Genomic DNA, 72,089 nt, shown 5'->3' on the forward strand with positions numbered 1-72,089 from the left:
ATGCTTGGTATTATTTCAATCTTCTTAAATTTATGGAGACTTGTTTTGTGGCCTAATATGTGATCAATCCTGGAGAATGTTCCATGCGAATTTGAAAAGAACGTGTATTCTTCTGTTTTTGGATGGAATGCTCTGTATATATCTACTAGGTCCATCTGTTCTAGTGTATCATTTAAGGCCAATGTTTCCTTATTGATCTTCTGTTTGGATGATCTATCCATTGGTGTAAGTGAAGTGTTCAAGTCCCCTACTGTTACTGTGTTACTGTCTATTTCTGTTTTTATGTCTGTTAATAATAGCTTTATATATTTAGGTGCACCTACATTGGGTGCGTATATATTTACAAGTGTTATATCCTCTTGTTGGATTGTTCCCTTGATCATTATGTAATGCCCTTGTCTCTTTTTACAATTTTTAAGTCTATTTTGTCTGATATGAGTACTGCTACCCCAGCTTTCTTTTCATTGCCATTTGCATGGAGTATCTTTTTCCATCCCTTCACTTTCAGTTTGTGAGTGTCTTTAGGTCTGAAGTGTGTCTCTTGTATGCAGCATATATATGGGTCTTGGTTTTTAATCCAATCAGCCACTCTATGCCTTTTAATTGGAGCATTTAGTCCATTGATGTTTAAAGTAGCTATTGATAAGTATGTACTTACTGCCATTTTTTAACTTGTTTTCCTCAGTGTTTTAGTAGTCCTTCTCTGTTCCTTCCTTCCTCTATACAGAATTGATTGTCTCTTTAGTTTGACCTCTGTCTGAAAGCTCTACTCTTTAACTCCCCTCCTCCCTCCTTTTATGTTTTTGATATCATATCTAACCTCTTTTTTGTGCATTTGTATCCATTACCCTCTTATCATGGAAATATAAATATCATGGAAATAGATAATTTTTCCTATTTGTGGTCTTCTCTTTTCCCCTTAAATCAGTCCCTTTAACATTTCTTGAAGCACTGGTTTCTTGGTGACAAACTCCTTTAATTTTTGCTTGTCTGGGAAATTTTTGATCTCTCCTTCCATTTTGAATGATAACCTTGTTGGGTAGAGTATTCTTGGCTGTAAGTTTTTTCCTTTTAGCACTTTAAATATATCATGCCATTCTCTTCTAGCCTGTAAGGTTTCTGCTGAGAAGTCAGCTGATAGCCTTATGGGGTTTCCTTTGTATGTAACTTGACTTTCTCTTGCGGCTTTTAGGATTCTCTCTTTATCTTTAATTCTGGACATTTTGATTATGATGTGTCTTGGTGTGGGCCTCTTTGAGTTTATCTTGTTTGGAGCTCTCTGTGCTTCCTGTTCCTCGATGTCTGTTTCTTTCCTTAGGTTAGGGAAGTTTTCATCTATTATTTCTTGAAATAGATTCTCTGCCCCTTTGTCTCGCTCTTCTCCTTCTGGAACACCTATAACACGGATGTTAGTGCTCTTGATGTTGTCCCAGAGGTCCCTTAGACTGTCCTCACTCTTTTTAATTCTTTTCTCTTTTACCTGTTCAGCTTGGGTAATTTCTTCTAGTCTTTCGTCCAGCTCACAGATCCATTCTTCTGTATCCTCTACTCTGCTTTTGAGTCCCTCTAGTGAATTTTTCATTTCCAGTATTGTATTCTTCATTTCTGATTGGTTCTTTTTTATATCTTCTATTTCTTTGTTGACATTCTCATTGAGTTCATCTATTCTTCTCCCCACATCAGTGAGCGCCCTTAACACTCTTACTTTGAACTGTCTGTTGCGCAGGTTGCTCATTTCTGTTTCACTTAGTTCCTTTTCTGGGGTTTTGTCCTGTACCCTTACTTGAAATGTATTCCTTTGCCTCCTCATTTTGCCTCTTTCCCTGTACTTGTGACTATGTATTAGGTAGGTCAGCTACGTCTGCCTCTCTTGGATAGGTGCCCTTATGTAAGTGATGGCTTAGGAGACCTGCCGTGTGCTTCCCTCAGTTCTCAATGTTCCAGGGGTAACCCCTATGTGGGCTACGTGTGTCCTTCTGTTGTGGCCTGTTTGCTCTCCCAATAGGCGCCCAGGGAGGCTGAGTTATATTCCTGGCCAGCTGTTGTAATGCTCAGCTGCTTGTAGTTGTTGTGGGCCCTTCAGTCTCTTTATCAGGTGTGGGGAGCCCCAGCACAGTTGGCTGCAAGTTCTAATACCACATTTGTGTTGCAGTATTTCTTTTAAGTTAGTAGGCTTCCAGCATGGCAGGTTGTTAAGCTCAGGGCCTTACAATTGCTGTAAGCCTCCAGCCTTTAAGTCTCTTGTCAGTTCTCTGAGGATTGCAGCTGGGTGGGGCTGGCCTCAGTCATGGGAGCACCCAATTCTTTCAGGCTTTGGAAGGTGGGGCAAACCCCCTATGTGGGTCTTTGAGAAGCACAAGTCTTCTGCAGCTGACAAGCCCTGACGTCCACAGGTCCACACACACAGTCAACACAGTCCTGCCCCGTGTGCGCACCCTGACCTCCTGAAGTGGACCCAGGGTCTCCACAGTGGGAGCCCCATACACTCCACCGCTGCCCCACACTCTCCACCCACTCTTGTGCACGTCCTGCCCCACTGAAGTCGGCTCAGTTGCCAGGCTGCAGAGAATCCAGTCACCAATCTATGCAGGCCCACTAGTTGCCTGAGGGCTTGTTGTTGGGTGGGGCCAGTCTCTAGGGTGGGCTGCCTGCCCTGGCTGAGCTGGATTAAATGGGTGCTCTAGTGGGTGGGGCAGACCCTGGGCTAGCAGGCCCCAGGGAGAACTCCAATGGCGTCTGTGTCAGCACACCCACGCCAGGCCACCACAGTGGCCGCCACCAATGTCCCAGTCCCTGGAGAGGTCTCACCTCTCACCGAGATGCACACAGGGCCTATTAGGTGAGTCTCTTTTCACCAAAGCACTGTGCACCTTTCTTTCTGGTGATTTTAGGATGCTGTCTGAAACGGGTGGGTTTGCGTGTGGGCCCTTTAAGAGCCGGTTTTAATGTCTTTGTGAACCGGGTTTTCTGGGGGTGCTCCCCAATGCTTTAGTAGCAGGCAAAGTCAGATATTATGCCACTCGTCTCGATTGTGCTGGGTCCACAAAATGCCCACAGCGGGGGCGCTCCCCGGCTCAGGGCCCCATGCCTCCAGGGAGGGCTGCGTACCTGTCCGCTGCTCCCTGCGGCGGTGAAGTGCCGCGGCTTGCGAAGGCAGCGTTTTTCCTCTCCAGAAGAGAGTCTCTGCCTCTTCCACCTCAGTTAGGATTGTCCCTTGTTGCAGGAGTTCCTCTTATCCAGTTTTCAGTTCTGTCTCAGGGGTAATTTTTCCACGAGTAGTTGTAAATTGGCTGTGTCCACGGGAGGAGGGGAGTTCAGAGTCTGCCTACGCCGCCATCTTGACTCGCCTGTGTCCCCATGGACTCCTGCCTGGACATCTCCCTAGCTTCTTTTTGCATTCCAAACATTACTAGCCTAGATTTGTACCTAAGGAGCAGTTTGTAGAAGGAGAAATAAATATTTAACAATGTGTATTTTTTCCATTGAATGCTCCAAACATATTACCATTTTCAAATTCAAGTTATCAGATATTTTCATAAAGCTCAGGATCCTGTCTTAATTGCTGAGAAGAATTAACCTTAAAAGAATTTTTTAAAAAGTATAAAAGCCTGAAACATTTTTTTTAAAAAACTTTCTTTGGGCACTTGCTTTGAGTAGGACAAAGTTAGAAATAACTGGATGTCTTTGGTCCTTCACAGTCATGTGCTATTCCAAGCAGAACAAAGGGAGTGTTCTGTACGGTATGCTCTTTATGGCACTCTCACTGGAGATCAGAAACTCATTTCCTTATTTCTGCGTAATGTCTCACACACAACTCTTAAGGATAAGGAGGAGTTATCAGGGTACAACTAATAAAACCTAATTGGAACTGGGGACTCAATGCTTTCAAGACTCTCTTTCAGTCTCTTTCTCTTTTGTCTGCGTATGGGCCTCATTCTCTCTCACTGCTGAGTGGTTTTCTCCACATTTGGGTTAAACATGGTCACCAACAACTCTAGAGTTTGACCTCTTGCAACTTCTATCACCAGAGATGGTCTTACTGACCTCTCTCTCTCTCTCTCTCTCTCTCCTCAAGCCCAAAACTCCTTGGGCAAAGAATTCATTGATTCAGCTTGAGAGACCCAGGGAATGGTCTACTCTGACCAGAGATTTGGAACAGTGGAGATATATTCACAGAAAACCCAAGTGTTTTGAATAGGTGGAGTGGGGAAGTAGCCAGTGGCTAAGACCATGAATGGTCTTCCATAACATATTTGGGTTTTACTTTGAAGGTAAAGAAGGAGTCATCAAAGAATTTTAAACAGATAAGAGTGGGATAAGAGTAAATTTTATTTTTTTAATTTGGTTTGGAGATTAACTCTTTTTTTCTGTTTTGAGGAAGATTGGCCCTGAGCTAACATCTGTTGCCAATCTTCCTCTTTTTCTTTTTTCTCCCCGAAGCCCCAGTACCTAGTTGTATATCCTAGTTGTAGGTCCTTCTAGTTGTTCTATGTGGGACACTGCCTCAGCATGGCTTGATGAGCAGTGAGTAGGTCTGCACCCAGGATCCAAACCAGCAAACCCCGGGCCACCAAAGTAGAATGCATCAACTTAACCGCTAGGCCATCAGGCCAGCCCCAAGTGTATATTTTATTTATTTATTTATTTATTTATTTATTTATTTTTGTGGGGGGGGTGAGGAAGATCAGCCCTGAGCTAACATCTGCCAATCCTCCTCTTTTTGCTGAGGAAGACTGGTCCTGGGCTAACATCTGTGCCCATCTTCCTCCACTTTTATATGGGACGCCACCACAGCATGGCCTGACAAGCGGTGCATCAGTGTGCACCCAGGATCTGAACCCAGGCCGCCAGCAGCGGAGTGCGTGCACTTAACCGCTATGCCACAGAGCCGGCCCCCCAAGAGTATATTTTAATAAGCACATTGTAACGTGGAAGAGAAGGCTTGGAGAGGATTGAGTCTGTACAGCCACACATTAGTGCCTGTGAACTACAATGTCTCCCTTCTGCACATCTGTGCCTTATGCAAAATTCAGGCCCAGAGCAGCAATGACCTAGGCCCGAGCTTTAGCTTTTAGCCTGATCAACAGCTGGGATTCCTTGTCCCTTTTGATTGAATGGGCAGAATCTAGTGGAACACACTTATTCCTGACCCAGGGTTAAAGGAGAGAATATTCGTTGGTTCTGCTCCCAAAGAGGCTTTTTTCCCACACTCTCTCTGCCCTCTGCTAGCTGTGAGAGAATGCAAGTGAGGGATTCAGGTAATAGGCAGCAGCCTTCATTTCTTTCCTTGGAGTCATTATGGCCATTAAGTGAGGGGAAAAAATATATTTTTAATTGTGTATTTGGGAACTGCTACAGGAGTGTCTGTACTTCAGTGCAGGGGAGGAAAAAGTTTTCCTCAACTCTCTTAAGGCCCCTGGCTGGGCCTGAAAATTAAACCGACAAAGACAGATTAGCAGGAGAAAGCAAACAAATATATTCAATATAAGTTTTATGTGACACTGGAACCTTTATAAGGAAATGAAAACCTGAAGAAACAGTTAAGCCTGAGTGTTTCTATACAAGGTTTGATGAACAGTGGAAAGTCATGGAAAAACATGATAGGAATAAAGGATGTGAGCTAAGGGTAGTAAACTGGGGGAAACTTAGCAAAGCCTGTTCATTCAGATTCCTCTCAGTGTCCTTCTGTCTTTGGAGATAAGAATGCTCCTTTCCGCCAAGTATATGGAGGGCTGCTTCAGGGGAGAAGGGAAAGTCAGAGAATCCTTCCTGCATCTGCCAGTTCTCAAATTTCTTCAGCTTAAAATATTCAATATACCAAGGCACCATATTTTGAAGTAATGTGTTCTGAACCCCCAACAAGTGACTTGGATTTGAAATTGTCTTGCACCTCCTTCCTAATTTGGCCTCTTGAGGAACAAAATCATGTTTATTGGCATTGTCTAATTGCTACAGATCAGTTTGTTCGTTGCTTCCTTCTCAGAAATATTACTTGTTATTCTGATTAATGGCTCATGCCTAGCAACTCTAGGGAGAGGGCTCTGAATTATCCATGCTACTGTTGAACACACCACTGATAGGGTTAGAAGCTGCCGAACACTAGCCTTCTTTTCTTGCCTGTCATTGAGAATTGGCATTCCATTATCCACTTGCTACTTTCCTCCTTAATGAGCAATAAGCTTGACATGTGTCATAGATCAATTTGTCTAAGAAATTTTGCTTTAACAGAAGACTGTCCAAAGGCATCCTTGCGGGACCTAATAGTTAACCACAGCCAGCAAGTGTGGAGCAGCCTTAGGCCTCTATGAAAACCATAAAGACAGCCATGTAAACTCCATGGTCCCTAGGCTCCCAGCCTTTGTTCCTTAGTAAAGTCCCATTGCTGAAGGGGGGAAATTAAGCACACAATCAAACCGGCATTAGACTTCACCTCAAGACCATTTTTATGGTCTTGAGGTGAAGTTACTCAGTAACTCAGTAGAGGCCAACTGAAAGGCTGAAAACAACCTAAAATTTTGGGTAAATTATTCTCTCCCAAAAAGCTGGGTTTTTTGTTGTTGTTGTTGTTGTTGTTGTTGTTGTTGTTTTCTCAGAAAGTCAATAGAGAGAAAGTAATGATAATCTTCAGAAGCCAAAAACCAAGAGAAAGTGGGAACCCAGAGAAGGCAGGCAACAGCTGAGTGCACAATGGCTGAGAATTTTCCAGAATTGATAAAAGACATCTACTTTCAGGTTCAGGAAGCCCCAAGCGAGGTAAATGAAAGGAAACCCACATCTAGACACATTGTGCTGAATATGGTTATCAGCACCTGGCATCAATTTCCAACTCCCTTCTAGGGTTTGGTTTGGTTTGATTGTTCATGTGGAATGCTCAGACCACATTTCCCAGGCTTTTTCTGGGCTGAGGTCCTGGATGTGATTTAGGTTCTGCTAGTGCTCTCCTGTGAGACTTGGAAGGCAGAAGGGAGGTGAGGCCATCTTTCTGCTGCAGTTCTGTCTAGCAAGTACATTCCTGAGAGGTGTTTCAAGGCAGTGGCTGCAACTGGACTCAATGATCCAGCACCTGAAATGCACCAGGGTTGTGGGTTCACAGGCATTTGAGGCATTTGGGCTGCTAGACGCAGCATTCCTCTATTTGGAAACCCACTTCATGGAGCTTCCTGACTTCTAAACGGCAGCTACAGCAGTGAGTCCTGGACCCCAGAGCGAGGACAGCCCCTGCCTCTTCCTGCGTTAAATCACACCTGTTCCCGATGTTAAGTCTCACTCTCCTCACTCCTAACCCTGAGGACAGTGTGGTCCTCCTGTGATCCAGACCATCAAAGCTACTAGGAAGCAATGGAAAAGATCAGAAAATCATCACTCCTGAATGTATTGGGTTCACTCTGAGGGGCAGCTGCCCCTCCTTCTCTGTCTCTGTCTCGAGTTGAGCTCCCTATGCCGGTTGCCTGCCTAAGGAGGGTCCCTGATCAGCAAGAAGACCAGAAGCTCTTCTTTGGCCATTGCCATCTGATTACCTGTGTCATCTGCCCTGCAATGCTGAGACTCTGCCACTATGCCCTCTGACAGGTTTCCTCTCTCTTGATTCAGGGAACCCCTGCTAATCATCTCTTCTACGGTGTTTTGGGTTTTTTTCATTTTCATTTTTTTCTTCCTTGATAAAATCTGCAGACTCTTATAAGTGTAATTATAGCTCTTGAGTTTGTTAGTTCCACTTTAGGATTTTTTGCTTAACAATTAATTTTTTCGACTTGTTTTATTTCATTTCTGCAAATTGCCTTAGGACTTTTAATGTGTTTTTTCTTCCTACATAATCAAGTTAAATGCTTTATTTGTTTATTTTCTCCTTATTATTATTATTTCTTTTGTGTGAGGAAGATCAGCCCTGAGCTAACATCTGTTACCAATCCTCCTATTTTTGCTAAGGAAGATTGGCCCTGGGCTAACATCCGTGCCCATCTTCCTCTACTTTATATGGGAGGCTGCCACAGCATGGCTTGATAAGTGTGCATCGGTCTGCATCCAGGATCCAAACCTGCACACCCCAGGCCACAGAAACGGAGCACATGAACTTAACCACTACACCACCAGGCCAGCCCCTCATTGTTATTATTTTTAATAGTAAAGGCAATGAAGACTGTGAATTGACCTCTGAGTATTTCTGTGACTTCATCCCAAAGGTTCTCTGTACTATGAGGAGTTCTAACTTTTGTTATTTTCTTCCAAGTCTTATTAACTAATTGACTTATGTCTTATTTTAGTGGTTATACTGGAGAGTTTTAAACATTTTCCAGGTGATTTTTGTTATTTATTTGAATTCTTGTATCAATGGTAAAAAACAATAAAGTAATACTAATAACTATTTCTCATTTTATTGCACTGTGACCAGAGAACACAACCTAGAGAATTTCTTCTGTTGTTAATTTATTCCGATTTTCTTTTATGTCTAATTTTTGTGTTATGACTATCTGCAAGAAAGTGAATTATACATTTTATGGCACAAACTTCCATGTACTGCTACCATTTCTACGTTTTTTTTTGTTTTTTTTTTTTTTGCAGGGAAAGATTCGCCCTGAGCTAACATCTGTTGCCAATCTTGCTCTCTTTTTTTTCCCTCCCCGAAGCCCCAGTGCACAGTTGTATATCCTAGTTGTAAGTTGTTCCAGTTATTCTGTGAACCACTGCCACAGCATGGCTGCTGACAGACGAGTGGTGTGGTACCAAGACCAGGAAACGAACCCAGGCCACCAAAGCAGTGAGAGCGCTGAACTTTAACCGCTAGGCCATCAGGGCTGGCTCAGATTTCTACCTTTCTTAAGCTACCAAGGATTGAGCATGCACTCATGGCTTCTGTTGTGTTTGGTGCCTTGCCTATTCTCACAACACTCCTAAAAGTTAACAAATATCAACCCCATTTTATGGATGGGGAAACTAAGGCTCAGATTTTTTTTTATGCTTTATATGTTGTAGCCTGCTTGTGGTATCTAAAATTGCTCACTCTGTATTTCTGTCAATTTATTCTGAATTTCTGATTGTTTTTCTCTTACATAATTTGGTTATACATTAATCCGTGCCTAAAGGTTCAGTATATTTGTCTTCAAAGCTTATTGTGCCTTTTACCAATATAAAATTACTCTCTTTATTCCATTTGTTGAGTTTCGCTTTAAAATTTTTATACTGAAATAATATGACTCCAGGGCCGGCCCTGTGGCTTGGTGGTTAAGTGCGCGCGCTGCGATGCTGGCGGCCCGGGTTCGGATCCCGGGTGCGCATCGAGGCACCACTTCTCTGTCCATCCTGAGGCCGAGTCCCACATACAACAACTAGAAGGGTGTGCAGCTGTGACATACAACTATCTACTGGGGCTTTGGGGGCAAAAAATAAATAAAAAAAAAAAAATCTTTTTTTTTTTTTTTTTTAATTTTTTGTTTATTGCAGTAACATTGGTTTATAACATTGCAAAAATTTCAAGTGTACATCATTGTACTTCTATTTCTGCATGGACTACATCATGTTCACCACCAAAATACTAATTACAACCCATCACCACACACATGTACCGAATTATCCCTTTCACCCTCCTCCCTCCCCCCTTCCCCTCTGGTAACCACCAATCCAATCTCTGTCCCTATGTGTTTGTTTATTGTTGTTATTATCTACTACTTAATGAAGGAAATCATACGGTATTTGGCCTTCTCCCTCTGACTTATTTCACTTTGCATTATACCGTCAATGTCCATCCATGTTGTCACAAATGGCTGGATTTCGTCGTTTCTTATGGCTGAGTAGTATTCCATTGTGTATATATACCACAGCTTCTTTATCCATTCGTCCCTTGATGGGCACTTAGGTTGCTTCCAAGTCTTGGCTATCGTGAATAAGGCTGCAATGAACACAGGGGTGCATGTACCTTTGCAAATTGGTGTTTTCAAGTTCTTTGGATAAATACCCAACAGTGGAATAGCTGGATCATATGGTAGTTCTATCGTTGATTTTTTGAGGAATCTCCATACTGTTTTCCATAGTGGCTGCACCAGTTTGCACTCCCACCAGCAGTTTATGAGAGTTCCCTTCTCTCCACATCCTCTCCAACACTTGTTGTTTCCTGTCTTGTTAATTATAGCCATTCTGATGGGCGTGAGGTGATATCTCATTGTAGTTTTGATTTGCATTTCCCTGATAATTAGTGATTTTGAACATCTTTTCATGTGTCTGTTGGCCATCTGTATATCTTCTTTGGAGAAATGTCTGTTCAGGTCTTTTGCCCATTTTTTAATTGGGTTGGTAGTTCTTTTGTTGTTGAGATTTAAGTAATTTTTAAACAAACACAAACAAAAGTTGATATATAAGTCTCAGAAATGCAGCTTCTCTGGTCCTCAGTCCCAAACCTCCTTTTTAGAATTTCAGAATTCCATCTGAGTACCTTAAAAACAGGAAATTTGGAAAGTATGCCTTTATTCAGTGACAGAACATAAAGGCAGGGAAACACAGAGCTGATTTTTCAAACTCTGCAAACACAGCTACTTTATTTGGTCAGTCTTTTAGGGTGGACATTTCATTCCTTGGCAGAATCATATGAATTATTGGAAATCCCAAGTAGGTCCTCTATTTTAAGTAACAATTTTATGTGGGTTATTTGAGACTCACAAAAGCATCCAAGTAAATCATAAGCAGTGTAATTCACTCTTGGTCAACAAATATTTCCAGCCACATTCCATTTCTCCATAGACACAGACCCCAAAACAACTTTTGGCAAATTATTATTTCTTTATCGGAACAAAGACTATGAAAGTGTGAGTAACAATAAAAACTGGAAAGAGAATTCAAACTTACGCAAAGTGTTCATGGTATCAGTGCAGCATCTGGCATATGGCAACACTCCTCCAAACCCAGACAGAATGACTCTTCTGGTTTTGTTTGGTTTAAATTAGAGACGATGCTTTCTCTGAAGAAATACTCATCCTTGATTGAATCTTCCTCTAAGCCATGGTGTGTGGGATGGGAAGAGGAGGAGGAAGAGTGGGGTGCACATATTGATAAAGGCAAATCATAGACAAAGTGGAAATCTGCCATCTTCTCTTGCTTCTGTGGAACAGAATGTTGTGTCATGAGATATCGGGAGAACCAAAAGGACCACCTATGTCTATCTTAGGAGCTACACTCTGACCTCTTTTTACAAGCAAAATGAGATCCCCTGTTAGAAGGATCTCATTAAGGTAAATCCATAATTTTCACTTTGATATGAATTTATTCACCTGTTCATTGATTCATTATTCACTAGTCACCACACACTTACTGACTGGCTCTAAGGTGCCAGGATTCCTGCTAGATTTTAGAGATAAAAGTGTAGACATGACACAGCTCTCACTCTCATTGAACATAAGACCTAGGGAAGGAAGGAGGTAAGCAATTTATCAATTACAATTGATATCAGACAAGATAGCAAGTACAGGATTTAATGAGAGTACATAGGAAGGAGAACTATCCAGACTTGGAATAAAAAGGAAGCCTTCCTAGAGTAAGTGATAATTAAGAATAGAAAGATTAGACATTAAACTACTCAAAGAGAGGGAAGAAAATCTTTCAGGCAGAGAGAATAGAGCAACAAGTTTAGGGAACTGAAAGTAATTTGTTTTGCTTGAGATGTAGGTCTTTGAGAGTTGAGGGTAAAAGTGGGTAGGCATGGTAGAAGATGAGGCTGGAGAGATAGGCAGACCCAAGGCCTTAAAGCCATGGATATCATTTAAAAATTGTGTATGGCTGTGAGAAATGGAAGTCACCAAAACACTGATTTAAATAAAATATAAGATTATTTTTCTCTCATGTAAAACAAATCCAGGAGCAGGCAGTCCAAACCATCTCCATGATGGAGAAACCATTAAAGATCTCAGCTCATTCTTGCTTTTAGTTCTGCCATCTTTAGTGCAGGATTTCTCTCCATAAGACCATTTCAAGGTCTCAAGATGGCCACTTCAGCTTGAGCCACTATTTCTTCCAGTCAAGGAGACGAAAGGATAGAAAAAGAGCAACAGGTTACAGTCCCCCTTAGTTAGTTCCCTTTGGGCAGAACTTTTCTAGATGCCACACTTAAAACTTTGGTTTATATCTTATTGGCCAGAACTTAGTCATACAACCATTCTCATCTGCAAAGGGTGCTGGGAAATATAGTTTCTTAGCTGATCACAATTGCTCTCCTAAATCAGGCTTCTGTTAATAAGGAAAAAGGAGAAAAAGATATTAAAGGCAACTAGTAGTCTTTGCTACACCACACCATGTTAATTTTACCCTGAGGGCATTGGAGAGTCATCCAAGAGTTTCAAGCCAAGAAGTGACATGGTCAAATTTGTATTTTCAAAAACACTTCTTGGATGCAGGGTGGAGACAATATTGGAGAGGACATGATTGGTGGCAAGGGGAAAGGGGATCTGTTAGGAGAATGTAAAAAATTAGACAATGGGTGATGGTGGCCAAAAAGTGTGATTTGACAAGGATAGAAGGTGAGACTAAGAGGAAACCAGGAATGTAAAGGAGTAAAGAGAAGGATCCTGTTGGCATCAAAGACAAGTCTCACCCATTTACCATTATATCTGATCTGGCTCATCCCCATTGAGCCCCCTTCTTCTGGGCAAAGTAAGCCAACATTTCATCTAATTCAGCTCTTTGGAAGTCACTGTACAACTGGAGGAATCAGAGTGCTTGTCCTATGATTTTTTAAATGTTAAAAATTTATTTTTATTACATATATACATCCATTTATATAATTTTATATAAATTCATAAATAGGACTTCACAAATCCTATTATTTTTAATGAAATATTTGATGCATGCAAAATAATACATATGTATATGTACATTACGGGACACAATATTAAAACTAACACTTTTACCCACTTTTATCCATTGTCCAACTTAAGAATCAGAATGCTAGCAATACTTCCTCATGTTTAAAAGCCAGCACCCACATAGAGTCAAAATACCCACCCTTTTGAGTTACCTATGACCTTGCTCTTTATATACACACAGATAAGGAAAGGTAACAGCAATACGAGGCTTCAATGGCCTCATATTTACCTCAGTGCCATGATTTACCCTAAAACCATAACAATAATAGCTAATACATAATTAGTATTTACTACATGCCGGGCACTCTTCTAAATGCTTTACATATATGAAATAACTTAATCTACTTAATGATTCTGTGAAGTAAATATTATTATCCTCATCCTTATATTATAGATGAATAAACTGAGGTGTGGAGTGGTTTAATATCTTACCTAAGGTCACAGAGCTGATGAATGGTGACACCAGCATTCAAATGGGTCATCTGGCTCCAGAGTCTGTTCCTAGCCACTATACTATACCATCGTCTGTAGAATCGTGAGGATGATGATGATGATGATGGTAGCAGTGCTGGTGGTAGTGCTGGTGGTATCTTTTTCCCTTAAATATGGCTGCTCCTCTAGTAGAATGTTGATTCAGGAGAAGTTTTAGAGATTATACTGACAGATCTACCCATTCCATAGATTTAGAACTTCTTGACAACAAGAATTAGGATGAGAAATTACAGATATAAAGGCCAGGGTTGTGAGGTGTGTGGTAAACTTTAATCTGGAACCCAAGAATATATTGCTCATTCTAGTACACCAGACTGGCTAGGTTTCAAAGGACACCTTAACTGTTGACTTGCAAATAAAGCATATGCAGTAAGTTATACCAGACAAGTTAGTGGCAAAGTTTTCATTTACCTCCTTGATCAGTGCTGCATGGTATCTAGAGACCCTTGTTTGTAACAACTTCAATAAGTCATTTTAAATCTCTTTTGAGTAGAGTGATGTGGAGTCTCAGATCCCTTTGGGGTGGTGGTGAATAAAGTTATACCCCAGACACCTAACACAATGCCTGGCACAGTATAAGCTCCATGAAAATTAGTTGCTATCATCATAACCATTATTCTATGATGTTAAAGTAGGGAAAGGCCCCTGGAAAATAAATGATTTGAAGACTCCACTGCTGTGTGTATGCAGGACTTTATTTTAATGGTTTTATTAAATATTTAGGCCTCTGAAGAATAATGTTTGTAGTACTGCCATATTGCTTGACTTAATCTTTAGAATAGCACTGGAAAGCATAAAAAAGCAAATGTCATCCAGTTACAGAAGAGTGATTTAAAGGTTACATTTGACGAACCATATTTTTAATACAAATATAAGCATGATTTCTCCCCACTGACATGCATCAACCTCAGCACACATAGGAACCAGACTAACATGTTTTATGAGTTTTAAGCTATGTCTACAGATGCAGCACGTGTAAAAAATGATAAAGGTAGATGTATGGTCTGATTCCTTGATGCTCTGAGATTTTAAACATGGCTCTGTGAGTGGTTCTATATACAGTCAATTTCTTATTCTCTCCAAGTGTTTTAATTGAGCAATCCAGGCTACTGTAAAAGAAAAAAACCCCAGAATCTCAGTGACTTAAAATATTGGAAATTTCTTGCGTATATAGACCAAACAGGTGTTTCTAATTGGTGACATGAGACGAGGAAGAGGTTCTATTCCCCACAGTTGGTTACAAACCCAGGCTGAAGAAGGCTTCAAAGTTGCTCTGGAGGTCAATATCCAGCCACTAGATAAGAAAAGAGCATAGCGGACTGCAAGTGCTCGGAGGGGCCAGGTCTCACATTCCATTGGTTAGAACTCAGTCACATGGCCACTTCTAACTGCAAAGGAGGCTGGGAGTCCCAGAAAGAAGAGGAAACAGTTTTGTCCATTAGCTAGTAGTCTCTGCTATTGTTAACCTTAGTTTTCTCATCTATAAAATGGCAAGTCTGCCTTTTATTAAAACTTTCTTAAGCCTGTAGAATTCTCAATAATAAAACAAAAAGCTGCAGGCCTACCACTTCATAAAGATCATAAAGTCTTCACCATTTGCTAGTAATGCGAGATACTCCATTTATCTTATTCACCTTTCTTGAAAACCCATAAATGTCTATCTTTCTCTAAACTTTGTAGAGGCTTTATGTCTTTGGTTTCTGTGAAAAAAGATCCTACAGGACAGAGGCTATGGTTTCTACTGGTAGTAACTAAAGATTATTAGACATCTTGAAAACATCGTGAACTGTGAACAGTGCTTAGTGCTTCATTTAATCCTCACGACAATCCAATGAGATAGGTTTCATTATCCTTGTTTGTGCGATGGCGGAGTGAGGGAAGCCATGAGTAGGGGACCTACAATTAAACAGCCAGAGAACATAGCTGGTAAATGATGGTAAAGTCCCAAGTTGAACTCAAGTCTCCATTGATTCCAAATCTTGAGTTTATACCAATCACATTATTCTGCTGCTTTTCTGCTTCTCTCCGATTCCCCCAGAACACTTAGCACACTGTCAGGCACCTGGTGAAAGAAATGGAACAAATACTTGTTCAAATAAATTGAATCGAATTTTATATACCCTCAAGTTTAATAACCATCTAGTGTAAATCTATGTTCTCAAAGAACATTTACATTGTCCCTTCCTTGATCTCTTGTCTTCTCCATGCCTGCTTTATTTTTGCTTTCTCCTCACTTGTGATTCCTTTTCTTGATGCTCCCCAGGGCCATCTCACCCCCCTGAGAAGGAAGCTTTTGTTTAGGAAATCATAGTGTGCTTTGTGCTGCTTCTTAGCCAATTGAGAATTTCTGGCACAAGTCTTACAAACAGCATGACTTATTGTAATTTGAGAGAGGTTCCTGTCTTGTTTAACTTTATGGGAAAAACAACTGATTCAGACCAGACCTTCCTGTGGAATGTGGATTTAGACCCAACTGTCTGCACGTCTAGACTTAGCTTGGGATGCTATTTTTTTTACAGGCTCCTTACCTAGATTTATTCCTCTTCCAGCAAGACTCCTGCTAAACGGTGTGTGAGTTATGTTTTCAACTGACACTAAATTAACAGGACAGTCTGCCAAGTCAAAAATTAAAGTCATGCTTTCTTTCTGGTCTAAGACTAGCTGGTTGCCTCCTCTTACAAGTGTCTTCTGCTTGTAAGCACATGGCTGGGCTACAGACTCAAAATGAATGCTGCATCTTCCTATTATCTTGTACAAAGTGCCTTGTTCTGTGTATAAGGAAGCTGTGGGCAGGTAATTACTAATGGTGTAATTGTTTTTTTGTGGGCAGCTAATTATGGTTTATGAGGCTTGTCTAACAAATTATATCCATACAAACTATCTTCCGAAAACAGTAAAATTATGGGTCCTTGGGGAGCTATTTCCATTCTGCAATCTAGACCAAAAAAAAAAACAAAAACAAACAACAAAAAAAAACATTCACCAGGGACAGAACCTGGACTTATGAAAGGAACATTTCGCTATTTAATGAGGAGACATTATTAATGAAGACACTCTAGCCTTCAGATACTGCATCACTTTGGGAAAAAGAAATGTGGACCCAGTATAAGAATTTTATTAACAATATCAATGTTTTTTCTCTGTACCTGCTAAGTTTCTTCAAGACAAATTATTTATTTATTCACAAAAAAAATTTTCTGGCCAACTTCATATGCTTAGCACTGTGCCAAATACAGAAACTCATCATCATGATGCTTGAGAAAAAGCTTGCATCGAATCACTATAATGAAAAATAAACAATAACGTGTCATAAAAAATTATATAAAGTATAATGGGAATTCAAAGACAGGAAAAGACTTTTTTCTTCCTCGTGGAATTAAAGAAGGCCTTATAGAGGAGTTTTCTTTGAGCTGAGCCTTGAATGATGATTATACATTTACTTTATTCCACATTATACACTACACAGTTTCAGAATAGCAATACTAGTGTAACTACCATCAAACAACTACTAAGAATAGTTTAAAACGTATTTTTAATATAGCTTCCCCTTTCACCCCTACCCATTTTAAAGTTATAATATACCTATATTGTCAGAGAATTGTAGCCATTGTATACTATAATCTCTTCCTCTTAAACTTTATCTTTTAAAAAACTAGATGTTTCATGATCACAAGTCCTTAGGTCAATGTCTCTCTAGTTATTTTAGTTGTCTGGAGCTCATTTCTAATAGATTCTTCAGGAAGGGCTCGTGGGAACAATATTTCCAGAGTCCTTGAAAGTTGAAAACAATTTATCTATGCCCATTATACTTGAATATCAGTTTTGCTGGATATAAAATGTTTGGCTCATATTTTTTTTCCTCGAGTATTTTAAATATGTTTTCCATCTTTTTCTTGCTTCAAGTGTTTGTGATAGGGTGCATAATTCCCCTTCGCCCAAAGACATCCCTGTACTAACATCTGGAACCTATAAATGTTAGCTTACGTGGCAAAAGGGAATTTGCAGATGTGATTAAGTTAAAGATCTTGAGATAGGGAGCTTATCCTGGATTATCCAGATGGGCCCTAAGTATCATAAATATCCTTATGAGAGGGAAGCAGAGACGGATTTGATTACAGAAAAGAAAAGAAGGCAATGACATGATTGAAGCAAGGGGAGAAAATGTGAGGTGATGTGGGACTATTAACCAAGGAATGAGAACAGCCTCTAGAAGCTGGAAAAGGCAAAGAAATGGATTCTCCCCGAGAGCCTCCAGAAGGAGACAGCTCTGCTGACATCTTGATTTTAGCCCTGAAAGACTCATTTCAGACTTCTAGACTGTAGAGCTGTAAGAGAATAAATTTCTGTTGTTTTAAGCCAATTCGTTTTTGGTAATTTGTTACAGCAGAAATAGGAAACTAATAGACTGTTAGTCTCAAAGAGTCTGGTGATACTATTTTTGCCAAGATGCTTATTGAATTCTTTCCCTTTTCTTCTAAGTTAAGTAATTTTACTATAATAAGTCTTGGTATTCGTCATTTAGGGTCAGTATTCCAAGTGTGCACTATGGTTTTCAATATGTGATGTAAAATCTTTTTTATTTCAGAAGAGATTTTTTAAATTATAGTTTTTAGCATTTCTTTTGTCTTCTGTATTAGTTTTCATCTTCAAGCACTCCTATTATTTTATATATTGGATCTTCTTTGCCTATTCTCATTACTATCACTTCTCTTCAACACTGGACCCATGAAGATAAGGTGGAACCACATCTGTCTCTGGACACCGCCAACTTTGGGGACACTGGTGAGTTGTGGGAGAAGTTAGATCCCTTTACCACAGAGTTGCACAAATGCCTGGTCCAGAGCTTGGAGAAGGATCTAGGTGAGCTGTGGGTTTGGGTTTTGCCCCATAGCAACATGGTGAGCCAGCAGAGCAGCAACAATGGCTGTGAATTGCCACAGTGCCTGGCCCTGTACTCGAACCTTTCAAGTACAAAAATGGCTGCTCCTTCATCTCCACCTTCTAAATCTCATGCAAACTTCACCCTGTAACTATGCCGGGAAAAGAATTCTAGGAATTATACTTGTAGCCTAGCTAACTTGTACTAACACAAACCTACAGTTCACCCCTTGCCAGCTTGGCATCCTTTAATCATACTTAACTTCCAAATAAAGACAATAGCAAAATGACGCTTCCACCCAATGACGCAGCCATCTCTTGTACAGCCGAAAACATGTTAGCACTCTCCCCCAAATGAGAGGCAAAGTTCATTTACCCACCTTTGGATGATGTTCATTCCTCTTCCAGCTGAGTCACACTCCCTCTTTAACATTCTGTAACTTAAAATATAAGATGTAAAGTCAACTACCATCAACACATATTATGTTAGATGGCAGAGGAATGAGAGTGGAAGGAAAACATTGGTTAATATATACATAAATATAGTCATATCAAAATAAGGAAGAAATACTCATAACTGTTACAGTCCTCATTTTGGAAATTGGTCACATGGTCATAGATGGTATTTTTAATTTCCTTTCTCTGCTACCCTCTGCTACTTTATTGGCCCCTGCCAACATTTCTGGTTTCAAACAGAATTGGTTTCTTCCAAATTTCAGATCTTGAGTTAAATGTCATCTCCTCAATGAGGTCTCTTCCCAATTTAAAGTAGATAATCCTTGTCGTTTTTTTCTCATAACATTCTGGTTTTTTCTTTCCTTGTTTTTGTTTGTGTGTTTCTTATTTCTTTATAACTCTCAAAACAATAATATTTTCAATGAATGAACAAATGAATTCCTCCTTTTATCTACCACCCACATTTTACCAATCACCAGATCCTATTAGTTTTTTGTTCCCGATATCTTTCAGATCCATTCGTTTCTTTACAGTCATCAAAACCCAGTTTCTTATCTGATAACCTGGCTTCTAGCTTTTCCCCACTCCAGTTAATACTACACACTATACTCAGTACTTAGTGGAGAGAAACTATTTCATATTTGTTTTTATATTTCTAGTACCTAGCACAGTAATAAAATGATAATTCAGAGTAGAAATTTAATAATTATCTGTGGATGAATGGGGAAAAGATCATTAATTATATAAGGAATGTTAGATAAGAAAACTACCGACTCTCTCTCTGGTCTCCTTATCTCATGAATTCAACACTGTAAGAATGAAAATTCCTGGGTGAAATTATTTTGGACTTTCAAATGTCTGCTTTTTCAAAAAATACTGTGTATTTGACCTCTAATAAGATGATATTTAACTGTAAATAGAATGAGAATTGTTTATTACTCACCTAAAAGAAGTGCATTTGCATCAATTTTCAAGAGTTTAAAATAGTATGAACATGATTAAGGGACAGAAATAGTATTAAAGAAAAAGATATAAAAATAATGTGGTACATTTTATCAATGCTTTTGATTTATTGAATAGTATTTTGAAGTTCATCTGGGTAATGCCCATGTGGGATGGGCAGTAAACATAATAGGAGCAAGTATTTGGGGTTTGAGAGTAAAAGATCAAGAATAACAGCTCATTTCCACTTCTCATGAGAAAAAAATGTATCACTAAGTGACTAGCACAGTGCTTGGCATATAGTAGGAGTAGAACAAATTTATGTTGACTACTGGACTATTGCTTGATTTATAATAGTAAATGAGATTTTTATAAATTGAAAGGTTCAAGTTGCCTTAAGGAATGGTCATAGGATTATAGAATGTTACCTCTTGAAACTGATTGTAAGGGGGAATACAGATTATCACACCCTAAAAATCACTAAGATGATATATGTGCTTATTAATAAATAGTGCATCCTAAATAAAAGTAGATAGCTGGACTGACATGACCTTTAGAGATTACCTCTTGCTTATATTTCTAGAATATCAAGTCTTCCTGTTGATTACTTTTTATTTTGCTATTGTTCTTCTTCTTCTTTTAATCTCAGACTTCATAAACCAAAGAAGGTCAAGACCGCATAAATCAAGAGGAAACGAAAGGTCTTTTATATCCATCAGCAATAAAGAGAATGTATATGAAAGTAAAAGTATTTTCTCAGGGGGGCCGTCCCTGTGGCGTAGTGGCTAAGTTCGCACACTCCACTTCTGCAACCCGAGGTTCGAGCGTTTGGATACCTGGGCATGGACCTATGCACCACTTGTCAAGCCATGCTGCAGCAGGTGCCCCACATATAAAGTGGAGGAAGATGGGCACATATGTTAGCCCAGGGCCAATCTTCCTCAGAAAAAAGAGGAAGATTGGCAACAGATGTTAGCTCAGGACTAATCTTCCTCACCAAAAAAAAAAGTATTTCTCAGCCTGGGCATGACTCCAAGGAAACCCAAATACAAAGTCTGTGTTTCAGCCCCTAGCATCCCTCTGTTTCCTCCCACAGGCAAAATGCTGGTCAAGGCCCATGTTTAACCATGACCCATGCACAGTGGCTCCAGATTTCTCAAGGGCTATGGCAGAATAGTAGAATACCCTGGAAGCTCAGCATCCTCTTCCTAAGGCAGTTCCCTGTCTGCTTCTGGATTGAATGCTACCCTAGTTGTCCCCCAGCCATCAGTCAGAACTAAAGAGCCTTACATCCCGTGCCCTCATGATTGAAAATGAACCATCTGACCAGCTTTTTGTTGGAGCAGGGAGTGGTGGTGGTAAGGCGTTAATACACTTCATGTGTCAGCTCTTCTAAGTAATATTTACCTTTAACTTTTAACAATGTCCTTCCATGTCTTGATCCCATGGATCATGGATTGAATGAGTGGCTATAACAGCCACCGTGGCTAGTTACTAGGTATGCTGTGGGGAAAGGTTACAGGCCACCCATATACTCTGAGAGGGAGGCTACTGCAAGGGAAAGAAAATTAGAGAGAGAGAGATGATAGACAGATAGGCAGGCAATTCCAAAGCACTGCCAAAAACTTAATGTTAGAAACAGGATATATTTAAGTAAGTTATAAACAAATAAATAAATGTGCACAGTGATTGAAATCCTCAAGGATTATTTTTCAGTGCTCATAACATCTCAGGTTGATATTTTAAAACACTACTTTTTAAAAAATATTTAATTAATAACTTAAAAATCACCCAGTATGGTCTTTATTAAACAATCACTGTGAATTTAATGAGAAGCTCTCTATATATCTTTTGCCAAAACTATTAAAAACTTAGCTTTTGTGACATTTGTTTTTCTTATTTTCTTCTAGTAAAAGTAATTAAAAGCTTTTATTCAACTGACAAAAAATAAGGTATTCATATGAATTGGGTCAAAACAAAACGTGATATTGTCAAGAACTTAGGCTCTTCCCCCAAATCATGATAAATTCTCCTTATTCAGAAACCTTCAGTGTCTCCCTTTGCAGGACATGATCCAAAATTCTTAGCTGTGTCTTTAATGCCTCCAATATTTTGTCCCCAAACTACTCATTAATCCTTATCTCCAACCATAACCAAATACAAACTCCTATCTTGGAAAATAGAATATGCTCCAATAAAGGAATGAGTGTATGAGTGCCGTAACCACAGTGGAAGCTCCTTGTCCCCAGGAAACACCATGAGAATCTGTACCCCAGGCCTTTGCACATGCTGTTCTTCCCCCCCTATGTTCTCCTTCTCTCTTCTTCTCTAATCTAAATCCTGCAAAGCTCTTCCATTATGCTTCAGTGATCTCTCCACCCCTTAACTCTCACAACTCTGTTATTCATTTGGCACTTACTCTCTGCCTTGTGAAGCAAGTGACTTTTGTACATTAATAATTATTAGGTATTGAGACCAACCATGTTCCAGGCAATATACTAGGTACTCTTATGTTCACAATAACTCAGAATGGATGTATTAATATGCCCACTTTACACATAAGGAAAGTAATATTTAGAGTGGTTTAAAAAAAAGAAAGAATAAAAACTTGCCAAGAGCATCCACTAGTGAATGGCAGAGTCAGGATTTAAAACTAGGCTCCAAACACCATAAGCTTTCCACCATGGAATTCTGCTTCATTTTGTTCATTCATTCATTCATTGAACTAGGGTGTATCATCTTCTTAATATGGCTAGAACTCACGGAGGCATGTAGGCCTGGTGGGAGGTTACTGCAATAGTCTAAAAGAGAGCTAATGAGGAGAAGCCATAGTCCATAGTGCAGCCATAGTCCACAGACTAGTGGGTAGGGACAGGGAGAAGGAGGAAAGTAGGATGACGCTGGGGCTTCTGGCTTCAGGAAGGATTTTGATGCCTTTAACCAACATAGTGAATCAGGAGGAGGACGGGGCTAGGTGAGGAAAAAGACGTTATATTGTGAGCATCCTGAGTAAATGTGCCCATTACATCCACATGGAGCTGCCCAGAGGCAGGGTACCAGTGGTTAAGAGCATGGTCTTTGGTGTCACCTATCCCTGGTCTTGAATCTGAGTGCCACCACTTATTAGCTGCATGCTTTTGGGCAAGTTACTTTACCTCTGAGAGTCTCAGGTTATCTTATGTAAAATAGGAATAATAATACCTACCTCAAAGTGTTGTTAAAAGATAGAATTAAATGATTTATATAAAACGTCTAACGTGATGCCTAGCATAAGTACTTAACAAATGGCATTTTATTACTAATCACACAGATGATTACAATAAGTGTGACACCAGAGTGGAAGACATCTGAGCTGGAGAATAGTTTTAGATATCATTGGTGAATGAGCAGTGGTTGAAGGTATAAGAATCAATGAAATTGGCAAGTGCATAGAGCAGAGATCACAACTCAAATACCCCATTGCCAGGCAGCAAATGAGTGAAGCAGGTTGGTATAAGCGCATTTGCACATTGTCTGAATGGAGGGAACTCTGGGGAAATGGAGAGTACAGTCTCTCTAAAGAAAGAGGCTGCTACTCTGCTTGAGATGATTGTTGCCAGGCCAAAATTAGGCCCAGCATCCCCAGATCTCCTGTTTTGTTTTGTTTTATCAAAAGAAGCCATAAATTTTCCAATGTTTAAATGTTGGCAACTAAATTCAAATTAACAAACAAATTTAACTCATACCTAGTCAAGATTGTGGCTTTTTGGCTGCCAGACTGTGACCTCTGGTGTAGAGAAAGAACAAGGCTGAGGGTAGAGCCCTGAAGATCACCAGCATTAAGGGGTTGGGGGGAGGAAGAAGAGGGGTGAAGGAGACAAAGAAAGGCAGCGAACAGAGGGAAAGAGGAGACCAGAAAGGGGTGAAGTCAAAGAAGCCAGGGAAGAGGAGCATCTCCAGGAGGACAGAGGCACCAACACCATCACAGGTGGCCCAGGGGCCATGGTGGCCAGACTGCACACAAACCCTCTTCTTGAGACTGTAGATGTAATTACTACAAGGGAGAAGGGACATAATACTCAAAGAGATCATCCCAGGAGTAGAAATGAGGTAAGAAGTCCCAAGGGAAAGAAGAATAGTACACAGTAGAATTCTATTTGAATCAGTCTCTTCAACCATGAAGAGGCGCCTTGAGCACATGCAGTGAATGTCTTTCCAAAAGCAAAGATGGACTTTGGTAGCTCACCCACCCCTTGGACATAATTCTGATGACTGAAATTGGAGGCAGATAGGAAACAAGAATGTTTGTCCCATCTTCCCTCATCATGGAATTAGCTGATCAGAGTGAGGAAAGGAAGAGAAAGATAAATAAAAACTCCAACACTCTAACCAGTAGTAAATACTGAGTTGTTTTATTTGTTTCCATGTAAATATCAATATTATTATTAGCTATATTATTAATATCAATATTAATACTCTCTGAGAGCCAGGAAAGCACTAAATACAAAATTATGGTTTAAAATAGGGGACCTGCCCAGTATGCTTAAGAACAAATTATGATTTGGATCAAGATTGGGATCCCTTAAGCCATTCCCTAAATAGGAATCACTAAGTAACAAGTGGTACTGCTTTTGCAGGAATCACCAGGAAGGCTGAGGGAAGATGTTAGCTTGTCCAAAAAAAACAAAAAAAATCCATATACTAAAAGAGAAAGTTACACATCTTGACTCATAGCAACCAGTACATACACATATCATATGTACATTCACAGCACAATGAACATAAGATTCTAAAATGATCACTTAACAAAAGAAGAAAGCAGGATCTAAAAATAGGAAATTATTTGCCCAAGGTCACTTGGCTACTTAGTGACTGGGTCAAAATTAGAATTCCAGGGCTGGCCCCATGGCTTAGCGGTTAAGTGCGCGCGCTCCGCTGCTGGCGGCCCAGGTTCGGATCTCGGCGCGCACCGACACACCGCTTCTCTGGCCATGCTGAGGCCGCGTCCCACATACAGCAACTAGAAGGATGTGCAGCTATGACATACAACTATCTACTGTGGCTTTGGGGGGAAAAAATAAATAAATAAAATCTTCAAAATTAGAATTCCAATCTCCTGACTTCTCATTCAGTTCTCTTTCCACAAAACTCTGTTGTATCCAGAGAAGGGTTAATTATCCCTTTGAAGGAATGACTTGAAAGGGACATCATACATATTTTGATGAGTGGAAGGTGGGGGAATGAGGCTGATGCATGGCAGAAATATCCCTTTGTGGCTGAAGGAGGCCATGTGTACCCTAATGGAGTGGGCATCTGTGAGGAGGGGCCGTGACACCAGAGACAAATGACCCACAGAACAACTATGCTTAGGTCTGGAATGTGCATTTGCAGGAGAAATACAGTCAGAAATCCCAAACTCAAAAAAGTAAACATACGTTTTCTTAAATATTATCTATAGTCATAAACATGTACCTATTAGATATCACTCACTGAGTAACTTTGACTTTGCAGACCATAGTCAATAACAAAGTATACAACACACACACACACACACACACACACATGCACGCATGCACACACACACACGTATTTAAATCCTCTGAGTAGTCAAGGCAGATGTCACAGAATATCTTGCTCAGAACAATTCATGTAAAGCATTAAGCCCAAAACCTGGTCCACAGTAGGCCCTCCATAAATGTTTGCCTATGATTACAATTATGTGAGTGCCTCAGTGGCCGCTCAGAGCTCAGTTACCCTTACCTTACGCACAATTTCTCTTATTTAGCTTCTTTTTATGTAGCATTTTTATTTAGCTTCTCTCCATAACAGATTAAAAGAGAGGAGCAGGAACATAGTTGGAGATAGACAGACACTTAAGAGGAGATGGAAAAATGTGTTAAACAGACAGAAAAAAAATCCAAATGTAATTGAGACCATTTAGTGTAGGGGCAAGCTGCCGCCCACCTTTCTGGAGATCCTGAAGATATCAGTGTATTGTAGCACAATATAATTACTGTAACGACACAAAATCATCCAGAAAGATTCTATGATATGTTGTGCACTCTATTTAAAGTGGAAGGGAAATATTTGCTACCATTAAAAAAATTTTTCTCAAAAATTTGAGAACTAACAAATAATCTGGAAATTTGACTTATGAAAAATCACATTTGTCCACAATGCCATAAGCCTGATACATCAAGGGGGACATTTAAACTAAACATAAGGGGATCTTATTCCCTTAAATCAGCCTTGGTGTTGGCTGATTATTGGTCCTTCTAGTCAGTTATCAATGTGAGATCATATGTGATATTACAGTGTTTCTAGACAGAGATGATTATTCTTCATATGATACAATAGCTTCTCAGGGTCTTTTGACATCAAGTTGCATTTGACAATAGAATCACTTCATTTTTTGAAACTAGCAATGCGGCATATGCGTCCAAGGCATGGGGCTGAGTGTGTATCTCACCATAAGCAGGAGGATGCACAGGTGCTGATTTGCCTGTCCATGGCAAAGAATATGTTTTCCTCCCCAGACTGTTTAAATCCTTATTGACTTTTACCCTGAGAGGTCCAGTTTCATGGCTCTCCTGAGCGATAAATTATCTCACTCTCCCAGATTAGAAAAATCTCTCTCGGTTTTCCTTTGATCACTGAATAGATTTTTCGCAGCATCACATCCCCAGGATGGTTCTTTGGAGGGAAATTTCTATTAAGAACATTTGGAGGCCGTGAAAGCAAAGTGGTAAAGAAAAAAACCCCAGAGCACAGAGTATTCCTTAGCCGGCTACTTCATCAATTCCTGACAGCTGTTCACAAGCTGATTTTCCTTTTGAACTCCACCAAATGAGAGAAGTATTTAGGCAATATGCAAAGTGCAACCAATTTCATCTTGGAGAGGCAGTTTTGGCTGCCAGGGGTTGGTCCACACCACCTTTGGCAGATTTATAACCCCCTCCTTGGTCCTCTTCATTTTGACAATGCCAGATGTCAAATTTCCAGCAAATGGTAGTCAAGTGTCTTTTTCAAAAAAGAAAGTTTATTATAACAATTTCCTGACCAATAGAAACAATGCATCTTAAGGAAGTGGCACCTAGTTTCTCATTCTCACAGAGGTGCCTAATAGGCTTGAGGCAATTGTGAGGGATAAGGGCTAGGTGATTTAGAAGACATGAGGATAAATAAAGTTAACTGGTATGTAAAATATGTTTTAAATATCCCTGAGTGGAGGGGAGAGGGGATCTGCTTCTGGTCACATCCGGTGTGGCCAGATACAGGGGCTGAGCTGGGATGACTCCTCCACTCCCAAGGAAGAATCAGTGTTCTGTTCACCCCCAGCTCAGTGTTCATGCTGGTGCCTGGCTTAGGTGCAGCCATCAGGTCCTCAGTAGGCGCAGAATCCACCAGGATTTTGATGAATAAGAATCAATTCCCCACCATTCACCTGGATGTCATCGCAGGAGGTATTGTGAGTGGTCACATTCAAGTAGACTTTGTCCTTGAAAGCCAGATAGGCCACCACGATGGAGTTGACAGACGTGACCTTGCTCAGGGAGGAGAGGGGTTCCCGACCCTTCCGGTAATGAAGGCTGAGGCTGAGCTCCTGGGAGAAGTAGCCCTTCAGGGAGATGAGATAAAACCCATCACAGTTGATGATGATTGAGTTGTCTTGCACCTTCATGGTTTCATCCTTGTTTGGGGATGTGATGATGAAACCTTTCTCATTCTCACATTCTAAGGAGGGTATGGCAAGAAGAGAAAAAAAAAGAGAATGATTTCTTAGCACAGCATTGGGCAACAACCTTCCAAAATGTCTAGAAACATATGAAGAGGAAGTGATAGGGAGAGATTTTGAGAAGAATGAAAGGAAGAGAGCTTCATGTTTCTACATAGGGTTGGAATCTGCTTTACCTGTGGAATAGAAGAAGAGGCAAGCTAATACTAGTGGCCAAGAGAGTTTGAGATGGGGCTGGGATTCGAGAGCTGAAAGAGTATAGCAATTGGTAGTTGTCACAACAGACCTGTGGCAGGAAATGGAACTTCGAGGTTTCCCTGATTTTTCAAAACCAGGAAGGGTTGGCGATTTCAGTGCTTCTTTTCTTGCTCAGTGGATAGACTAGGGCAAAGCGTGACAGGAGTGCCTTTACCCGGGTCCTGCATACCACCTCCACACAAAGCAATTGCTTCTAACTCTTCCCTATCCTCTCTCCACCCGATCATGAAATGCAAATTTTTCACATGCCCCAGCCATTAGACTTACCAACAGCATTTACCACTGGCCTTTGCCAGCAGTCACTTGAGCTTAATAATTCAGCTATGCACATCCATGGGCTCAGGATGGGCTCAGTAAAATGCAGGTGGAAGGGCTCAAGAACATAGACTTGCTTCTCCAGTCTACCTTTTTATTGCTAGTTTTCCCTGGAAGGTGACTTGGGAAGAGTTGCTGCCACAGGGGGAAGAAAAGGAGGAGGATGCAGAGTGATGGCTTTGGTAGCTTTGTGTGGGGCCATTCCAGGTGTACACCAAAAAGTCTAAATTTCTTTTATTTCCACATCAGCTCCAATATCATTCTGAATGGCCAAGCAACTACATCTCAGACTCCCCACTCTGGCCCATGTCCTTTGGTGAAGGAAAGAAGAGGTCCCCTCTACTGGACACAATTCATTAATTCTTGCTTTGTACCAAGCCCCAGGGGGCATACTTGGAATTGAAAATGAGGACCCCTTATGGAGGGCAAGATATACTTTATTCAGGCTCAGGAGAACTTAATAAACAAACGAATATCCATATAAAAGAGGTGGTTGTCCAATCATTAATCATGGATCCAAATAATGCTCTCCTAGTAGTTAAAGTATCACCTTGCCTTCATATCTGGGGCCTCCTCCAACTCCCATTAAGGTAAAATCTTGTCCTATGATAGAATTAGTGGGAGATGACGTGTCTTACAGTCAGACAGACTTGTAAGAAGTAAAGCCTTGGTTTCCTTACCTGAAAAATGAGAATAATTCCTACTCAAAGGGTTCCTGGAAGGATTAAGTGAGGCATATAAAGTAATTAGTACAATGACAAGTACATATTGGGTAACTAATTACTCCCCTTTTCTTCTTTATACACCTTTTTTGTCCCTAATGAAAATAATATGCAGGTTCCAACAATTCCAGGATTTAATGCTTCCCTAAGGAAAAGGAGAGATCTTGTGTTCTAGAGAAAATTAAGAGCCTAGAGAGATTCTTTTTAAAACATGAATCAATTAAACTTTTAACAATACTTACTGGTAAACTGTACTCTGATACTTTGTATTGGAGGATACTGAGGTGGCCCCTGAAGGAAGAAAAAGGATATATTTTTAGAAAAAAAAAAAAAAGTGAACCAATGGAATTGACAAGTCATGTCCTGTCAAGCAGGAATGCAGTAGCCTAAAGACGGAATAACTTTACAAGAGACTTGGTCTTTTTCTGTGAAGATTAGACCCAGACTTCCTACTTGCCTCTCTTGCTTTTCTATAACATCTCTTAAGATAAGTTAGGAGTATTCTGCTCTTTGATCAAGCATCTAAGATCTGTCCCCATTTCTGCCAAACTCTTCTTTGGTATGTTGTTTTGGCTCATTGAGCCCCAATTTCCCATTTTGGATAAGAGAACATTTAATGGTCATCTTGTTAAGAAACCCATTCAGTCATAGAGATCCCATCATGGAGAATGTTGTGACCAATCAATCTATCATTGCCCCAGACTCCCAGAGTACACTGGGAGTGAATTCTAGAAGCTTCCTGGCTGCTTGCTCTTTCACTGTAAAAGTGTCCTATTTTCAGGGCATACCGGCAATAAAAACTGGTCTAATCCTTCAGAGTTCAGTATATTTGAGTGTAGTTTTTTTAACATTGAGTTTTTAACAGCTTGAAAAATATAACTTGAACCAATTGTGTATTCAACAGCAAGAAAGAAGTAAAGCAATGAAGAAAGGAAGCCTGGTAGATAAAATGTCTAGAGTAATTTGGTGGTTAAAAGAACAAAGAAGTTCAGTATGGAGCAAACTCCAAAATATATTAAGTGAAAAAAGCAAAGGGCAGAATCCTGTATAAAGTAGATTGCCATTTGTGTTAAAAAATGATAATAATGCTCGCATGGGCATTGAATTTATCTGAAAGAATACCCAAGGAACTGGTCACAAATGTTGCCTCTGGAGAAAAGAATTGGAAGCCTGAGGTCAGGAGTGGGAAGGACTCTTACTTTTCATAGTCTACTTTTTTATGTATTTTAAGCTTTGTACCACATGCTTCTATAACCTACTAAAAGAAAAATCCGAAAAAAAATGCCCAGTGTGCCTGCCAAGAACAACAGCTCTTCCCACAACATTATTTTTGGCAAGATGTCCTGATCAAAGGTGTGGGGAGGGATTTGTTTTCATACCCTGGGAAGTGGAATCCCTGCTTCCCACTCTTCTGGCACACTAGTGGCTGTAGTCAAGCAGATTCCACTGGGGACTGCTCACAGATGAGGAATCCCCTACTTCCCTTATAAGTATAATCACAAGGCTTACTAAGCTGAAACCAACAGGCAGCAGAAGAAGGAGGGAGATCCTTTCTGAGCCCTGCCAGTGGCTGGTCCTCAGAGGCAGTATTAGTTCAGTGGTGAGCACATGGAGAGTGGTGTTGACTCGGGTTGACTTGAGTCTTTGACTCTCCCCTCTGTAAACTGATTGAGATGGCTTAATCAGTGTCCTTTGTGCTTAAGGCACTGTTCTGGAAGAAGGCCCTTCAAAAGGCATATTACCCTCCCACCATAATCCCCTGGGTAAATAAATGCCCCCACTGCTCTCCTGGCCAGCTGTCCCCAGCCTGAATGCCACATTCATGTTAAAGTCAGCAGCAGCCTGTGGAGTAGCACAAAGAGTGCAGGACTCAGCATGTAGCAACCCCGATTCTAATGCCAGCCAGGCAGGTACGATGTCATTTTGGCAAGTTTCATAACTTCCCTAGACATCAGTTTTCTCATCTTTAAAAATACCTGGAAGAACACAGGCACCCCTTTCAGCACTAACTGTCCATGATTTAGATTTTAAAAACTGCAACTCTAAGTCAATTCTAATAAGAGAGAAAAACATGAAGCCTCCTCATCCCCAAATTTATGTCAAGCTCTCTGATCTAAAAGCCTTCATGATTTGATTATTTGACTGGCTTTGCAAAATCTCCAAAAGGTTTCTGTGAATCAAAGAAATTTCCCAACATTTTGAAGTGCCCTGATGAAGCAGTAGTGGTAGTGACCAAGAGGACATTCTCTGAGACCAAGATGCTGACAGGCAGCAAGCAAAGCACACATGACTTCCTCTCTTGGGTAAATCGACTGGAACTCCAGACTCAGGCTTTTTCTTCCTTCTCCTAAAGGTTACCCAGCATTAGAAATCTGCATATTCTCAGAAGTCCCTTACCAGCATCAATACCATCAAGGATCTGGTCTTCATGATAAAGGTTGCCAGAAAACAATCAGAAGATATTTATTTTACCCACATGCACAAATATGGTCTTTTTTATAGCAAGAAAAGCAAAATCCTCAGATCTTCTCCAGATACTAAAAGAAAATGGAAAATATCAAAGCCCAGAGGCTTTCCATGTAAGGACAAGCTATAGAATAAAAGCTCCTTCAGTCTGGAAAATCTGAAGAACTCATCCCATCCTCAAAGGTGAAATGCAAACTCCTGTAAGTCTACACACCAGAATCAACATACAGCCTTGAAGTTTGAATGAGATGGTCTCAGAAGCATGAGTATAAAAGAAGTCATCTTCTAGTTGAACCTTATATTTTACAGATGAAGAAACTGAGTCCCTCAGAAGTGAAGTGATTCAACTCCTGCCCTCTGATCCAGTACAATATTCATTAAAGCACACAAGCAGGTTTTTTTCTCCTCGTGCAAATTTCAAGTGAGGAGAAACTGCTATGAAGATTTCATTAGTGTTCCATTTCTTGTGTCCACTTAGGTGCCAAGCTTAGAGGAAAGTAGAAGTTGCCACACACAGCAGATTGGCAGGGTGGTGGTCTCACATGAGACTGCATGGGGAGAGCCCAGAGTTCAGGCTTCCCTCCTGGGTTTGAGGGCTGTCATAAGTGAAGCCAAGAAAACAAGAACAACAGAGCACCCAGTAGGCAGTTGATATATGGGCTATTTGACAAACTGACTGAATAACACACGCATGTCATGCCAAGGAGCAGCTGATGATGCAGAGGGAAGGTCTGCCAGCCCAGTGGTTCTCAAACTCTAACGCGCATTAGAATCACCTAGGAAATTTGTAAAAATGTGCAGATGGCCAGCTTATCCAAGACTTATTTAAAGACTCTGATTCAAAAGGTCTGGGTGGACCCAGGAATTTGTATCTTTACAAGCATCCAAGCTTCAGGATTTGAAAATTACTACACTAAACTGTGACCTTCTGAAGACCTAAATCCAGAGAATGTATCCTCAACCATGCCCTTGGCAAAAAGCATGACTGACTCAAAGCTGGTGCTTAAGAAATGTTTGCTCTACTGTTAAGTATTATTCAGTAGTTGGTTGAATAATATGATTATCGTATTATTTGGTGGTTTGAAACAGCATCAATAATTATCGAGTACCTGCTATGTGGCAGGCATTACATTCAAGTCTGGGAACACAAAAGGATAGAACATACATTCCTTATTTTTGACAAACTCATATGCCAGTTGGGGAAATAGTGCTTCTACATAAAACCTTTGAGAAACACCTATAGGCAATGTATGCCATAAGGTTCCAGAAAACACGAAAATCATTGCAGGCTTTGGCAGCTCAAGGAGGAAAGACTTGGACTTAGGTCTTGAAAGAGAGAGAGAACTCTAATAAGCAAAAGACATTGTATGGAAGAAAGGTCTAGAAATGAGACTGTTCTCTGTGTATTCAAGAAAAAGAATATAAACTTATTGAGAACTTACAACATGCCATGCACTGTGTTATTCTTTTTCAAATTCATTACCTTATTTGCTGCTCAAAATAATCCTATGAAGTAGGAACAATAATTACCCATGTTTTACAGGCAGGAAAATGAGAATCAGTGCTGTTAAAAACTTACTCAGGAATAAACAGATATTAACTTGAGTTTGATTGAACCCCAAGTTCATGATAATATAACTTCACTATCTTAAGAGTGAAGAGCCCTTAGGAAAGCATTTGTCTGAGGATCCAAGATTAATTTCAATTATTTTCATCATCGATACTGAACAAGATTAAAATATTAGTTTTTAGATAGTTGTCAGAGTATTCAGATATGTCTCAAAATACCCAGAAGCTCTCCAGAAAAGAGCTCTCAGCCAACCCTACAAGGTTGTCTGTGTAGTACAAGTTGGCAAAATCTTTAGCTGATTAGGTGCAACTATTCTGGCAAAGAGCTGCAGGCCCATGGATAACTACAAAGTAGGCAGCAAGCAGGTGCTGCAAAGAAGAGTCTGAATTAGGTCCTTTCCTGGCCTCTCTCTGCACTTTGATCACTGAGCTGTCTAAGAACACAGATGGGAAATGTCTGATGTCTAGCGTTTACCCAGAAGCCTGTACCCTGTTCCCAAAAAAGTGATGCTTGTTTCAATAGCTCCTCTTTGGAGAGTGTAAGTTTCTAATTCTGACAGATGTGGCATGAGGCTGCCAACCTTATACTCATTTGGCATTTGTCCTGGAGGTGTATCTGTGGCAGGAGGGAAGGATGCTCATCAAGTATGAAACCAGGATGTGGGCTCTGCATTCACTATGTGGGCCTTGCCCTTCCTCACTCGATACCAGGCCATACCATAGTATGAAGATCTTAGGTGGGAGTAGGATGGGGTGTGAGCCAGTGGAGGATGGTGGGGAAAGAGATCTGTGACGGGGACTCCCCAGTTCACTATCCCACATCTTTTGAGATATGAACCTCTCCTCCCCCCACCCCGGGCTTCATGTCAATCAGAGGAGACCTGAGAGATCATGAAAGCATGACCTCACAAGCTCTCAGGGTGTGTCTCCAGGAGCCTCTGAAGACGAAGATGGAATTTTCCATATTACCCATTACAGTAGGCGGGAAAGGTAGACTCTCATCCTGATGGACTTAGTTTGTAATCAGTGCAAACAGCCTCCTTACAAAGGGAAAGCCCCCCACTTCTGATCAGGAAAGTTCAGATCCCCACTCAGAGAAAGGAAGAGTAATAATGGGCAAAAACTGGTTCTTTGGCCACAGGGTCTTCCACATTCAGCAAACCTTATCCCAAAAGCTACATTTCTTAGAGATGAAGATGTGTAGCTTTGAAAAATTTGTTGAATAAAGAGTCTACTGGGATTTAATGAACACAAACAAAAGCTATATTAATTGTCATCCAAAATCTTCTTTCTCCATCACCACCCTTCACCATCGCTGCCCGCACCTTTTTGCTGCAATCTCTCTTAACCTTCACTCTCCTCTCTACTACACAGCCCATGTGATATCCCCATATAGCCTCCTCTCTCTAACCACTTACACTCTTCTTGTCAAATTTACTTAGTAATGGCTATCCCTCAGAAGGACCTCTGTTACTGACCCTCTCCTCTCTATCTCAGAGAACAAGAACTGAGGTTTCATTGCCCTGAATGCTTAGTAATTAACAGATTCCTAAGAGGAATCTCAGGTATTCAGGTAAGCAACCAAATGAACCAAAAGCATCCATGTGACATGAGCACACCTTCAATATTATGTGACTGACTTAAGGCAACCAACTCATTATAGCCTCAAGGGGAAGATTTTCTTATATCTGGGTTTCCCTTTCCACATTAACCCAAAGACCTCAAAGTAGACTGACAGAGGGATCTGCCAAAACGTTTCTAAGAACTTGCTTCCTCACCTCAGTGATTGGGTAAGTCTCCACCATAATACTCTTGTAGCAGCTTAGTCTCTAAGCAACTGGAAGGGTCAATTTACAATGTACCCACTGCATTACCATAAATCCTACAATGCCTCAAACATAATGGCATTCAGTAAACAAATATTTGCTATGCTAAGGTGGAACTTAGCCCCTTAGACTATCCCAGATCTTAGCTAATGGCTGCATAATCACATAATATCTGACATTGGCTCTATCCAACACCATACATTGCTCAAGTTTTGAAATTGCTCCATTCACCCTTGAGCACAAATGGAGTAGCAGAATTATTATAATCAGTATTTTTCTATTTGAAGTCACTCCTTCCCCATCTCATTTGCTACATAAAAAGGAGGGACCATTGCCTTAGGAAGGCAACCTAGTAGCACGGACAAGGCATTGGGCTGAGAATAGGGACACCTGGGTTGTGGTCTTAGGCCAGAACTAGCCCTTTCCCTCCCTCAGTTTCTAATTTCCTCATCTTGATGTCCAACCCCAATTAGATGGTGGAATAAGCAGTGTCTAAGGACGCTTCCATATCAGAGATTAGGTAAATCACAACATTCAAAAGAGAAATCCCAAGGGATTGGGTGATAAGAAGACCTTTTGAACAGAAGATCCTTTCAACATGATAAACCCCTCTGCTCTGACAAAAGCAGCAGGCCTCCTCCCCAAGCGGCTCCCTTTGATGGTTAATGAGCAGTCAAGAGTATCTCTAGGACTGTTCATGCAATGAAGCCCTTAGCCTCATTTGCATGAGGCTAGATAATCATCAACTTCACACTTGTACTCTAGCGTGAACTGAGATTGGTGACTGTAAAAATCATCACAGAATGGCAGTGGGATGATGATGGTGGTGGTGACAACAACAATGACATTTTAAACTAAAGCCTTCCTATTAATTAATCGAAGAGAAACAAAGCACCTAATGCAGAAGAAAAGTACATTCACTGAATAATTCCAGTCAAGAAAGTAGGTACTGAAGCTGGTAGATAGCTTTCTGTGAAACTTCTTACTGGAGAATTGTACCCTACTTGGTTATCCAGTACTTATCACACACTATGTTATTGCTTCTTTAACCATCCTCTTTCCCCACTGGGTTGGAGACTATGGGAGCACAGGGAAGACCATGTCTTGCTCATCACTGTTTCCTCAGTGTCTGACAGGTAACTGACGCTCCATAGATATTGTTGAATGAGTAAATGAATAAATGGTTTGTACTGAGTTGAATGGTGTCTCCCCAAAATTCATGTCCACCTGGAAATACGGTATGTGACTTTCTTTGGAAATATGGTCTTTGCAAATGTAATTAGTTAAGTTAACATAAGGTCAACTAGAGTAGGGTGGGCCCTAAACCCAATATGACTGGTGTTCTTCAAAGGAGACGAGAGGACACAGGGATACACACAGGGAAGATGGTCATGTGAAGATGGAGGCGGAGCTTGTGGTGATGCAACTAGAAGCCAACGAACACCGAGGACTGCTGGGAGCCACCAGAAGCCAGCAAGAGCCGAGGAAGGACCCTTCCCTAGAGCCTTCGGAGGGAGCACGGCCCTGCCAACACTTTGATTTTGAACTTCTATCCTCTAGAACTGTGGGAGAATAAAGTTCTTTTGTCTTAAGGCATTCAGTTTGTGGTCATTTGTTATGGCAGCCCTATGAAACTAATATGTGGTTGAACGGGTATTTTTAAATAATGTGCAAATCACACTATCACACTAAAGTAGATCTTTGAATAAGAGTCTCATAGAACCAGAAAGGCCTGGGGAGATTATATAGTCTAATCTTCTTACTGCTTTAAAAAAAAAAAAAAAGACAGAGAGAAATAAGGCTCAGAGAAAATAAACGATGAGTTAGTGCCCAAATCCAGGTCCCTTTTCCCTTCTATGAATATATCACACATGCAAGGCTCTGTTTTAGAATAAATAACCTATAAGTTACTAAGTGATTGTTAAAGCTTCATTGATCATGTTATCTACATTTGTGTAAGTAGATTTAAATTCCTTTAGAAAGGAATCTTTCCTCCCTCTACACCAGATCACAGATCTTTCCCTCAATTTTTCTTCAAAAACAACTAACGCCAGAAAAGAAAACAAATTTTTAAAAAGCCAGCAATAATTCTTAAAGCTAAGAGTCATGAAGTCATGGCCAAGTGTAATGGAAAGAGACAGGAGTAGAATTTAGATCTCGTCTTAAGTTCTAACTCTGACCTTTCTATCTAAACCTAGGCAAGTCTCTAAGCCCTCAAATTTCCTCATTGTAAAACTGCACACAAATATGTATCTTCTTCCATGGTTGTAGCGAAGAAGTGAGGACAAAAGTAGGGAAAAGATCTGCAAAAACAAGGGACTGTTATTGCAAGTAGCACCAGCAGTGATACCCCTCAGTTATCCCCCCAAAAAGAGCTTCCAGTTCCCAGTCTTCGTCGTACCATATACAGGGCCAGATTAAGACTTTTAGGGGCTTGGAAGTTCAAAACCCAACACACAAGTAATTCAAAATATATTTTATATTACTGAACCGTAAAATACATGTGTTACAACTTATTTTATAACCCAACATATTTTCTCTTACTGACTATTTTGATCCTTGTTTATAGTTTTTTGTAATATTGTCATTTTCATCGTGACCTTCATTGACGGTTTCTCTGGTTCTCTAGGTTCATGCTGCGGCTACTGACAGGGAAGCCCAGCCCTGAGGGTACATCACTTAAACTCACTGGACCTCTCAGTTCCCCACAGATACAATGCAACATTTTGGGAATGAAGGTTTTCTATCCACAAGTTCTTATTAAATTAGTATTGGAAGAATTCAAGTTTGGATCTATTTGTCTATTTTTCTGTCAGAGTGTGTTCTTAAATTGCATTTACAAGTTGTCAAAGCTAGACAAATTTACACAAATTAATAATCCACCTAAGGTGCATTTCAGAATGAGAGGTCTGCTGAAAAGAAAAAACAATTTTAATTATGTCAGTCATATCCCAATGTTCCCAGTATTGTGAACTAGACCGCATGCCTCTTCTAAATATAATTTTCTGCCCTATTTGTCAGTCAGGTCATTGGAGAATTAGATGCAATATATCAAAGTGGGAGGAAATGGAACCAGCCTGGGCCATGTGTTCTAAGTGTGTCACTTTAGATCTCTGAACCACTTTCAGACTACTGAACCTAAAAATAGTTTATACTCTTATAAATTCTCCCCTTCCTTTCTCCTTTGTTGTCTAATGCAGCCATGAGCTGTTAATTAGAAATCTATGTTCAAAAATGCTAGAATTATTCCAAGGGTTTTTTTTTTTTCAATCCTAAAAATTACAGTAGGGAAGTCAAGGTCCACGAAGTTAAAGTTAACCTTAACTATGATATGCTTTCTGAGGTTTGAGTCATGGGGTGTATGTGTACGTGCTACAGGGTAAACATTTTAGTAGTGGTATACTTATAGAAGCATTTCACGAATAATCATCTCAGCATTTACAAAGCTCTGTAACACAACATTTGCTCCTTACAACAACCAAGTTACAATTTTGGAAATGATTAAATTGACACTCAGGGAATTTACCCAGAGTCATGAAGCTAAGACTGGACTGAACCAGAATCTTCTAGTTCCTGGTCCAGCATACTCTTTTCTGCACCCCAATAACTCCCCCAAAAGTTTGAAAAGATGTTTTGTATTTTTGTATAAGAAAGTGTTTTAATTCCTTCATTTGAAAAGATATGGATATGAAAAGTTTGGGTGGCTAAACAAAATACACAAGCCTTAGGATGTTGGAGAATAAATTTCATCTTAATGCTACCATACATTTCATCTGTGACTGTGGGAAATAACCTTTCTACTTTGTAACTCCGTTGTTTCTTTTCACTGGAGAAATAGTAATGACATCCTACAAGGCTCCTCTAACATAAATGACTCCAGAAGATTAACATTCATTTTCCATGAATGGAGAATCCCTGAAGTGGGTGGAAAGCTGCAGTCCTTTGAGATTCTGCACAAAAGTACTTGCTATTAAAAAAAAATTGGAAGGGCAGGGTTGGGTCAGCCTCTAGGCAAGGCTGGGTCTACTCAGTGCTCTCAGCTAGGGGCTGAGGTCAGAGAAAAGAAATCAGGAGATCATATTCCTAGATCTATACCAGGAGCCTTTCTGCTCTCTTCCCAACTCTCATCTGTGTGTGTATATTTGTTTCTATATGTGTGTACATATGTGACAGTGTGGCATTTTCCAGCATGATCCCTGTCCAAATTATTCTGTCCTAATTTGAGTACTTGGGTCAGAATGTATATCTAAATTTTTCATTTAGAATATATCATCACTGTGTAAATAGTGAACAATATTAGACCCCCCTGATGTTGTTCATCCTCTTACATGTGAATCAGCACTTGGCTTCCTGAGAAAAGTTTTCTAATTTTAACTGCTCAGGAAAAGAGTCAGCTCTCTTCAAGATATCTGAGCACGGTTAGTTTTACTGTGGTGCCCCCTAGTGCTCCATGAGATTAGATTTACTTTCTATATTTGCCAATATGTGGACCACATAAGAGAAGAGAAATTTGGAGAAGGAACAATTTTGGTAATTTTTCCTGTATTTTCTTGTGTATAGAATGGAATGAAGTGCATTCCCTTAGCATGAGTCACAAGATCCTTTGTGATCTGCCCCTGCCTAGATTTGCAGCCTCATCTTCTGCCACTTTCCCCTATGAACACTCAACTTCAACCATTATGAACAACTTGCTACTTTACCTAGAAAGCTTTCTGCCCCCTACCCAACGACCATGATCCCTCTTGTCTATTTAAAGAATTTCACTTCTTCTAATATCAGCTGAAGCATTACCTCCTCCCCCAGCGTTTACCCTCTCTTAGTGTGTTTTCCTAACTGTAAACAGACTATATCTAACGCCTGCTCAAAAATCCAATGATTCTATGTGTTTTTATTAGTACCTCCTTGAAGAGCTTCAAAACACTTAATGACAAATCAATTCAATGTTTCAGATGCTTCTTTTTAATTCCCATAGACTTTCTTATGAAATGCAAATTCTATGGCATTGAAAATCATTTATTTGCCTGTCTGTCATAAAAAAAGAATCTCTAAAAAACTTGTTCAATTACGTGGGGACACATTTAAATTGAGTTAATCTGAGACAAGATTTTTCAGACAAAAATGCCTCTTTTTCTTCCTAAGTGATACAAAGAAAAGTCCAAGTTACAGCCTGAAACTTCATCAAGAAAGTGTGAATTCTAATTCTGGCCATCGTTGATACAGAACTGGTCAGCTCACTTTCAGAGTACCTCCACTTCTGCTTTTCCCAGCGGTAAAGATGATAAGAATGTAAACCTTTAACTGCGGGATTGGCTGAAAAATTATCACTAAAACCCCTCACATCTATAAAGTGCTAATGATAAGATGATACAAATCTTGGGAGACCCCAGCTTCAATAGCCCTGAGACACATGGATATAATTTACAAAAGCTTCTCACTTTATTGGTAGCTTTTTTCTGCCATTGTTCCCAGCTGAAGTTACAGGTAGGACTGGAAGCCTGCCGCTTTAAACGGCAGCCCCAATAAATATCGAAATAGTGTGTATTGTTTTTGGTAACAGAATCACTCAACTTTATAACTTGTATCATAGATATTCTCCTAGGGCATCCACTTCTTTGTCCTTTCTAAATAAAGTCTTTTGCTAACCCAGAATAGGTTATTTAGATATGAACACAGTATATAAATAAGTGTGGATTACAAATATATGTGCAAATTTGATTCCCCCAGCCCCATCCTAAGAACCAGGAAATCCATAAGTTTAGACACAAAAATTTGTTTGCTTATATTTTGTATTTCTCAAATCCTCATAGCCATTCTAAGAATGTATATAAACTACATACTCACAGGATATTGAACTGGAAGAGATCTTTCTGATCATTTGATCCAAGTGCCTCATGTTACAGGTGAGAAAATCAAAGCCCAAAGAGGGAAGTGAATTATATGAGGAGTGGGTAAGGTCTATCTTTTTGTCTGGCATCTCAAAAATGAAAACTACTGCTTTCCACATAAGTAAATAAAACTTAATCGAGTGGTGAGAAAACAAAAGTTACCTAAATAAACTTGATTGAAGAGAAAGTTAAGGCCCAACTCGACTAAATGGAGTTTAATGGTTACATCTGTACTTTTCACAGAGCCAGCCACATAGCCAATTGTTTTATAAGGCTAAAAATTAAATCTAAGAAATAAGGAAAAATCATGATCATTTGCCAAATATCTTTCTCCTACAATAAAAGAGATCCAATTTAACTGGGTAAATGATGAGCATTTCAGCTCTATGTCACCCCCGATATACATCACTGTAATAGTATGTCTTATGAAAGTAGAGGTTTGATTTGCATCACCACCTACCCCAACCTTCAACCAAAATTCCAAACAACCTTATCAATGGGTATAGAAAGGCTACCAGTCTATGAACCTTTTACAATGGCAACTCTACACTTTTCTCTCTCAATATCTCTTAATCTCATTCTCTCTCTCTCTCACACACACGCGTGCGCGCGCACACACACACTCATACACACACACACTGCTGCCACCCCTGCCTTCACCACCATTTGATCAAGTTCCAGGGAGAACACGCATGACCTTGCTATGCTATCCTTCCTCCTGATAAAGTCTATGAGATTAAATGTAGAACCCATTGTGCTGCCCTGGGTCCTATAACAGTTAAGAAATTAAGTTAGCTAAAACAGTCTAGCTAGAAATAAGAAAAAAATTTAAAGTTAATGTCAAGTGAAAAATTGCAAATATCTGTGCCAAAAAAATTCTGTATCCAGAGTATATGAGAGCATGTTTCTTGAGCAAACAGCTCTAATGTACCTCCTATGTCTTTGCTTCCATTTCTGTGCCAGGACCAGAAAAAGCTAATTCTCTCCCAGAGATCAGCTCACTGTGAATTCTAGTGTCCTGGAAACCTGCCCTCAGCCTTCCTTTCAGGCTCTGTCAGAGTTGCTGGGTGACTTGCCAGAAAGGACCCCTCTCCTTCTCAGTGTCCCCCAGGTATCGACAGTCCAGGCGGCCCTGCCACACGCTGACTATACATCTGTTTTACCTTTTGCTCTGTCCTGCTCAGAGCCCCAGTGCATTTGTTGAGCCTTGCCGGGGGCCATCTGTCCTGTCTTTTAATCATCCCACGGTGTAAGGAAACATGTAACACTGTGGTTGTTTGAGAAAGCACTCTCAGGGCTCCCAGACCTGGTGAAGACATTCAGTTGTTCTATTTTTGGTCACTCTCATTGTTTTCTTCTCGGAAGAGCCTAATTCCGGTCTACGTCTTGGGCATCCTGCCATGGACACATTGCTCCTCCCCCGCACCTTCTCCCCAAATCGCCTACTCTAACGTCACCCAAAGGGTTCTACACAGAGAAGGAAGCGCGTGGCATGATGAAGAGAGTGCAGGTGTGTTGTTGTGCTCACTGGTCTGCAGACTAGAGCATGACACCGGCTACACTTCTGGAATTTGGGGACACGAGCCCTCTCTGCGGTACAGTGATCACAACCACACTCCCACCAGCCTCTGTGCACCAAAAACCCCCATTTCCTGTAGGCAAAGACAAGCCCAGGCATTGGCTAGGACTCGGCTCATCTTATCCTGGTCTAATTTGAGGTACCCAGTCTCTGACATGGCCATCAGAAATAAAAGTTCCTATTGTATGACCTTTACCAGGGAGAGACTTTTCCAACACAAAGCAAACCACCAGGAAACAAGAATTAATCACGCTAGCCCCAACAAGGGAACATGGCGAGACTATATATTTATTTTCTTTTCAGTGGAGTCTCCTGCAGTCAAGAACATCCTTAGAGACCTAATTATATTTGTAGATATGAACAAGTAAATAAGAAAAAATAATGTAAAAGGGACCAGAATAAAGAGAAGGAAAAATGGAAAAAGTATCTTCATTAAGTGGGGGAAATACTAGAAGGATGATTATCCACCACATAATGTCTTGGACAAAGTGAAAAAAAGACAAAGGATGTGTGTAAGTTGTGATTGGTAGAGAAAGACTGTGAGAAACAATATCTGATTAAGTTGTTGGGGTGAATGTTTGGCCATGTGGGCATATGCACGTGAACACACACATCTCTGCCCTTAAAATACACTGGTTCGCTATTTGAAAGAACTTAATATTGATACCTTTGGCATCCTTCTAAAAGCAAATCTCCTTGCGTCTCTATGGGGTTCATGAATACAATGGGAAAGTGAACTGGTCTCTTTCTTATTTCCTTTTTATAACAATTCTCTGATCAGACGTTTACCAGCAGAATGGGTAAACCAAGTACATCAGTGACTCAAAGCTTCAAAGTGACAGCTCATAAAGGAGTACCAGGATTCTTGCATTGCAAAGAAAAGGAGAATCATCCAGAAGCAGCACACCTCCCCTACCTCTCCTGTGCCCCACCACTACCACTGCTGAAAAGAAGGAAGGAAAAGAGAGACAGGAGAGTATGTGACCACACTTTACAATTGCTGAGGGGAAAAAAAAACTCAACGATTTTGGCATCAGATTATTTCCAAGTGACTGTTTGCAGCTGTTGGAGCTGCCATCAGCATGAGCTGGAGGCAACAGAGTGCCCAGTGGTGCATCTTACCTGAGAAGCGTAGAAGTGCAGGCAGATGTAGGTGAGACACAGAAGCAGCCCCAGCCCCTGAATGACGGAGGCCACCAGCAATAGCTTGTTCCTCTGGAATCTCCGCCCCGGCACGTTTCCCACGTTCTCCTCCGGGGGTTGGACCCCTTCCATCTTCACAATCTGGATACAGGGACGATGAAAACTGTGGCAAAGGGGAACCTGAGAGAGGACTGATCTCTTCCCCACAAAAAGGACTTGAAGGCAAAACAAGCGTAATAATTAGAAAATACACAGAGGTCCCAGGACCAAAGGGCGATTGAAAGAGCAGAGCGGATTCTCTCAGTTTTAATGCTGCAGCTTTTGCAGGCAGGCGGGGGAACTTCTTTGTGACTAATCTGAATTTCCCCTTTACTTTCTTTCTTTTTTTTTTCTCTGGGCTAACAGGGAGTTGTTTTTGTGGCATTCCAGTTCTGATTTGAGTGACTGTGAAATGACAGTCATAAAAGTGTGCTATTTTCTTAATTTCTCATTGCACCAGTAACCAAATTGTGGGTCACTTGATAAAGATAAAAATCATCATCCGTTGATGTAGGAGCTTGGCTATCCCTTCCCCGAGGTGTCTTAAATCGTAGAAGAGACTTAAGGAAAATGCTGGCCTTAAGTTCTTGTCTGTACTTTAGTAGGTAACTAAGCATAGAACTCATTCTATAGATTAAGAAGAAAAAAAAAGCACATACAGACCATCCTTGGGGTGAAAAAGAGAAAAGAAGAAAATAGGATGGTGGGTCATGTAGAAATAAAGGAGTGAGATCCTCTAGTTTTAGTCCATTACATTATAATAAATAAATTGGTATATATTGGGCATCGACTATACGTCAGATGCTGTGTGGACAGCCTTACAATCTTATTCTCATTTAATCCTTTGAGGCAAGTTTAGTAAATACTTATATGATTAATTTTAAGCATAGCAGAAAAGGAGCAGAAGAGTGTCCTGTCTTTTTCCCCTTCCCTCCACTTTACATTTTCCCCATGCATAATTTTTGCATGAATGAACAAATGAATAGATTGAAGTATGCTTTGAAGGTTGTTCCTTTCTTTGAGGTCGGGGCGGACTCAGAACTTGGAAAGTAACAGTATTCTACCAATAAACAGACACTACTTACCCTTTACCACTGAAATAAATGATAAAATTATTTATAATGTCAAGTTCAATTGGAAAAATATTTACTGAGTACATAGTAAGCCCAGTGCTGTACTGGTCGACATAGGGATAGTGGGAGGGGCTGTTTAAGATAGTATTCTGTCTCTTCCGTGGGAAGGTATGTCTCTCTGAGCTCCCCATCAGCCACTCAACAGATATTTAAAGAAAGAAAGGAGGGAGGAATATTTTGATATCAACAGTATGAGATGTTGTATGCAACTTAATTTTATAGAAAATGGCTATGAGGCATATTCAAAAGAAAAACAGTTTGTGAGAAATGGAAAGTACATTTATTATTATAGTATTAATCAATTAAAATATGAATTAATACTCTCATTATAATCATTATGCCTTGCATTTAGAGAACATACCAGTCTTCAGAAGTTCAAGTTTTTGTCTGAAAGATAAGGTAACTCAGATACTCTATTATAGACTCCAAGCCAAAAGTAGAAATCAGTTCATCTAAATTTATCTCTAGATAGTTATTCCCATGAGCAAAGTATGTGTAACATACAGGGTGTGGAGAAAAATTATTAAGAGAAAAATCAGTGTGTAGAGCCCAATTCTTGTGTAATAGTTAATAGTCATAAATAAACATTAAAATTGGTAACTATTTACTCATTTATTTTCAAAAACTGACTAAACAAGTCACAGCAAAAAAGCCTAAAATACTATTGGAAACTGAAGAGACCAGCTGAAAAAGAAATAGTGAAAACTATTAATGCTACAAATCATAGACAATATTTTTAAATGACGGCCAAAAGGATGAAAAAAATAAACACTTAAAGTGCATACTTGTGCCCTGAGCAGCATCTCTTCTCACTGTTAACATCATGGCTTCTATGAAGAAAAATTGACAACTACTATTTTTCCTTATAGACAATGAGAACTGTGCAACAGAACGAATTTCCGTCTTTGTGTTGTCCCAGGAAAGCGCAGCGTCAATATACCAGCATTTGGGCCTGCACAGCTAAGGCACGCCTTTCCTCTCCCTTGTCTCAGTCTCCTACTGCCAGATTTTGCCTATTTGTAAGTTTTTGTTGAAGTTTAAGTGATGTTTTACATTTAATTGTTTCTTTTTTTATTGAACACATCCTCACAGCTTCTTCACAGTTTTTGTGGGACAACGAGGAATATACACGGAAAAATAAATTAGCCTGGAAGTTCCAGGCAAGATCTTTTGATAGACTGTGTAAGAATTTCTAAGTTCATTACTGGGTGGTCTAACATTTGGAACAAGTGAAATCACCATCAGAGATATTACCGCTGGCATTTTAATCTCAAACAGATGGACACATCCTCCATCTTCAAAGTTGACGTTTTTGTTTTCATTTTTGTTTTTTTTAAATTATTTTTATTTATTTATTTATTCCCCCAGAGCCCCAGTAGATAGTTGTATGTCATAGCTGCACATCCTTCTAGTTGCTGTGTGTGGGACACAGCCTCAGCATGGCCAGAGAAGCAGTACGTTGGTGCGCGCCCGGGATTTGAACCCAGGCCGCCAGTAGCGGAGCACGCGCACTTATCTGCTAAGCCACGGGGCCAGCCCCCAAAGTTGACATGTTTTTAAAGAGCTCAAGTATGTTACCTGAATCTGTGGGCAATTTTTTTTAAGCATCTCACAAAAATCAAACACAGATACACCAGAGGGAACCGGCCTTGAAATAGGAGCCTCAGACTTCATTCCAAGAAATTATCTTCCCATAGATCTTTAACCTCTAAATGAATAGCCATGTTAAGACAACAGAAAGGTATGCAAAATAAAAAGACTTTGACAATTGATGGAATACTTCATGTTTAGAAAGCAGCAAAAACTATTTTTGATTTTTTGGCTTTTGTAGGGGTTTTATTTGTTTTTTGTTGTTTTGTTTTGCTTTTTTGGTTTGGTTGGGTTTTTTTCTTGGGGGTGGGGGGAGTGTTGGTGGTAAAATTTGCACTTTTCCTTTGTTTCTAAGTCATTTTTCCATTCAACAAGCATGAGCCAGGTGCCTACATACTGGTGTTGGGGGAAAAGAAAGGAACAAAACATATTCTTAGTCCTCAGGGAGGTTACAGACAGGAAGTCAGGACGAGCACAGCCAGGAAAGTGTTGGGTCCGAGGTGGCTGTGCAGGAGGGAAGGGTGTGTGGGGGCGAGTTCTAGTTCAGACTGGAGTTAAGACGGGAACAGCTTGAGATGAGTCAAGTAATCTTGGGGAAACCAGAAGCTGTCTGTCCATCTAGGGGAGTGGGGAGGAGCAGTAATCGCTGAGCAGGGAGCAAGGGAAATGCAGCCTGGGCAGAAGCCCACTCGTGCACTGCCCATTCAGGGAACTGTGACTAGAGAGGAGGATGGAGAAGGCGAGTGGCCCATGAGAGAGGCTGAGAAGCTGTCCTGAATGGGCTTTTGTTACAAGTTAAGAATTTTGAACTTTATGCTGAGAGCAGTGGGGAAACAGAAAGGTTTGAAGTGGAATGTGATATGATTACGTTTTAGAAAAAATTCTCTCTGAGTGAAATAGAAATTCTCCCAGCTGGGAGAATTTTCCAGGGTGCTCTGTGCCAGCTGAGGAGATGAGTGGAATCTAAAACCCACCTCTTCAGTCAGCTCTCCAAGCCCTCCATCTGGGAGTGGGAGGTTTCATCCTATGGGAAGGGGATCCTTTATCTTCCTACAGAAGTGTGCTCTGCTTCCCAAGCCCTGAATAAAGTGCTGCATCCACTCAGATAAAGGCCCCTTTTTCTACTTCATAAACTCATAGAGGGCACCTTGTTCTAATTCACACAAAGACAGCAGTATGAGCTGGGGCAGTCCTCAGGCTTGCAATTAAAGTGAGATATAGTAAGTCCTAAACCAAAGTAGAGAGGATAAAGACAGGAGAAGATATTTATAGTGGCTGTTCATTCAGCAAACATTTTGAGAGCCTACTCTGTGTCAACCTCTGAGCATACAAAGAGAGTCATTATTAAGCTCTGCCCTGGCACAGGTGACAGAGTGAGAGGGGAGGTAATGGAAACAAATGCATTTCAAATGTCAAAAACCTGATTTGCCATCTGCCTTCTCAACCTGCTTTTGATCCTAATGTCCCCATTCTGGTTAATGTTTCAGCACTCTAGGATCTCAAAACTCTAGAATCAGCTTTGACTCCTCCCTGCCTCCAATCAGTCAAGCTTTGTAGGGCTATCCCTGCAATATGGCTCATACTTTCCCCCACTTTGCCATTCTGACTGCTTCTCACCCAAGTCCTTATTACTCCTCACTTGAACTCTTGAATTAAACGTTCAACTGTTCTCCCTACTTCCATTCTCTTAATCTCCAATCCGTTTTGCTTTGGCAGGCTCTTTAAACCCAGTGATGAGAAGATCCTACCAAAGGCCTCCATCTCATAGAGAATAAAGTTGAGATTCTCTAGCTTGATATTCAATTTGTTCCATAATGGAACCCCAAGTGTCCTTTCCAAACTTCTCTCCCTCTATTTCCTGATTATTTCTGATAGTCACTTTGCCTCAAATATCTTTGCGCTCCATCTCTGACAATCAAATTCCTACACACGACACACTTTCTATGAAGGGCTGGCTGGCTGCCTTGTGAGGGAGTGAGCTTGCAGTGTTCCAGAAGAGGCTAAACAAAAGCCCTGAAGGAATACTGCTCAGGGGATCTTGGCATGGAGTAGAGATTTGTGGGATCAGTATTACCCAAAGCCTAGCTGATCATCAGAATCATGAGGAGAGCTTTTAAAAGACGCAGATTCTTAATCCTTTCACTCAAAAAATTCTGATGAGATGAGTTTGGAGTAGTGTCTTTTGAATCTGTATTTCTAAAAGCTTCCATAAGAGCCAGATTTGTGAATCTCCCCAAATGACCTCTTAAAGTCTCTTCGCTGTTACGTTTCCATGATTCCTTTCCCTGGGCCTCCCAGAAAAATGCCGCTGTCTCCACCCCTGCATTGAGAGCATTTATCATGCTCTGTCTTGTCTTATAACTATTTAAATCTATTTCAGTCTTCCCCATGATGTCGCATGATCCTGAGGTCACAAGTCCTGTACCGCACTCACTCACAGGGCCAGAATAGTCTTTCTATAAAGATCTGCCAAATTAAATTGAATTTATTTGCAGTAGATCTGAAGCATGCTATTTTCAGGACCAGAAACGAATGAGAGTCTAAACAAAACTGAAAATGGCACTATTAAATACAGAAGTCTCCTGATCGCTGGACTTTGATCTTAGATGTGAAAGATTAGCAAACCTGAAATGTGTACTTTTCATTGAAACCGGATGTACACCATTAGTTCAAATGCAAATGTGAACTCGTATAATAATATTCCACTTGGGTTTCAGATGCCTTAGCCCCTCTTATCAACCCCTTTTCTTCCGGTGCTGATTTTCCCTTTCATTCTTCATGTTTGCCATTTTGCTTTATCTGGAATTGACCACTGGCGGTTATTTTAGGGTGTGATGATAGATTCTAAAACTTCGTGGCACAAAACAGCCACAACAATTTTTCTATCTGTGGAAATATGCCCTTGAAGTACTACATCACTATGGAAAGCAAATATCTAGACAGGTTTCTCACACTCACAAAATTACATTTTAAGTTGTGTATTTAAAATGTGTATGAAATGCCAAGAATATATAAAAATTTGTAAGTAGATATTTCAATTCATAACAGAATATAGAGAATTTTCTTTTTACAAAATCGTCTTTATTGAAATATAATTACAGACAATAAACTGTATCTATTTAAAGTGAACAATTAGATGAGTTTTAACAGTTGCATACACTCATGCAACCACCATCACACACAGAACCTTTACTCATCCCCAAAAGATAATTTTCATTAAATAGTAATCATTCCAAAAGCAAATCTAAACTGAGTACACAAGAGATTCCCTCCTCTTTCCAAAATACATTTAGTTGGGTATAAATTGGAGTTAGTATAAGCCAGTGATTCTCAACTGGGGGCGATTTTGCCTCCCAGGAGTCATTTGGTAACGTCTGGAGACATTTTTGGTTGTCTAGATTTGGAGTTGGGTGCTACTGGTCTCTAGTAGATAGAGGCCAGGGATGCTGCTAAACATCCTACAAGGCACAGGACAGCCTCCCACAACAAAGGATTATCGGTAAAATATCATCAGTGCTGAGGTTGAGAAACTCTGGTGTAGATGTCCACATCCATAATTGACCATGAATGAGGCAATACCATATTCACTCTCCGAGTCTTTGTATTTCTTATTGTCCTGTCTGAAATGCCTCTCCACTGCCCAACAACTAATCTGTGAGGTGGGTACTATTTTTCTCCCCATTTTATAATTGAGAGAAACTGAGGCTTAGAGAGATGAACTAACTTGGCCAAGGTCACACAATTAGTACATGGCAGAGCTGGGATCTGAATCCAGGTCCTTTTACTCTGGAGGCTGTTCTTAAACTCAGTGTGATACTATTGATTTTTTAATGAAAATATAAGCTCTACGTCTGGCCTGGGCACTTAGTAAACAATCAATACATCTAAGCAGATATTAACATGTCAAATGCACACAGCCACTAATTCAATAGGAGAGAATAACTTCCTCCTATCAATTAGATCTTATTTTTTTCCAAATTAATGGTGAATGGGAATATAGCTTATGTTTTTTGTTCCTTCTATGTGCCAGGCATGAAAGCCTCCTTTCATTCAGTCCTCCTGGGAACACTGTACATGGTTATTGCTAACCACATCTTTAACACGAGGAACCAGAATCTCAGAGTAACTTAACCATAACAGTGTTGGGATTTAAACCAAAATCATCTAGTTTGTCTGTTTGTTTAACTGTAACAGACCTTCAATAGCTGGTGTTATAGACTAGATGTCTGTGTCCCTCCAAAATTCATATGTTGAAGCCCTAACCACCAATATGATGGTATTTGGAGATGGGGCCTTTGGGAAGTAATTAGGTCATGAGAAGGGGCTCTGGTCTGATGAGATAAGTGTCCTTATAAGAAGACGCATCAGAGAGCTTACGCCCTCTCTCTACCTACCAAGTGAAGATACAGTGAGAACGCAGCCCTCTGCAAGAGAGGAAGAAAGCCCTTACCAGACCCTGACCATGCTGGCTCCTTGATCTTGGCCTTCAGCCTCCAAACTCTCAAAAAAATTAATTTCTGTTATTTAAGCACCCAGTCTATGGTATTTTGTTATGGCAGCCCAAGCAGACTAAGACAGCTAGAAATTATAAAAATTGTACCAAAAAACCATTGTTTCTTAAACTTTCGCTTCTACCTTCAGATACATATGTATAAATCTTGTTATCAAGATAAAACTCTTGTTATGGTCATTTTTCAATGTCCTTCTAAGGAACTCTTTCCTGAATGTACTTCCTATTTTGGAGCTAGAGTGAAATAATCTATACGATGCACTGAGCAACAATGTGTCTAGACAGAGTAGGTCCTAAACAGGTGTTAATGTTTTGTGTTTTTTTAAACCTGTAAGGGCTTTTCAGTGCTTATTCTTTCACTAACATATGTTACATAAACCATTTCTTAAAGCTTTCTGCAGGTCCAGTCAGCACTCTCTTTTTTAGAGGGCAGTATTCCCTTATCTCCCTACCCCCAATACCATGGTATGTGGTCTGTCCACTCATTTCTCCCTCCCTAAGTTGTACTAATAAGTGCTTGGGGTATGTCCTTTCTGCAAAAACCACACACACACAAAGCCCTGCAGCTTTATGTAAATTGGCTTAGGGAATTCCTCTAGGCCTCTTCTTCCTACTTGCTGCTGTGTTCCTTGGTGCTTTCTGCAGTTCCTGCTCTTTTTCCTTCCTATATTGGCTCAAACTTCTCAACTTGTCTTGGTTAAACTCAGAAACTAGGTCGCAATTTCCTGTTTCATCACTGACCCAGAAGTCCCAAAGGATGCCCTGCTAGGAATTGCTCAGGCTCCAGGTCTCCCAAATCCCTCTGCCCCAATGTGGTGTTCTCTACCACATCACCTTCCCTCTGCTCTACGCTCAGTCTGGGGAAGAAGGATTAGGCTCTTTCTTTAGCCCAGATCATGGTCTGCCCTGTGTCAGAGTTCTGCATGTATGTGCCTGTCTCCCCATGAGGGAGAGACTCCAGGTCGCATCCATTTTCATATGGCCCTGCTCCCCCCAGCACTAGTCCATGGCTGTGCTCAATACAGTTCTTCAGAGCTTCTATCCTTCTTTCCTTCTACCCTTTTAGCTCCATGATTCCCCACCCTTCTTTGACTCCACTTTGCTTTTATTCTTGACACTCTGGGCAAAAGTCAGACCTGTCTGCAAATCAAGCTTTGCTACTTCCCATTGGACAAGTTATTTAACCTCCCAGCCTTCATTTAGTCATCTACTATAGATACACAGATAGATAGATAGATAGATAGATAGATAGATAGATAGATAGATAGATAGACTGATAGATGATAGATAGAGAGAGAGAGAGATAGTGAGATAGATAGATTATATATAGAGAGAGAGTGAGAAAGAGAGAAACAAAAAGTGTCTGATATATGGTAGCATTCAGTAATTGTTAGTTGTCGTTATTAGTATCATTATTGTAGCTTGAAATTGACCATGGTGAGAGTGTTTACACCATGGAAATTGGCAAATAGCACAAACTGGGATTTTTTTCTTTGCTGCTGTACCAGCACACCACTAGTCTAGTGCCACATATTGAAGTGATAATATTTTGGATCTATTAGGTTAAATAAAACATTGTTAAAATTAATTATACCTATTTCTTTTTACTTTTCTTATATGGCTACTAAAAAATTTTATATGACATTGTGATATTTCCATTAGGAAGTGCTGGGCTACATAGACCCTAACCCACATGGTAGCTTGACCCTATCTCACCCCACAATGTGGTCCTCATGTATTTCTGGGCATCCCAGGAAAAGCTCAGATCCTCCAAAAATTGGCACAGGTTGATGCTTGTCACCTTTGTCAGCAGTTCTCTCTTTGAACCATTATTTTTCCTGAGTCCTCAGGCCCTTTGCATGGTCTAATCACCTTGACATTCCAGGCTGATCTCTCTACATCCCTGTTCCTATTTGCTGTGGAAGATCCACAGGTACTAGGAATGTCTATTCACAGCACCCAAGAGCCCAATATCTCTATCTCAAGGGTCTCTACCCACTTCACAGTTTCCAGGTGGCAAGGGAAGGGCCAACTCAATGCCCACCAATGAGAAAATCCTAAGGATCCTTATACACAGAAGCCCCATCTTCTTATACTCTCTCTCCAGTTACTAAGACCTCATCTTCTATCCCTGGCCCAGGGATAGAAGGACAAAATTCTATGAAGGCTAAAATTCCCCTAACATACATTGATGTTTCCTAGCTGCCCCCACCTTTAACTTTTACATTATATTAAAGCTCTTTCATAATGTGTAAAATGTGGGATTCTGTTATTACAAGGTTAGTAAAAATTAATATTTTTCATTGGTCTTTTAGTTATTGCTTAGAAAAATAAAAAGAGAGAAAGGTTCATTTGTTTGTTTTCTTTTTTTACTTGTATAGAAGATTGATTAATACTAACAACTTATATAAGCAGTAACACACAGTAATCTAGGCAAGATGTAAAGTGCCATGACTACCAGGATTGTGGCAATAGAGACAGCGACAAATGATCAGATTTGGGACATGCTTTGGAGGTAGAGGAATAAGACTCTCTGGATTAGATATGGTGAATGAAGGAAATCAAGGAATCAAAGGTGACTTTTGAGTGATTTGGCTGAGCAACTGTGTAGTGGTGCCACTAACTGAGTTAAGAGGAAGACTGAGGAGAGCAGATGGGGGGAGGCAGTCTGCAAATCAAGAGCTCAGTATTGGACAGCTCCTCATTTAAGCACCACAGATGTGCTTAAAATGACTCCAAGAGTCATTTTATTCTCCCCATTTTACAGATTAGGAAACTAAAGCACAGAGAGGTTATGTAACTTGGCCAAGGTCATTTGGCTAACACACTTCATGTGATATTTTCCTTTACACAGCAGTGTAGAGGTTAAGATTGCTGAGTTCTAGTCCCAGGACCACCATTCACTAGTTGTGTGACCCTTTGGCAAGGCACTTAATTTCTCTCAGCTTTGATTTTGTCCTCTTGAAAATGGAAAGTTTTCTGCTCAGAGTTTGTGTGAGGGTTAAGAGAACAAGATAGGCAATGTGCATGACATAGAATATAATAAATGTTCAGTAAATGTTACCTAATATTATAGTTGGTCACCTCCAAAGCTCAGAATATTGTAGCATTATGATCCTGAATTTACTCCAACTAAAAGAACCCATCTGGAAGTATATTTTCTCCCTCCAATTGGCCTTCAGTTTTGGTCCTATTTCTCATTGTTAAAACTGCATATTAGAAAATGAAAAGCTGCTTGCCTATGATGAATACTTTCTGACGTCTAAAAATTAGGGGGTGGGAGGGAGAGTGATAAGTAAACCTGAAATAAATCCTGACTAAGTAAAGGAAACATCAGAGGCAAAAGACAAGACACGAAAACTCCACTGAAAGGGTCTGAAATGACCAAAGAGAAAAAGTCCCAACCTTAATCAGGGAAAGTTAGTTGCATCAGTGAAAAAAAAATAACCACACATGATACAATCAGGCAGTAGAGATCTTGACACTGGAAAGCCAAAGGTGAGGTTATTCGAGAGCATTCCCCCCCACACTGTCCTCACAGGAAGAACTGGTTCATAATCAGCAAGATTGAGCGATTTTAGCTTAAACGCCTGGAAAATTCCTTCCCTGAGTCCACGAGGTGCAGCAGCCTCCTCCACCATCCCAATGGACACTCTAACATCAGAATGCCTTTGGTGATGTTGTCCCTTCTCTATCATGGTATGCCCTTTGGCCAAAACAAACAGCAGCGGAAAAATCAGTGCCAACTGGATGGGGAGGACAGAGGGAACTCTTCTGAAGAGTCAACAAAATGGTGCCTTCTCAATAACTTTTCAAGGTAAAATGAGGATGCGATCATTACGACTGATATGAAAATCTATCAGAGGAAGCAAGGCACAAGCCAGACCACAGAGAGACGAGTCGAAACGGCTGAAGTGTTGTGGTTTTTTTCAGAAGTATAGGGCCCACCCCACCCAAAATTCAGCTCATCCCAGGCAGGCTTTCTCCAGGTTGGATCCTGGCTACACCTGTGGGGTGGGGTCCCTGGTTCCTACAGTCTGGGGAGACAGTCTAGTATAACTGAGCAAGAGTTCCAGAGACAGGCTGCCTTTTCAGTCATAATGTAAGAGTTATTGGAGTAATTGGGCAAATTGCTTAATTTTTTTAAGCCTTGGTTTCCTCATTAATAACTGTAGGAAGGGTATAATGATTGTCTCTGATCCCTAACTTCACAGAGTTGCTGTGAGATGTGGGTGAGATAATGCATGTAAAGCACCTGGCACATAGATTTTAATAAGTGTTTACACTTATTATACCATTGTCTGGAGCTTCATTCTGGTTAGACCAGGATTTCTTAGTGGGAATAAGTCTTTTTTAAAAAGCTGTCAGGAATTTGTTCCTTTTCAGTCCATTTCTTGGCTTGCCACCACTCTAGAAAAGAATATTTGTTCAGCACCCACTAGGTGCCCCAAAACATTGCTTAAAGAACACATAGTCTCAAGAATAAAAAAAAGAGACACAGGAAGACTAGACAAAGGTGGATTTCAGATGAATCAGTGAGGAGGGCTTAGAAAGACAAGCTTTCATATGCCCGTGAAAGTTAGGACCATTTCTGATCTGTTGTAGAGTTGTGATTTCCTCTTGGACATTATTTTGATCCCTCTTCCTTCTTTTCCCAAATATATCATAGAAACCTAGACAACTAGAAAAATGGTTGGCTGGAAACAAATAGGAAAGGGGAGTGGAGAAACTCGATTGTGTGTCTGTATCTTGTTTCAGTAAAAGCTCCAGGAGGAGAGAAACCCCAGGGGAAAGAATACGTGGTGGCTGAAAGCAGAGAGCTGGCCAGCTAACCCTGGGGACACTCAGACAATGAAGAAGACACAAATGAGGGGTTTGCCTGGGGGGATGCCTGTGAAGGCCACAGTAACTCTGGTGCAATATGCCCAGCCCAAAGCCCCCAGGTGATTTCCTCCTCAGAAAAGGCAGCTTGAGCTAGATTCATGGCTAGAACACTAGACTGGGGGGCAGAAAGCTGAAGGTGCTACTAGGGTAATTTATTACCAAATCAGAACACTTTGTGAGTAAAAGGGAAGACTATTCAAAATAATGCTGAGTCAACAGCACACACCAGGACTGTCCAAGCAAGTCAAGACATGACCACGCTAGTCAGTGTCCATTGTTCCACTCTATTCACAAACACATAACTAGAAGACTAGAAGATGTTTGTTGGGGAGCAAAGGAAAGAAAAAAGGGTGGATGAGTGCTGGGGAAGGAAACAAACATTTTTTAAAAGCACTCTGGTGTACCAGGCCTGTCGAGGGGGCACTTTATATTCATGGTCTCATGTAAATCCTGCAGAGTGGGAATTATAGGGGAAGTGATATAGCTGGAATGTGAACTCATAACTGTCTGAAGCTAGAGCACTGCGTCCTGGGGTCCATGCTCCCACCCAGGTCCCGGCACTCACCACCTCATTGGTAGGCCATAATGATGATAGATGCTCTTATGGAGTACTTTGAAAACTCTACTGGATACTTTGTCCCTGGTAGCTCATTATAATCATCAAAAACCTGCAAGGCAATGAGGAAACTGAAGTTCAGAGAGGTTAAGTAATTTCCCCAAGATCACATACTGGCAAGTAGTAGAGCAAAAATTCAAACTCATGTCTATCTGGCTGCAAAGCCAGTATTCTCACTCATGAGGCTGCAGAGAAGAGTAATGAGATTAAATTGAGTGCACGGGAGTGGGTTTGCAGTGCTGTGCAGCATGAGCAGATGGAGAGGGCATGGCCACAGTAGCAAACTTTCCCACCCAAACCTCAGCTCCAGCCAGGCCTGTCCTCCCTGCCACCTAGACCCTCTGCCCACTATGTTTCTTGCCACCCCTTTGCAATTAATTGACCACACTGTTCTCCCATCTTATAATCATCTCCACCTCCTCTCTGCCTATCTATGAATTAACCTTCTTCATGGTTACGCTTTATTTCCGCCACAGTGTTTTATTAGTAGAGTTCTGTTTCCTGCCTATCCTGGCAGTAATTTTTCTTTGCACAGAGACTCTAAGCAACTTTCAGAACTGTGGCTCTTACTCCCTTTGTTATCCCACAGCAACTAGAAAGTTACAGTCCTGTGGTAAGAGGTGGGTTAAACTCTCCTGAATTAGGTCGAATTTTTATAGAGAACTTCCTCCCCTCTACCCAACACTGAAAGAGGAATTCCCCAGGAAAAACAGAAGTCACTCTTTCTCACACATACACATCTTCTTCTCTAAGTCTTTTCTGACCTCTAAATATCACCAACACTCAATTTTCATAGATCATGGTGGAATGAAAATCCATTGAAAATGGAAAATCATAAATAATCCCCAGATCTCCATTTGGTCATTAACTTTCTTCCTCCTCACTTTGAGCCAATCTTTTAAATTGACTTCTCTCTCTAACACGTGTGCATGCTTGACCTTGCCCTTGGGCCAGAATTTTTTGCAAGGCACCAAAATTCACAAGACAATATGTTCCATAAGGGAAAGGACTGATGTGTCTCTCAGGGCCTGCCACCTGTAGGTGTTTTAAGCATTTTTTGAATGAATGAGGCCCAGATGGATGATAGCTGTGCCAGCAAATGCCAGGTTAGACAGAGCCCCAATAATTTCTGGGTGCTATGTAAGCCCTTAGAACTTAGATACAACCTGAGTAAAAAGAGGAACTATGAACTGAAATTAAATTGCCACGCTTGGGTCAAAATACAGGGAGCTTAAAAATAGAAAAGTAGAAATTAAGTTGGCTATAATTCTTGAACACAGAGATTGTAGATGGAGAATCACACCAACTACAAATGTGGACGAGAAATAAGAATTTTCTGGTCCTTTTACTAGATAATAAAAGAACAAAACAAAGACTATTAAGCATCCAGTAATCTAGTAAACTCTCATTTGTTTATTTTTTAAAATAAGTTTATTTTATCTGTTTACAAAATGTGAGTAATAATGATATGTGTGATTATTTTTAAGTTAAAGAATGAGTCAGGTATCGATTTGGGTGGGCATAATTCATCATACCTAATTATAGGTACATCACCCTTCACTTCATGTTTTTTCAGAGCATGATCACAGAGTCAATTTTGTACAAATATCCATGGGGCAGATTACTAGTTGTCCCCAAAAGTCTATTTTCCTCTTATTCTTAGGCCTTTTGTCATCCAGGTTCCCACATTGTCATACATTTCCCACATTCCCTAGCAGTTGTGGTCATGTGATTTAGTTCTTTCCAGAGGAATGAGAGGAAGTTATATATAAATATATATATATACATATATATATATTTTCTTTATCACTTGCTCAGAAGGAAATTGCTTCCCCTAGACTTCCTCTCTTTTCTGCTCCTTTGAACTGAAACAGGGATATGCTACATGATTTAGCTTTGACTATGCAGAGGAGCACCATTCCCTAGAAGGCAGAGCAACAGGAAGGAAGGGGCCTGGGCCCCTGATTGACCTCATAGAGCTAGACTGTTATATGAGAGAAACATGACTTCTATCTTCTTTAAGTCACTGTATTTCAGGGTCCCTTTTTCAGCATCTTAGCTTTTTCTATAATTAATACAATTAGAGAGAGATTCATCAGTTTTCTCAAGGGCCTTCTTAATCTTTGTGTATCAAATCCTTCTCCTTTGAATCATCCAATCATGTTATCATCTTTGTTGATTCTCTCTTCTACGGTTGTCAACTGATCTGAATCTGCCTGAGCCTCATTTTTCAAAAGGTTTAAGTGTGATTCTCCAATTGTCCTTTCACAGACTCCTTAATATCTTGACTCTCGCAAGATTTGCACCACTCAATTTACTTTGTATTCAAATGTTCACAACCATAGACTTACAGAAGATGAGGAAGGATATTTATGTGGGGACTAATTTCATTATTAGCCAATTCATTAGTAAATATTTTATATTGTAAAAAACTTCTGCTTCTCCTTATGTCTTAACTGCAGGGACTTGGATAATACTACTTAAGTGCCAATCCTCATACTTGAGAAGGATTTCAAAAGGTGTTCAGGAAATGGAGAGTGGTTATGTCTATTCTTTTAGTGGTTAACCTAGATTCTTTAATTTGCATATTGAACTAACTCTAAATGTCACAAATATTTTTACCTTCCTCAAACACTACACAGATCTTAGAATGTTTTAACTCCAATCAGCATCACTCCCTGAACTCAAATGCTACAGCTGTCTAGTATTTTCCTTCTATCTTGTTTTGATTTGTCCTACCAATTAGGCATTATCATTACTATTGTTATTTTATATAGTCAATTTTTGTTTTTATTTAACTACTATTTACTACTAAACTACTAATAGTTTAATAATTGAACTATTATTTATTAATATTTAGTCACATATCTGCTCATCATTTCTTTTTGTAACTCAGACTTTCCACTCATTCTCAAACCCCAGAGAGGACTGGCTTGTGGTTATAAATTCTCAGGGGAGTTTTTTTAACTCCACTCAAACCAAGATCAAACCAGACAAGTTGCCTTGTTGTCTCATTCTACAGAGCAGATTCATTTTGAGGTTAGCCTTAAACTGAAGCCATAGCTCTTTGGTGTCCCAGCCTCATGTGTAGGTCTCCTGAGGTCCCCAGCTTAGGCCAAGCTTAGGCTTTATCCCTTATCTTCCAATTCCTGTGCATCCATCAAAACAAAACTTCAAGGTTACCAAAGTTTGTCAGATAACCTCAAATGAAATCTGCCTTGATGTTTATTTGCCCTCAAGGTTCCCATTTCCAATAATTTTTAACCTCTGTGGACGTCTTCCTTTCTTGCTGGCTCAGAGATGCATTTTTTAAATATTCTTTGTATTCTATCCATTTCCTTTGGTTGTTTTCAACTGGAGGGTAACTCAGGATACCTAACTCCCTTGTTGGCAGTTTGCAATTCCTCATTTTAAACAATTAACATTTTCCTAAATAAGGACTCTGTCACAGTGTAATAATAATAATAGCTAATAGTCACTGAGTGTTACTATAACCTGGATATTGTTAAATGTGCTTTACTTACAGTAAATCATCTGATCCTCACAATATCAGTAGAAGGTCAAACCCAGATAATCTGACTCCAGAACCCATGTTATTAACTACTACACATTCTGTACCTACAAGGCATGAATAACAAAAGAAGGTTCAATTTCATATGTATAGGAGGAAAAATATGCAAATCTTTCCTAATTAATTCAACCAATGAAAACTCCACAGACATGCCAGGAATTGCATTTCCAGGACTTGGAATGAGTCATGTATAGTCTCTATGTTTGAGAGACTCACACCTGCTACACAGGTGGGGTTACAGGTATAGCATAAAGCCAGGATGGTAATAGGTTTCACCAGATATGCCACATCCTTTATGTGGAGTGACTATATGGGACCCCGCCTTGAGAAGGAGACTGAGGCTCTCTCTAAGCTCAGTGAGAAAAAGGGCTTTGACTTATTCTCAGTGTCTGTCATGGACCAGGATGTGGAAGTGCCATCTCTGGGATACTCTTGACCTAAGGACGTGGAACAGGGCAAAATCCAGTCTTGAGTCAAATCTTCCTGCTGCCCACCCTGGCCAACTGATCCAACCTTCCCCAGACTCCCAACTTCTGCCTTCTTTCCTCTTCCTACTTTGCAGTAAGTGGAAAGCCTTACCCAGATAGGTCTAAAGTCACCTTCTCTCCACAATTCTTTTCTCTCAGCTGTGTTTTATGTAACTTTATTAAATGCAGCTTTGCAGATAAACTGGCCCATGTTTTCAAAACTGACAAGAAACAAGAGTGAATAAAATAAAAGTGAGCATAGAAAATTCTGTTCTAAGTGGTGGAGAGGGGAGGGACTGTCCTGAGTTTTCAGAGCTTTGTCTTTTTTCTTTTTAATTATTTTATTGAAGTCATATTGGCTTACAACATTGTGTAAATCTCAGGTGTACATTATTATACATCAGTTTCTGTATAGAGTGCATTGTGTTTACCACCAACAGTCTAGTCTATTCATCACCATATGTATGTGCCTCTTTACCCCTTTTGCCCTCCCCCCACCCCTTTTCCCTCTGGTAACCACAAACCTATTCTCTTTATCCACATGTTTGTTTATCTTCCACATATGAGTGCAATCATACGATGCCTGTCTTTCTCTGTCTGGCTTATTTCACATAACGTCGTGCCCTCAAGGTCAATCCACGTTGTTGCAAATGGGACGATTTTGTCTTTTTTTATTGCTGAGTAGTATTCCATGGTGTATATATATATATATATATATACGTATATATATATATATATACACACCACATCTTCATTATCTGTTCATACATTGATGGGTACTTGGGTCGCTTTTACCTCTTGGCTATTGTGAATAATGCTGCAATGAACATAGGGATACATAAATCTCTCTGAATTATTGATTTCATCTTCTTTCAATAAATATCCAGTAGTAGGATAGCTGGATCATATGGTATTTCTATTTTTAATTTTTTGAGAAATCTCCATACTGTTTTCCATAGTGGCTGCACCAGTTTGCATTCCCACCAGCAGTGTATGAGGGTTCCCTTTTCTCCAAATCCTCTCCAACACTTATTATTTCTTATGTTGTTAACTATAGCCATTCTGATGGGTAAGGTGATGTTTAATTGTAGTTTTGATTTGCATTTCCCTAATAATTAGTGATGTTGAACTTCTTTTCACATGCCCATTGGCCATCTATATATCTTCTTTGGAAAAATGTTCATATCCTCTGCCCATTTTTTGATTGGGTTGTTTGTTTTTTTGTTGTTGAGTTGTATAAGTTCTTTATATATTTTAGAAATTAACCCCTTGTCAGATATGTGATTTGCAAATATTTTCTCCCAGTTGATGGATTGTGTTTTCATTTTGTTCATGGTTTCCTTTGCCTTGCAGAAGCTTTTTAGTCTGATGTAGTTCCATTTATTTTTTCTTTTGTTTCCCTTGCCTGAGGAGACATGGGATTCAGAAAGATACTGCTAAGACTGATGTCAAAGAGTGTACTGCCTATATTTTCTTCTAGGACTTTTATGGTTTCAGGTCTTACATTTAAGTCTTGAATCCATTTTGAGTTAATTTTTGTGTATGGTGTAAGATAACGGTCTACTTTCATTCTTTTGCACCTCCCTCTCCAGTTTTCCCAACACCATTTACTGAAGAGAGTTTCCTTTCCCATTGTATGTTCTTGGCTCCTTTGTTGAAGATGAGCTGTCCATAGATGTGTAGTTTTATTTCTGGGCTTTCAATTCTGTTCCACTATCTGTGTGTCTGTTTTTCAGCCAGTACCATGTTATTTTGATTACTACTTGAAGCCAGGGATTGAGATGCCTCCCCAGCTTTGTTCTTTTTTCTCAGGATTGCTTTCGCTATTGGGGTCTTATGTTGTTTCATATAAATTTTAGGATTCTTTGTTCTATTTCCATGAAGAATGTCATTGGGATTCTCATTGGGATTGCATTGAATCTGTAGAATCATTTAGGTAATATGGGCATTTTAACTATGTTTATTCTTCCAATCCATGAGCATGGAATATCTTTCCATTTCTTTATGTCTTCTTTAATTCTTTCACTAATGTCTTATAGTTTTCAGTCTATAGGTCTTTCACCTCCTTGGTTAAATTTATTCCTAGATATTTTATTCTTTTTGTCATGATTGTAAATGGGATTGTATTCTGGACTTCTCTTTCTGCTAGTTCATTCTTAGTGTATAGAAATGCAACTGATTTCTGTAAGTTGATTTTATACACTGCAACTTTGCTGTAGTTGTTGATTATTTCTAATAGTTTTCTGGCGGATTCTTTAGGGTTTTCTATATATAGAATGTCATCTGCAAAGAGTGACTTTTACTTCTTCTTTTCCAATTTGGATCTCTTTTATTTCTTTTTCTTGCCTAATTGCTCTGGCTAAAACTTCCAGTACTATGTTGAATAAGAGTGGCAAGAGTGGGCACCCCTGTCTTGTTCCTGCTCTCAGAGGAATGGCTTTCAGTTTTTCAGTATTAAGTATGACGTTGGCTGTGAGTTTGTCATATATGGCTTTTATTATGTTGACGTAATTTCCTTCTATACTCATTTTATTGAGAGGTTTTGTGCTAGGGTGCAGTGAGGAAGATTGGCCCTGAGCCAACATCTGTTGCCAATCCTCCTCTTTCTGCTTAAGGAAGATTGTCACTGAGCTAACACGTGTGCCAATCTTCTTTTATTTTGCATGTGGGACACTGCCACAGCATGGCTTGATGAGCAGTGTGTAGGTCCATGCCAGGGATCTGAACCCACAAACCACGGGCTGCCAAAGTGGAGCATGCAAACTTAACCACCACACCATTGGGCTGGCCCCTTATTGAGAGTTTTTATCATAGTGGATGTTGGATCTTGTCAAATGCTTTCTCTGCATCTGTTGAGATGATCATGTGATTTTTACTCCTCATTTTGTTAATGTGGTATATCATACTGATTGATCTGTGGATATCGAACCATCCCAGCACCTCTGGAATAAATCCCACTTGATCATGGTGTATGCTACTTTCAATGTATCGTTGTATTCAATTTGTTAATATTTTTTTGAGGATTTTTGCATCTATGTTCATCAACGATATTGGCCTGTAATTTTCAGCTCTCTAAACCCAGAAATAAGGAAGGCATTTTTTAGTGGTGACAAGTGTAAATTCTGGAGTCATTCTGCTGGAGTTTTAATCTTAGCTCTACAACCCACAAGCTATTAGACTTTGGGCAAGTTGGTTAACATCTCTAAGCCTCTTTTCCATCATCTGTAAAATGGGGATAATAATTATACCTATATCATAGAATAGATGTAGACCAGCAATTCTCAAAGATCACACTTGAGAACTACTTTTGTAAGACCAGGTATCAGCAAACTTCTTCTGTAAAGGGCCAGATAGTAAATATTTTTGACTTTGCAGGCCATACAGTCTTTGCCACAACTACTCAATCCTGTCATTGTAGTGCAAAAGTAGCCATAGGTAACATATAAACAAATGAACATGACTGTGTTCCCATAAAACTTTATTTACAAAGACAGGCAGCAGACAGGAGTTGGCCCCAGGCCATAGTTTGTTAACCCCTGGTATAGATCAAATGAGATAATGAATAAAAATTACTTATCACAATACCTGGCATATAATTTAATTATAGCAAATATTTAGCTAATGGTTGCTATTATGACAAGTTTTTTAGCTTTCTACCACAAACACACACACAACAGACCACAGCAAGATTGACAAGCTTTAACAATACAATACTATCTTCTGCTTCCTGCCTTTCATCGTAAGTTGAATAATCAAGTTAACCCAACTGATTGCTGAAATGATAGATTCAAAATTGGTTAAAGAAATAATAATGAGGTATTAACAGAGTTAAGTAAAAAAGTATCAAGAGTTTTAGGAGTTTGCAAATACACTTCATAGCAAGGCATGGTTTATTGGACAAGCACAGGTCCAGCTATCTGGAGCTCTGAGTCCTAGTTCCAGATCTGTCATTAACTACCTTGTAACCTTAGACTTCTCTGGACCTTAGTCTCTACATGTTCAAAATCGAAGACATTAGATAGTGTGTCAATTTCCTATTGCTATAATAATGCTGTGTAATAAACAACTACCAAATATCAGTGGTACATAACAATAAGCAAATATTTAGCTCAGGAATTTGTGTGTCAGCTGCAGGTCAGCTGACTGAGGCTTGACTTGGTTGGGTGGTTCTGCTCCACATGTCTCTCACTCTCTTTCTGGGACCAGTGGAAGAATCTGGACAACTTCTTCTCATGGCAATGATAGAGGCGCAAGAAGACAAAACAGAAACACATAAGGTCTCTTAGGTTCCAGGCTTGGAATTGGCATACCATCATCCAGCCTTATTCTATTGGCCTAAACAAGTCATATGGCCAAAACAAAGTCAAAGAGTAGGGAAATATATGTCTGCCTTTTCAGGGAGTAGAACTTCACAGTCCCAGGGCAAAGAATGTGGTTGCAGGGAAGAACCAGAGCCATTAACAACATACACTACAATCTGTATCTAAGATCACTTCCATCTCTAATAAAAATGATAGCATATTTTAAATTAAAAGGCTTACCTATGTGGTTTTTCAAGACACTAAGACCCTTGTTTACTCACATGATTTCTTCAAATTCACTTGGGCCAATAGAAAGAAAGAAAGAGGGACAGGGAGAGACAAAGATAAGGTCAGGGGAATGAGAAGGAAGAGTGGCATGGGGGGTGGGGCTATGAAGAAAGAGAGGAGCGGGGAGGTGAAGGAAGAGAAGGAGGGAGGGAAGCTGGGAGACATGAGAGAAGGGAAAAGTAAGGGGATGAGGACAGGATGTGAAAGGGAAGAAATTAATGACTAAACTCATTCTTGGAGAACCCCATCCAACTGTAACCTGAACTAGCAAAGTTATTAGAAGCCCGTTAGAAAAACATGTAGCTCATTCTTAGGAACTAGGCTTAAAAAAGATATCTATTATGATTCCACCCAGAATGAGCTGCATGGAAAATGTGGTTGTCTAATACACATTTTATTTTTAATCTTTCTGTAAAGCTGATTTAGCATAAAGCATGTCTAATTATTTTAAGCTTGTAAAGCTTTTATTACAGAACAAATCAAATTTCACAGAAAAGTATCCATGTCTAAGAATTGAAAGTGAGATTTTAAACCATACTTTTTTTTATTATTGGGCTTATTTTCTACCACAGTTTCAGATCATATTCATAGCTTTACCTCATCTTTTTACAACATTTACTGATTGATGTTGGCACTTTCAGACTATAAGTCTCTGATATGAGACTGAGTTTCATCTTAAAGTGTTTCCAGCATTATGTTCTGTTATTTTCATCTCACATGTGTTTCCCTTATTTTTATGTCTTCTTTTTTAACTGTTTTCTACAATATAATTTTAGGCCTACAAACAAAGAAAATGTTGAGGTCACCTAATTTAGTAAGAAAGAAAAAATGTCTCCAAATGTTTATTTTTATTAAGGTGCTATTATGACAAAGGTTAAGACATGTTTATAACTAAAGAATTAGAAAGCTGGAATCAGCCAAGAATCTGAAACCATAGTGATTAACATTTTCCATCTATAGACCTCTAAACTCTGAAACTAGTATGAACCAATTTGTGTTTGGAGGCAAGTGAAGTGTAGGAGGCAAGAGCACAAAGCAGGTCTGAAGCATCTAGGTTCCAGCCCCAACTCTGCTGCTAATTACTGGGCAAATGACCCAACCTTCCTGTACCAACCTTGCCTTATCCACAACAGGAGGAGATCAGAAAACCAAAGACGTCGAAGTTTTATCCCAGCAAACACGTCTTACAAAACATTCTTGTCAATTTTCACTGAGTTTTTTTCTTACTCTGGCCAGACAACCCATTGAAAGCATTGAGTTTTTTGGTTTGGGTTCTTTTGGTTATTCGTTGTCATCAGATACCAACTTAATTATGTCTCAGTGGTACAGATCCTGAAGCATCCATTAGGTAAACACTGTAAAGGAATCATTTATCAGCAAGAAAGGAAAAACAAGTCCTGAATGCATCTGATGTGACACTGTGCACTGTGCTAGGTGTATTGTTTTGTCATTTCATCTTTACTGCAATCCTTTGAGGGAGATTTATTTACCTTGTTTAACAGAAAAAAGAAATTGAGGTTCAGAGAAATTTACTAAGCCATTCAAAGTCACTAAATCACTCATTTATTCATCCATTTAATAAATATTTATTGAGTGTGTGCTCTATGGCAGATATTATTCTAATGGAGGAACAGACAATAAAAGATTACTCAGACAAAAAAACAAACAACAAACAAATAAGTATCATAAGAACTATGAAAAAAACTAAGCAGGGTAGGAAGCTAGGGAGTGAACAGAGACCCACATGATATAAAGGAGAGATCCAGGCAAAGATCTGGAGAGAAGAAACAGCAAGTATAACAACCCTGAAGCAGAAACACAGCCACTAAGTAATGGAGCTAGCATTTAAAATCAGGTCTGTCTGACATGCAAAGTTCATTTTTCTATCATGCCCAAAATACAAAGGTACATTTAATTGATTTCTCTGGAACAGGCTGTGAGGATAAAACCTCAAAATATCTTTAGCAAAAAAAAAACTTGTACTCCATCTTTATCAAAACCAGCAATCTAGAAAAGGTGGCTTTAAGGGCTTCTGGTTAGAAGTGAGGAAAGTTTTCCAGAATGGGCTATAAAGAAAGCCTGCACCTTCTGTTGAAAGGAATTTCAAAGCATAGTTCATATAAGGAATCCATCCTTATCCATCATATAAGGATCATATTGGAATCCATCCATTATCTATCAACCATACCACCACCCCTCCACAAAGGGCCACTCAGACTCACAACGTCATTCAATGATTTCAGAATCAATCTGCTAAACTCTAATGCATATCACAGACATAACAACGGCAAGTCTGAAAACCTGCTAGCCACCTCCCAGATACAGAGCAGAACACTCATCACCTCCCTCCCTCATGTCCGTCCCCCCCAGGGTCCAGCCATGGATCTTTCTAGGTTGATCCTTCATCTGTAACCCTTCACCCAGCTTACCTCGTTCTACAATGTTATCTGTCCTTCTTGTAAATGTGCGATTTTTCTCATATCCACATCCTCTTTCCTAGACCATCCTCACATCCCCCTCTGTTCAAGAACAACTTCCACTCCCCAGGAACTTGTATCTCACCTATTTCCCCTGATCAGGGAGGCCAGCAGATTTTTACATAGTAACTAGAATCTCATATGATCCTGAAAAAAAGACCCTGAATTAAAGGGAAAAGGGAGGATGAGATGGATAATTTCAGGCCACTTCTAACATAGTGGAGTCTACAGCCTTGGGGCAAGAGGCACAGACAATCATCTGTTGCTCGTTGGCACGTTCAAGTCCCTTTAAAGGCAATAGGATTTACATAAACTACAGAATGGGCTTGTTGGGACCTGTAGATGCTGTTGATACATTCATTTATTTTTCTGCTGAAGAGCCATTTCTTTTCTATGTAATTTTACGTTCAGATCAGAAACTAATTACAAGCCATAGGGAGTCAATCATCTGACCAACCATCTATCCCCAGTCCCTATTTATGTTTGAGTCACCTTTGTATATTCCTACCAAGGATCTCCCAGTCTCAGCTGCATCACACTCAATGGTCAGGGCTCACCACCTTCCTGGAGAATCAATTCCTTCCTTACAGTGCCTTCAGATCCAGCTTCTGGTCCTTGGTTCCTTCATATTTCTACATTGAGTGCCTAGAAATTTCCAGCGACAAGTGCACTCTACAGCTCTCTCTATGCAGCAGCAGATAATTCCAAAAAGAAGGCATACTGCAGGCTGTGGTGGTGAAACAGGTAGCAGAAGAGCTGGAACAAAAGACATTAAGAAATGTCTTCAAGCAAAGAAAGTATCACTTGATTTTTACGACCCTGACTAGATTATGTATAATCTAATTTTGTAACTAATTTTGGGAGTATAAAACAGTGGCAAATAATGGGATCCAGAGCATCAGATTCCAACCTCAAATTTGCCGTTAACTAGTACCTGACTTAGGACAACACACGTAATCTCTGAGTACCTCAGTTTTCTCATCTGAAAATGCAAGGAAGGGTGTTGGAGGAGGAGAAGGATACTAGATGACCGCCAAGATCCCATGGGGGTATAGGACAAAATAATGGGTTTTGGCATCAATCAGATGCAAACTCCAATTCTGTCACTTTGTGTGTGATTCTGTGCATTGCTGAGCACATTTTTAGCCTCCCTAAGCCTATCATTTGTCTCTAAGATGAGGATGATGATTACTACCTCATGGGACTATTGTATAATTAAATGATGTTTCCAATATGAATTCTTGGCACTCAAGAAACACAACATCCCTTCCTTCTTTCTTTCAGTGATCCACTCCTGGAACCTAACCTAATGCCCAGTTCACTCAGGAGCCAAGTCTGCCCTCATGTCCCAGAACAGAAATCTGCCAACCCAAGGATATAACTGTTGACATTGAAAATTAACAGCATTAACTTGGAAGGAAGGAAGGAAGGGAGGGAGAGAGGGAGGGAAGGTGGGAGGAAGAGAAGAGAAAGAACGGAGGAAGAGAGCAAGTGAATAAACCAGGGTGGGAGGGCAGTTCAGAGAAATTCCCTTCGATTTGGCTTTTGTCCTCTCACTCTTTCAGGAGAACAAAGACCCAGGAAAGTTCAGGGCACAGGAAACCTAATTTTACTCTCATTCTCTCAACTAGAATCATCTGTCCACCCCCAGTCTTGCAACAGACACATCATCTGATATTTATGAAAAGCTTTCAACATTTTCTGTCACATTTTCCCCTAATTTCATCCTCACAAGGACCCGGCATGGTGCATAGAGCAGGTCCTATTATTCTCCATCTAACAGAAATGTCTGTGACCTACCAAAGATTATCCAACCAGCTTGTGACAGCTGAAAGAAAGGTGTAAGTTTCTTGTCTTCCACTGCAAGTTCCTTCCAGCTAAACCAGGATGCCTTCATGTCTATTTGTCCTCACTAGGAGGAGTCCAAAGTGGCTACAAGAGAATTGGCTCAGTGGTTGGAAATCCACTCCCCAAAAGTCAGGTTCCTATAATCTGGCCCCCACATTCTGCCTCTTCCTTTCCTTTCTTCTTTCCTTCCTTCCTTCATTTCTTATTTCTTTGGAATCAGTTACACAGAATTGAGTTAATCATAACTCCCATTTTGTAGACACCATCATTTCAGTTAGGAAAAGGCACCTCATGTGTTGTATCTTACTTTATTATTTTTTCATCTTCATTCCCCACCCACAATTCCATTTCCCTCCCCTGCTCCAATGACAAACGCTCTTTCCAATCCACCTTTCATACATTTACTTAGAGATACGCGTATTTTTAAAACATATGGCATGTTGTATACTTGGGTTGTAATTTAAAGAAAAGCAGTTGTCTATAAATGTCATCTTGTTTTAGAATTATTTTTTATTCAATATTGTGTTTTGAGATCTATCAATGTTGCTAAATGTAAATCTAAATTATTATTTTTGACTGATGCTAAGAATCCAATCTTCTCATACATTTTATTTATCCAATGCCTTGGAAATCAATGGTCACTTAGTTTGCTTCCAATTCTTTGCTACCACAAATACCGCTTGGCTGAACACCCTCATAAACATTTCCCTGAGGACTTCTCTGGGATATATTCCCAAGAGCAGAAGTGCTAGTCATAGAGTATAGACACGCTTAATTTCACTAATTACATCAGACTGTGCTCTGGAATAGCTACACAAGTTTACACTGTCGCCAGGAGTGCATGAGGATCTCAGTTTCCTCACATCCTCAGTTTCCTCACATGTGGGACGTAAGGAAATTAGAAATGACTTTCTAATTTTGCCAAATGATGAATGTAAAGTAGTATTGTTATTTTAATTTGCATTTCCTTGATTATTGGTGAGATTTAGCATCTCTTAAAACATTTATTAGCCATCAGGATTTCCCTTCCTGCCAATTGCCTAGCCACATCTTTGACAATTTTTTTCTACTAAATTTCCTGTCTTTTTCTTATTGATTTGTAGGAGTTACTTTTATATTCTAGACATCAATCTCTTCTCAGTGTAGATCTTGCTATTACTCACATACTTTCTATTTCCACGAAAGTCAAGACAAAAAGTTTTGTTGGCAAAGTGAAATGGAATGGGGCTTTGTCTTGCCAAGAACTAATCCCTCTCCAACACATTCCAATGTCTATTCACTTAGTGCCTGAAAGGTCAGGGTACACCCAAAGAAGCTAGTGAGCTGCGTGTGAAACCAATTTCTTTATGTTCTGTCCTCTGTCACATTTCATCAGTGTTACTGGAACTCCCTAGAAAAATTCCAAGAGCCTCTGATCTCACTATGTATTGACTTTTTTCCCTTTCCCGTGAAGAAGACTGGGCCTGTGGTTCTTGGTAAGGGACTGGGAGCATTCATGTGTCTCTTTCCAGAGCATAGACCAAATATTTTGCAATAAGGAAAGCAAACATGTTCTTATCACTTCCTATTCACCCAGTTGGTGAAGGAGGAATTCACAGCCCTAAATAGCACAAGATGGCCGAACACATGACACGTTACACTGGACAGATGAGATTGGCAGCAGTTCATTAGTCATATCTCATCACAGCCCAGGGGAGTGAGTATACCATACATCATGCAGGGCCATACTGGGATGGCACTTGGGAGCAGAGCAAACCAGCAGGGACTGTGGGATGCAGGCTTCGTAGTAACAAGAGAATGGGGTGACCCTTGGTTCCTGTGGGAGGATGTGATTTGCTTGTTTGAATAATTTTATGGGCTGGCAGGAAGGTGAAGCCCATTAGGTTGAGGACTAGGTGGGAGGCAGCAGGTCTGGCTGAAATGGGAACTAGCCAGGTGGAGAGCCTTCCCTGCTAGGTTGGGGGCATATCTGGCAAGAGCAAATGAACTCATGGCTGGGCCTCTGGGGTCCAGTGAGGCTCAATGATATCAAAGCAGCACTTAACACTTTAATCTTACAATATGTAATGCTTACAGTTTCACAATGAGAAGTCCCTCTTCCCTACCAATCATGCCTGCTTGATTTTATATTTAAGAAAAGAAAAAAATGTAGCCCTCACAGTCTGAAATGAGATGACAGTGTTATAATTAGATAGCACTACACGCCACTATGTCTTCCCTGAGGAAATGAGAGTGGTCAAAATATTCATTCTCCTTTTGAAATAATCTGGTTATGCTGACAGAAGGCTGTTTACTAACCACAAGTACTCCTGCTTTGTAATCCACCCTCCAAACACCAAAAAACTCAGCCAGTCCTGGTGCCCTGGACCATTCAGATATTTAGAGACTCCCATCTTTAGACAGGGTAGAAAAAGTATGGATAATGCTTAACAACAAATTTTATAGGAAATAGAATCTTTTGGATTGGTATTAGTGTCCTCCTTTCATTTTGATTAAAAGAACTAAAGTAAACCAGAGAAGGGATTATCCTGTGGTAGGCAGAATAACGGCCTGTGAGAATGATGCCTTACATGGCAAAAGTGATCTTGCAGATGTGATTAAATTAAATCTGTGTGGGCTTAATTTAATCACGAGTCCTTAAAAGTAGAAGACCTTTCTAGAGGGAGATGTGACTATGGAATAGTGGTCAGAAAGAGATGCAACGTGCTGGCTTTGAAGATGGAGGAAGAGAGTCAAGAGCCAATGAATGTGGGAAGTTTCTAGAAGCTGGAAAAGGCAAGGAAATGGATTCTCTCCTAGAGCCTCCAGGAGGAACACAGTCCTGCTGACACCTTGATTTTAGCCTAATGAGACTCATGTCAGACTTCTGACCTACAGAACTGTAAAATAATAAATCTGTGTTGTTTTAAGCCACTAAGTTTGTGGTAATTTGTTACAGCAACAATAGAAAACTAATACACATCTCTAATTTTGGCAAGTCTGAAAATAAAAGGCATCTAGCCATCCCCAAAACAGAATATGAAAAGTCAAAGATAAAAATCTTTCCATTTCCTTATGACTTCCCCTTTTATATTACCACCTCCAGTTGCCTGCCGTCTCCCACTACATTCTCACACCTCACTCATCAACTCACAGTGGTGGCATCGCCGTCTCTTCTCTCCTTTGATACCACATTCCAGGACACACCTAGACCTGCCCATGTTTTCTGTATCCCTGTCTTCCCCGTTCCACTGCTTTGTGATGAGGCTGTTCTATAGTCCCCTCTTTTATATCTCCGC

The 72,089-nt window shown here is 40.0% G+C and overlaps 1 protein-coding gene across 1 annotated transcript; it reads right to left on the reverse strand.

Annotated features, from left to right (window-relative positions):
• Nucleotides 1–23,990: 23,990 nt before the first annotated feature.
• Nucleotides 23,991–56,386, reverse strand: TNFSF4 (TNF superfamily member 4). Its single transcript, XM_087437995.1, has 4 exons — nt 55,809–56,386; nt 43,067–43,228; nt 28,862–28,910; nt 23,991–27,323 (listed from the first exon to the last, which is right to left on the reverse strand). The coding sequence occupies exons 2-4, from the start codon at nt 43,217–43,219 to the stop codon at nt 26,974–26,976; spliced, it is 552 nt and encodes a 183-aa protein (XP_087294121.1). The 5' UTR covers nt 43,220–43,228; nt 55,809–56,386; the 3' UTR covers nt 23,991–26,973.
• Nucleotides 56,387–72,089: the final 15,703 nt, after the last annotated feature.

This window comes from Ceratotherium simum, chromosome 2, assembly GCF_057802395.1.
Source record: "Ceratotherium simum simum isolate JZ-2026a chromosome 2, ASM5780239v1, whole genome shotgun sequence".
Classification (NCBI taxonomy): domain Eukaryota; kingdom Metazoa; phylum Chordata; class Mammalia; order Perissodactyla; family Rhinocerotidae; genus Ceratotherium; species Ceratotherium simum.

Bases quoted from the DNA above. Each gene is read 5' to 3' on its own strand.
- TNFSF4 (XM_087437995.1), bottom strand. From the start codon at position 43,219: ATGGAAGGGGTCCAACCCCCGGAGGAGAACGTGGGAAACGTGCCGGGG. The intron at 28,911-43,066 runs GTAAGATGCACC...TTCTTCCTTCAG, and splicing joins TGCACTTCTACGCTTCTCAG to GGGCCACCTCAGTATCCTCC. The intron at 27,324-28,861 runs GTAAGTATTGTT...TACCCTCCTTAG, and splicing joins TATCAGAGTACAGTTTACCA to AATGTGAGAATGAGAAAGGT.